The sequence below is a fragment of the Schistocerca piceifrons genome, chromosome 3 (genome assembly GCF_021461385.2).
Source record: "Schistocerca piceifrons isolate TAMUIC-IGC-003096 chromosome 3, iqSchPice1.1, whole genome shotgun sequence".
In the NCBI taxonomy this organism is placed as follows: Eukaryota; Metazoa; Arthropoda; class Insecta; order Orthoptera; family Acrididae; genus Schistocerca; species Schistocerca piceifrons.
Genome location: NC_060140.1, coordinates 133,644,054 through 133,716,142, shown reverse-complemented (window position 1 = coordinate 133,716,142; position 72,089 = coordinate 133,644,054). Strand labels below are relative to the sequence as shown.

General features: G+C 40.9%; 1 protein-coding gene and 1 long non-coding RNA gene across 2 annotated transcripts; both read left to right on the top strand.

Annotated features, from left to right (window-relative positions):
* Positions 1 to 13,182: 13,182 nt before the first annotated feature.
* Positions 13,183 to 20,426, top strand: LOC124787915 (mitoferrin-1). Its single transcript, XM_047254902.1, has 4 exons — positions 13,183 to 13,650; positions 13,813 to 14,035; positions 14,120 to 14,176; positions 16,931 to 20,426. The coding sequence occupies exons 1-4, from the start codon at positions 13,534 to 13,536 to the stop codon at positions 17,632 to 17,634; spliced, it is 1,101 nt and encodes a 366-aa protein (XP_047110858.1). The 5' UTR covers positions 13,183 to 13,533; the 3' UTR covers positions 17,635 to 20,426.
* Positions 20,427 to 32,661: 12,235 nt separating this feature from the next.
* On the top strand, positions 32,662 to 63,692 carry LOC124788260. Its single transcript, XR_007016077.1, has 3 exons — positions 32,662 to 35,601; positions 35,692 to 35,788; positions 63,482 to 63,692. It is a non-coding gene; the product is annotated as an uncharacterized LOC124788260 (long non-coding RNA).
* The last annotated feature ends 8,397 nt before the right edge of the window (positions 63,693 to 72,089 follow it).

Sequence of the window (72,089 nt, the reverse complement as noted above, 5' to 3'; positions counted from 1 at the left end):
TTTGGACAAGAAGAGAATAAAAGCTTTCGAAATGTGGGGCTACAGAAGAATGCTGAAGATTAGATGGGTAGATCACATAACTAATGACGAGGTATTGAATAGAATTAGGGAGATGAGAAATTTGTGGCACACCTTGACAAGAAGAATGGATCGGTTGGTAGGACATGTTCTGAGGCATCAAGGGATCACCAATTTAGTATTGGAGTGCAGTGCAGAGGGTAAAAATCGTAGAGGGAGACGTAACTGCCGTCTGCGTCCTGTCTGCTGTATTTTTCGTACTTGTCACTACTTCTTCCGTGTGTTTTTGCTTTTAGGATGCTTTAATTGTCGATTGCTAGTAATAGTGTTCCATGGATTTCGTATTTGTTTTGAATACAGTCAGAGAGAGTCCCTTCAGTCAGCCATAGTGCCAGTAGTGCCAGTGCTTGTTTTGGATACAGTCCAGAGACAGTTAGTGCTATTTTCATTGTTTTCTACAGGAAGTGTCTAGTAACCACAGTTTAGTCAACTATCAGCCGCCTTTAGTGAATTAGCAGTCTAGTTAAAAGATGATTAACTCTCTACAGTGAATTGTTTTCTTAGGAAGGATAGTATGTGTGACTGCTGTGTACAGACGCAGGAGGAGTTGGCCACTGTTCATGAACAGCTGAACGTGTTGATGGCCGCGGTCAGCCGTCTTCAGGCTGCTGCCTCGGAGTGTAGCGGCAGTGGGGAGTCTGGTGCGTCGCATGGTACACCCCAGGTGTTACATGCTTCATCCACTGTCCCTGCTGTCGAGACATTTTCGCGGGTACCGGGCGCGGTTGGGCCGTCCTCTCCTCAAGGGGAGTGGCGGGTTCAGCGGCGTTCGCGGCGCACAAGGCAGAGGGTCAATGTGGAGGCTGGCCGTGTGGCATCGCCCGCTCTGCCTGTGAGTGGACATGTGGCCACTTCTTCAGCAAGGTCCGAGCAGGCACACGGGGGGAGGGGTTTATTAGTGATTGGGAGCTCCAAGGTTAGGCGGGTGATGGAGCCCCTTAGGGAAATAGCGGAAAGGTCGAGGAAGAAGGCCAGTGTTCACTCTGTCTGCTTGCCGGGGGGTCTCATCCGAGATGTGGAGGAGGCCCTGCCGGCGGCGATAGAGAGCACTGGGTGCACCTGACTGCAAATTGTTGCTCATGTCAGCACGAATGGCTCCTGCCGTGTGGGTTCAGAGGTCTTCCTCAGTTCATACAGGTGGTTGGCGGAGTTGGTGAAGGCGGAAAGCCTCGCTCGCGGGATGAAATCTGAGCTAACTATTTGTAGTATCGTTCCCAGAACCGATCGCGGTCCTCTGGTTCGGAGCCGAGTGGAAGGCTTAAACCAGAGGCTCAGACGTTTCTGCGGAGATCTGGGGTGCAAATTTCTCGACCTCCGCTATCGGGTGGAGAAATGTAGGGTCCCCCTGAATAGGTCAGGCGTGCACTGCACGCAGGAAGCGGCTACAAGGGTAGCGGAGTACGTTTGGAGTGCACATGTGGGTTTTTTAGGTTAGAGAATTCCCTCCCTACGCCCAACAAGACACCTCCTGAGATGCTGCAAGGTAGGAGTAGGCAAAATGCAACAGGGAATAACAATATTAATGTGCTAATAGTAAACTGCAGGAGCGTCTATAGAAAGGTCCCAGAACTGCTCTCATTAATAAACGGTTACAATGCCCACATAGTACTAGGGACAGAACGTCGGCTGAAACCAGACGTAAACAGTAATGAAATCCTAAACTCAGATTGGAATGTATACCGCAGAGACAGGCTGGACAGTGAAGGGGGAGGCATATTTATAGCGATAAGAAGTGCAATAGTATCGAAGGAAATTGACGGAGATCCGAAGTGTGAAATAATTTGGGTGAAGATCACGGTTAAAGCAGGCTCAGATATGGTAATTGGATGTCTCTATAGGCCCCCTGGCTCAGCAGCTGTTGTGGCTGAGCACCTGAAGGATAATTTGTAAAATATTTCGAGTAGATTTCCGCACCATGTTATAGTTCTGGGTGGAGATTTTAAGTTGCCGGATATAGACTGGGAAACTCAAACGTTCATAACGGGTGGCAGGGACAAAGAATCCAGTGAAATTTTTGTAAGTGCTTTATTTGAAACTACCTTGAGCAGTTAAACAGAGAACCGACTCGTGGCGATAACATATTAGACCTTCTGGTGACAAACAGACCCAAACTATTTGAAACAGTTAACGCAGAACAGGGAATCAGCGATCACAAAGCGGTTACTGCATCGATGATTTCAGCCGTAAATAGAAATATTAAAAAAGGTAGGAAGATTTTTCTGTTTAGAAAACGTGACAAAAAGCAGATTTCAGAGTACCTGACGGCTCAACACAAAAGTTTTGTCTCAAGGACAGATATTGTTGAGGATCAGTGGGCAAAGTTCAAAACCATCGTACAATATTCGGTAGATGAGTATGTGCCAAGCAAGATCGTAAGAGATGGAAAAGAGCCACCGTGGTACAACAACCGTGTTAGAAAACTGCTGCGGAAGCAAAGGGGACTTCACAGCAAACATAAACATAGCCAAAGCCTTGCAGACAAACAAAAATTACGCGAAGCGAAATGTAGTGTGAGGAGGGCTATGAGAGAGGCGTTCAATGAATTCGAAAGTAATGTTCTATGTACTGACTTGGCAGAAAATCCTAAGAAATTTTGGTCTTATGTCAAAGCGGTAGGTGGATGAAAACAAAATGGCCAGGCACTCTGTGACCAAAATGGTACTGAAACAGAGGATAACAGACTAAAGGCCGAAATACTAAATGTCTTTTTCCAAAGCTGTTTCACAGAGGAAGACTGCTCTGTAGTTCCTTCTCTAGATTGTCGTACAGATGACAAAATGGTAGATATCGAAATAGACGACAGAGGGATAGAGAAACAATTAAAATCGCTCAAAAGAGAAAAGGCCGCTGGACCTGATGGGATACCAGTTCGATTTTACACAGAGTACGCGAAGGAACTTGCCCCCCCTTCTTGCAGCGGTGTACCGTAGGTCTCTAGAAGAGCGTAGCGTTCCAAAGGATTGGAAAAGGGCACAGGTCATCCCCGTTTTCAAGAAGGGACGTCGAACAGATGTGCAGAACTATAGACCTATATCTCTAACGTCGATCAGTTGTAGAATTTTCGAACACGTATTGTGTTCGAGTATAATGACTTTTCTGGAGACTAGAAATCTACTCTGTAGGAATCAGCATGGGTTTCGAAAAAGACGATCGTGTGAAACCCAGCTCGCGCTATTCGTCCACGAGACTCAGAGGGCCATAGACACGAGTTCCCAGGTAGATGCAGTGTTTCTTGATTTCCGCAAGGCGTTCGATACAATTCCCCACAGTCGTTTAATGAACAAAGTAAGAACATATGGACTATCAGACCAATTGTGTGATTGGATTGAAGAGTTCCTAGATAACAGAACGCAGCATGTCATTCTCAATCGAGAGAAGTCTTCCGAAGTACGAGTGATTTCAGGTGTGCCGCAGGGGAGTGTCGTATGACCGTTGCTATTCACAATATACATAAATGACCTTGTGGATGACATAGGAAGTTCACTGAGGCTTTTTGTGGACGATGCTGTGGTATATCGAGAGGTTTTAACAATGGAAAATTGTACAGAAATGCAGGAGGATCTGCAGCGAATTGACGCATGATGCAGGGAATGGCAATTGAATCTCAACGTAGACAAGTGTAATGTGCTGCGAATACATAGAGTGGAAGATCCCATATCATAGCTACAATACAGCAGGTCAGCAACTGGAAGCAGTTAATTCCATAAATTATCTGGGAGTACGCATTAGGAGTGATTTAAAATGGAATGATCATTTAAAGTTGATCGTCGGTAAAGCAGATGCCAGACTGAGATTCATTGGAAGAATCCTAAGGAAATGCAATCCGAAAACAAAGGATGAAGGTTACAGTACGCTTGTTCGCCCAGTGCTTGAATACTGCTCAGCAGTGTGGGATCCATACCAGCTAGGGTTGATAGAAGAGATAGAGAAGATCCAACGGAGAGCAGCGCGCTTCGTTACAGGATCATTTAGTAATCACGAAAGCGTTACGGAGATGATAGATAAAGTGGAAGACTCCGCAAGAGAGACACTCAGTAGCTCACTACGTGCTTTTGTTGAAGTTTTGAGAACATACCTTCACCGAGGAGTCAAGCAGTATATTGCTCCCTCCTACGTATATCTCGCGAAGAGACCATGAGGATAAAATCAGAGAGATTAGAGCCCACACAGAGGCATACCGACAATCCTTCTTTCCACGAACAATACGAGACCGGAATAGAAGGGAGAACCGATAGAGGTACTCAAGGTACCCCCCCACCACACACCGCCAGGTGGCTTGCGGAGTATGGATGTAGATGTAGATGTAGAGATGAATACAATAAGCAGATTCAGAAGGATGTAGGGTGCAGTAGGTACAGGGAGATGAAGAAGCTTGCACAGGATAAAGTAGCATGGAGAGCTGCATCAAACCAGTCTCTGGACTGAAGACCACAACAACAACAATTCAACGTATGTGTAGCATATATATATATATATATATACGTTGAATTGTTGTTGTTCTAAAGTAATGTTCTATGTACTGACTTGGCAGAAAATCCAAGAAATTTTGGTCTTATGTCAAAGCGGTAGGTGGATGAAAACAAAATGGCCAGGCACTCTGTGACCAAAATGGTACTGAAACAGAGGATAACAGACTAAAGGCCATCTGCATGTTATAAATAGAATAGCTTTTAAGTTTTTCACCTGCCGCTAGCCATCCAAGTTGGAATAGTTTTTTAACTGTATATAGCTCACAACCCATCAGAATTGTTATTGTAAAAACCTTTGCTATTGTGGACTGTTCAAATTAGTTCTAAGCGTGCGTAGTCAGTCAGAATTATTGTAAAAGCTATGCTACTGGGGCTGTGGAACCTAGCTTTAGTAGTAAAGAAAGTATCTCTGCATTAGATTTTAGCGTAATTTATAAAAAGAAATTCCTACCAGTGTTACTGTTATAGCATGTCAGTTAAAACTATTTCTGCATTGGAATAGCAGAGTCAATTTATACCTCAAAAATTATATTGTATTTGTGTGAACTGAGTAAACCAAGAAAAAAATTATTCGTCATATGTCTTTGTTGTTATTTACGAAAAAACCCCTATCCCCTATTCCATTATGTATGCATATGTATATAAAAGCTGTGTATGTCTGAAATGACACTAGTTTTGCTGAAGACGAGTGCTATTAAAGAGGTGAAGTTCAAGCAATCATAATATTTAAGTGTAGTTGTACTGATAAATAAGTTCCTGGCTCCCAATATTCTTGTGGTCTTGTATGTATTTCATGACCTGTAGGAAACTTTTGCTGGGTTTAACTGTCAGTGCAATTTAGCGATCTGTGCAAAATAATTTTGCTGCTGAAAGTCTAGTCTGCAGAAAATAGAGGTGGACGGTGCTCCTACGCTGGCAGCAGCAGCAATTTGACAGGTGAATTCAGTGATGAATGGGCTGTCCCATTAGGATCACTAGGAACAATGCACCCTGAGCTATTCTGGAAAGCATTGGAACAACTCTCTTGGTGCTGGACCCGCACTGCAGCTACGTGTCATCGCACCAGCAATGGTGCCTTGGTAAGCAGAACAGTAGGTTGAGTGCAGAACACTAGGTTAATTTGCATAATTTTTATGTGAAATGCAGTATAATAGGTTAAGGGGTGGGTCACAAAGAAGGATACGCCAGAAATGGCGTTCAAAAGCATCTGAAATTCGAAAAGTGTACCAGAAAATGGTGGGAGGACATAACTACGAGGGCGGTTCAGAAAGTAACCTCCGATTGGTCACAATGCGGGTTGTGGGGGGAGTAGCGACGCCATCTGTGCGTTCACGCACTCAACAGGTCAGTCGGCATCAAGCCGTGGTCGAGTGAATGTCGTACCTGCGCTAGTTTAGTTTTTGTGGCAGTTTGAAATGTGTGCTGCAATAGAAAACCCCGCCAAATGTGAAGTGCGTGCTGTCATAAGGTTTTTTACAGCCAAAGGATATTCTGCAGCAGCTATTCATCGTGAGCTTTGTGCCGTGTACGGACCAAGAGTTATGAGTGAAGCAGTTGTCCGTGAATGGGTACGTTTATTTAAAAGTGGACGAGAAAACGTTCATGATGAAGAGAGGAGTGGTAGACCATCATTGGTGACTGACGAACTCGTTCAGACAGTTGATGCAAAAGTTCGTGAAAATCGACGTTTCTCAATGTCGGAGTTGTCTACTGGTTTTCCACAGATTTCTAAGACTCTCTTGTACGAGATAGTGACAGCAAGATTGGGTTACCGTAAGTTCTGTGCACGATGGGTGCCCAAAATTCTTACCGACCACCACAAAACTCAAAGAATGGCCTCTGCATTAGACTTTCTGTCACGTTATGAGGACGCAGGAGAACCATTGTTAAACAGAATCGTGACCGGTGACGAAACCTGGATTAAGTACGTGAACCCTGAGACAAAAGAACAATCAAAGATGTGGGCACATTCAAATTCGCCTACCAAACCAAGAAAAGCCTCGCAAGATTTTTCTGCCAGAAAACTGATGGCAACGGTGTTTTGGGATGCCAAAGGGGTGTTGTTGGTTGAATTCATGGAACGTGGTACGACCATTAATCAAGACGTGTACTGTGAAACAATAAAAAAGTTACGACGGGCTATACAGAACAAACGCCGTGGTATGCTGACTTCCGGTATCGTTTTTTTGCACGATAACGCCCGTCCTCACTCTGCTCGCAGAACAACGGCCCTTCTTGAGTCCTTCAAGTGGGACGTTATCAACCATCCACCTTACAGCCCAGACCTGGCGCCAAGTAATTATCACCTCTTCATGAATTTGAAGAAATGGCTCGGGTCACAGCGGTTTGATGACGACGAAGAGCTCAAAGATGCGGTCACAGGCTGGCTCCAGGCACAAGCGGGTGATTTTTATGCAGAAGGAATTTCAAAGCTTGTGAAGAGATATGATAAGTGCCTCAATCGCTATGGAAACTATGTAGAAAAATAGTGCAAAGATGTAGTTGTAAGATGTATATATTAAAATATTTTTATTTAACTTGGTGTATTTTTTTAAATCAACCGGAGGTTACTTTCTGAACGGCCCTCGTAATTACTTAATTTGGTATCACAGGCGGTACAATAAGAGAAGGGGGGTGACATGGAAAACCACTTAATAGAACAATAGGTTAAGGGCCAAACATTAGGTTCAGATGCCTAGAGTACAGTGCCAAACATTAGGTTATGCAACATGTTTGTCCCATGTAATTATTTCTTACAAGGCCTACATGTTTCCAAACAGCAGAGAATGATGGGCAAGAGAAATCCAACCCCCACAAATTGAATTTTTTATAAATAAACAATATACCCTTGAATTTCCTGTTATGAGATCCTTCCTCTCCTCCACCAGACCGCCATCTTGGATTACGTCACAGAAGGGATAACAGCACCATCTTGTGGCAGTACAGTGTACTATAGTCTATTCACCAAGAACTGGGACGAAACATAAACAGTGTCACGTGAACGACTACGCTCGTTTTCAGAGAAAGCATTCGATGTTCACGTGATACGTAGGGGTACGGAAAATCCTTGGCGCACGCTTTGCAGATGGCGGCGTTTGGCTGGCTGCCGAGCTGTCACAACGGACCGTGAGAAACCTGGGCAACAATGTATGACATAAATTTAACAATAATGTTAAACTGAGTTCATTCTGTCGAAGCAGATTTATTTTCATTCAGGTTGCTAACAAAACGCTCCATTCAATCACAGTGAATTGTTAATTTTAATAACAATACCAGGACAAAACAAGGTTCACTCTGTCGAACTTGAACTGATATCATTGAGGTTTATAACAAACCGCTGCTCTCTCTCCTCTACAATGCAGTCTAATTTCCACATTTGAGTTTCCACTTTTTCCACGTCATGGAGGACGGACTTGTTCCAATTCTCTGCAGTCACTGTTCTTACTGCTTCTTCTAGCAGTACTTTAACTTCAGTCATTTTGTGTGTTTTGTTTTTCACTGCAACATATCCTTCGATTCTGGCCCACACTAACTCGATGACGTTTAATTCACAGTGGTACGGAGGAATTCTGAGAACAGTTTTCCCTGCAGTCTTCGCCATTTCATCTATTGCGTATTCGTTGTGCGCTATTTTGTGATTTTTAACTACATCTAAAAGTTCTTTCTTCAACATACCGTCTTCGAAATCGATGTTTTTAGATATTAGCCACTCTTATATTTCATGCTTAATTGGAATTCGCATTGGGAACTTTTTCTTTTCTCCAAGAATGGTACGGCGCATTATAAAGAACAATAACTGCATTTTCCTGAAGCCGGGGAAGAACATCTTGATACCACTTCTCGAAGGTTTCGGCGCACATCTCCTCATGATAATCTCCACTTCTCTTGGATTCGAAAGTCCACAAACATCCTTCAACGAAACCTGCTTTGCTGCCAATGTGTGCGATAATCTGATGTTTCCCTTTACCTGATGGGCCCTTGCTTCCGGTGGATAATCCAGACAGAAACGCTTGTTTTGAGGAATTTATAGAGTCATCTACCCAGATGTAACTTCGGGTATGTCCTGCGTTCACCCACGTCTCGTCCAAATAGTAAATGGGTCTGCCTTCATCTCTCAACTGTTTAATGGTTCGAATATAACGCTGCCTCCATAACACCCACTAACGAGCACACTCTGTCTATTAGCACGCTATTGCGCCCACGCCGGACATATTTGAAATTCATTTCTCTCAATAACTTATAAAATGTAGTTCCAAAATTGCCCAGATCTGGTTCTTTGTTCATGACTGTAAGCACTTTGTCAATTGTTGGCAATCCGTTACGAAAAAAAATTCGTGTACTTTCCTTCGTATCGCATTTCTATCGAAGTCATCAACACTTTCAGAAAGTTTCTGTCGTAATTTTCCTTTCTTGGGACACTTCAAAGAGTGTGTGGCCTTGTACTCACTTGTCACACAATACACGGAAGAACGTCCAACACCTGTAGCTGCAGCTGTTTTCGAAACAATGTCACTCATCGACTGCTCTGGATGTTACAGTTCCGTTTTATACACATTAAGCACCATGTGCTTCTCAGAAGAACTTAGTCATTTCTTCTTTGCTCGCTTCTTTGAGGGATTCAGAACTGACATTGACCTTGCACGCTGAATCTGTGGATGACATAATGAGGACAGCCATATGTGATGCTAACGAAATAAGTGGATATATAAATTAAGAAACCATGCGATGCTATTGGATGCGCACATAAACAGTGAATGCTCAGCGTGGCTACAAACACATATACTTACTCTAATAATCAACAACTAGTCTTTCAAGTGTCTTTACAGATGAACTTAAGGTATCCTGAAATCGCCGCTGTACAACACCCACTAACGAGCTCACTCCTGCAACTGAGACGGCCACACTGACCAAGCGCCGCACGTGAGAACCACACAATGCATCGCTCATAAAGGACAACCGGTTGCACCCATCGCATTCGAACAAACTACAAAATTAAATTCAAACCTTTCTGAAACTTTTCTCACTTACACGGCCACAAAAAAATTTTAAGAGGAAAATTTTGTCGCTTACTATATTTCGGATGATGATTTGGTAAAAGTTCTGCATCAAACGTGAGTTTTTAATTTATTACTTCGCTATTACTGACTATATTGGGCAGAAAATTTGAAGACGTCATCAACATATAGCACTGAAGGCAATTATAGAAGTATTTTGCTGTGCAACTCACAGTTTAGGAAATATGGCATGATAAATATAGAGTAACGCGAAAAAACTACTTTTCCTGAAAGCTTAAATATTTCTCTTTTTCAGTGACAATAAATTTTAATGTAATGTAAAAAAAGGTGTCGGAAGGTAGTTCTCGGATCACTTTATCATGTTCAGGTGCCAAATTGTAAAAAACACGACTTTCATTTTTTAATTTCTGACGCCCCTGCCTTATACACCCCTCGACGTCACGCGCCTTGCCGTGTTTACAGTATGTCTCTTGTTTCGCTGAATGGAGTACAGGTCAGTTGAACTCTGGACCTTGTGGTGAACACACTTGATGGCAGTACTGCCACTAATTGTTTAAATAAAGACTGAAAATAAAGACTTATGTCCAGTGCAGGCCAAGTCCTTTTCCATCCATTTCCTAGGATGAGGTGGTGGTCAGATGACTTAGGTTAGTAGAGGCAGCCAAGTGCCCTTTTTTCCCGCCATTTTCTTAAGTTAGTGGAGGTAGCTCTGGTAATGTTGCATTGTCCTGATGCAATTTTAACTTCTGCCATTTTCTGGGGAAGGGGAGGGGATGGGGAGGGGATTTTCTAGAGGAGGAGAGGTTAATTAAGTGTTCAATTTAATTAAATAGTCAATCAAATTGATAAGAGTGAAAGGGGCTATTCCAATAACTCCTACCTGAAAGTGTGCCTGTAACAGGGAGGGGGGAGGGGAGAGGGAGGGGGTGGGGAAACAATACGTTAAGTGCATGTCAATCAAAACGAAGGATAAGGATCCTTTTAGCAGAATAATTGCTAAAGGAGCTGTCAGTCAAAGGAGAACAATAGGTTAAGTACCTGGCTATCAAAGGAGAACAATAGGTTTGTCCCTGTGTGCATACCTGCCTCTGAATTGGGCAACCTGCACTAACAAAAGGCGCTCATGTCCTTGTTGCTCCACTACTCTTTGCTACCTCAGAGATGCCGTGTCCCATCACTCGTGCGTCGACTATAACACCATGTTCAGACTCACTTAAACGTTGATAACCTGCCTTTGTAGCAGCAGTAACCGATCTAACAACTTCGCCAGACACTTGTTGTCTTATGTAGGCATTGCCAACTGCAGCACCGGGTTCTACCTGTTTACATATCTCTGTATTTTAATATGCATGCCTATACCAGTTTCTTTGGCGCTCAGTGTATAAAGCGAATAATCAAAAACCTATGACAGTTATACTATCCAGATTTTCATGGAGATTGAATGTAAAGAAGTGGCACTCTCCTATCAGCTAAATTACTTCTTTCCTTCTATAGAACTTACTGTCTCTCGAAGCACAACGATAACTGACAACTGTTTCAACCAGTAATTCTCAGCCAGAACGGTGACTGGAAGTTGGTCACTATAACACCAAAGACCACATGTTCATTACCAGTGCAGAAGGAGTTGAGACAGGCGATTGTGCTGGATTCCACAAATGTGAAATCAAATTGAACTGCGCTGCCAGTGCTAAGACTTATTCCCATTATAAGTATGACTTTTGGGCCGAGCTTTCTGCTGCAAAGACGGACTCATAAGCACCTTTGTGGGACTCCAAAATGGTGTCAGCCTCTACCGCACTGCTACGTCAAGTCGATCATGACGCCATGGCGTCCTAACCGGAATTCGGTGTGGCACTCTTGACGTCCCAGCCCGATCTGCTTCCCTCACGTATTCCCTGCCTATTCCTTGGCGCTAAAAGGTGCTGGTCGCCAATCACAAAACTACAAACCACTGCGGTTGAATCACGTGGTTTCCCGCCAACAGAGAATCCCGCCAAAAGCAGCGCTTCTTTTCCAGCCTCCAATGACAACATGAAACTCTCCCCTACTACCAAAAACGTTCATTTTAGCGCTGCAATCTTACGTCACAGATTTTTACACGAACTGCACGTTCTCCAGCCAATGTTCATAGCCTCGAATTGGATTAAGGAAATTCAGAGTGGCCCGTTTGAGGCAGGAGTCTGTTTCCTGTGGCCCTCGCTTTCAACAGGCAGCAAAAGATTCTTCAAAAGAAATGGGGAAACATGGAAAGGCGGCCCCGACTCTTCCACATAGCACCATGCTGTCCTCGACCTGGTCATTAGCCACAAGCAGTTGTTTGGGAGGACAATGCCTGGTGCCCCTGTGGGTTCCCAGTCAGTCTCACTTCTAAGAATCTTACATCACCAGCTCGCAATATTTTATCATAAAACACTAGATTAGTGTCATAAAAGCGACTGGAATTAAATTTTTTTTAACAAGTGGAAAGGTTGCGTTTTTCGTTCCGCTCGGTGTTATATGATATGGCCAAACGTATGTTGCGAATGAATGTTAGCATTTGTATCCCGTATTCCTATAGTGACAATGATGTCTGAGTCGTTTCATTGTTCCCTTTAGATGAAAATCGACACGTCTACTATCTTGCGAAGTGCAAGGACATCTTTAAACTTTTCGAATTGAAAATTTACATTCAGAAACATTTAGTCACAAATCAAGCAAATACAGCCATACTGGAGATATCACTTTAAAGAGTGCATATATGCATTTCTTATGCACTTGACACGTTCCACCTCAAATTGGTTTCCGTGAGATTGATCAATGGAACACATAACTAGCTGTATGCAAAAATAAGCATATGTCTTGGGGAGAAATCTGGAACAAGGTAAATACCAAGATGGTTGTATTTATATGTTTATGTATGTTAATAAGTTGTGCATTTTTCTCCCATGTTCTAAGCCGACAGAGAGTGCTGAGCCAGAGAAAACCAACAACAAATTAGTAATTTTTAGAAAACATTTACTTCCTTTGTCGTGCTCATCCAAAGAATTTACATGATTTTGCTCGTAGTGCTGCTGCGCGTCCCTTTTCGTCAGCATATATATTATTCGTTGCAAAACAGTAAAGTTTGATACACATTTGGTTCGAATGAGAAGCTTCGTATGAAGCTTCCATTAAATTCTTTGTGATATTTATTTCCACAATGTGTGTCCGGATGCATCTGTGGCATGTTGTTACTCTTCCGTTTCAATAGAAAATATGAATACTACAAAGCAGCTTTCTGTCAGCAAGAAAATCAACATTCAGGTCTTGGAAGTTACTCGTGTGTGAACTTTGTGTCAGTGGTGTAAGAAGGAAAGGCAATGACTTGTTTTGAAAATATTTAAAGTGCCTATCAGTGAAGAAATAGAACTGCGAAAATTTAATTCAATTAACAGTGAGGAAAATTTAGTAAGTTTCCTGGAAAATGCCGTGATTCACAACTACATTTATTATACGTTTTCAACGTAGTCTAACGCTCCAAGATGCCGCAATTTGCCGGCACGTAGTTAGTTCCCGAACCGTTTCAAAGATCATGGTGTGCAGATATTTCAGTGCGACATGTCGAAGCTCAGCAGTCAGTGTCTGCGTATTTGATTATAATTTGAGTGCTTAATATATTTAAGAGCGAGTGATAAGTATTGTAGCAGAAACATTTTCAATAATTTCCTAATACAACAGTGAATTGCAGAATGGACGATATATTTGAAAAGGCCGCTCGGAGCCTGATGTCGGTATGAGGATATGCGCAACTATATCTAGCAGGCACTGACTTCACCACGATTGCACGGAACCACTCAGAGCATACTTCTTGGTGAGGAGGAGTGGTTGTGTCGACCTGAATAGTGGTGTTGTGTCTGTGTGAGAGCGTGACAGTTATTTTGACGAAGTACAAACAGCCAAGGACAGTTCAACAGGTTCTGCAGGAGTGTTATTTATCTATAAAAAAGACTATTATGGACTTTGATGACTATGAAACACTTCCAACAAATGATGTTGCTACCCATATGACGGCGGGAGCCGTCGCTGGTGTAATGGAACATTGTGTCATGTACCCGCTCGATTCGGTAAAGGTATGAATCTAACAAGTGTGATTTGTGCGTTGTTATCGCCCAGTCGTTTAAAGAATAATTATCTTTTTTGGCTGTTACCCAAAGTTTGTAACAGTGAAATGTATTACCTATAGCACACTAAATGTAAACGTGTAATTAGAGAATGTATTTTTGTATTTGTAGACGCGGATGCAAAACCTGTCACCAACTCCAAATGCTACGTATAGAGGAATGAGTGAAACACTATTTCGCATGGTGAAACATGAAGGAGTTCTGAGACCTGTTCGAGGAATGAGTGCAGTTGTTATGGGGGCAGGACCAGCCCATGCACTATATTTTTCATCGTATGAGTATGTAAAGAAGTCTCTCACACAGGCATTACCCTTCAATAGTCACGTGGCTGTTGGTGAGTGTTACAACGCCTGTCACCATATAAAAGTGATTACTTTTGCATTTCACTGAATAACATCAATCATTCCTAAATATTTAGGTACTGCTGGAGTGGCTGCGACGCTCCTGCACGATGGTGTGATGAACCCAGCTGAAGGTGCGTAGACTTTTTAGATTGACAAGCCTTTAGTGTGTGTTTTTGTTTTGAGGGGGTGGGTGGGGTGGTAGCATTATAACAAGAGGTGTGGGTTTGTTTACAAGCGCACCCACACTACTGGAGGAGGCCGTTACAGTAATAAGATGGTTGTGTGTAAACATGACAGAAGCTGTATTTGAATCTGTATCTTAAAGGCTGCCAGAACCCTCTGCCTAGCACCTGTGTTTTACACTGTTTGAATGCAGACAATATACTGACACTAAGTTATTCTGAACCTATAAATCTGAGAGCCGAATTTCTTAGCAGTTTTTAATGGGTAGTTGTATATTGCATCATACAAATAAGTCCTTTACTAAAAAAAATACTGTAATTTTTCACAAAGTATGTGCAGAAGCAGTGCTTCATGTTATCGAATTGCAGAAACATTAGTATTCTAATGTACACGTTTGTAAATTAATTTGTCATCGATCTTAAAAATGCTGGTGTATTATCATTGACAAATACTTAGCGTAATGCATGACAGAGATTGTCGCAGTTTAATTTTATACATGCCAGGTGTATGTTATTTTGGTAGTTAAAAAAACTAGCCTGCTGCACAGATTGAATTATAAATTTAATATCAGTGAGTTTATGGCAGAACAGATATGATACTATTCTGCAAGGATGAAAATGGCTTCATTCCCTGTATTCTAAGTGACCAGAAGTGATGCCAGTTGTCATCTGTATTTTTCAGTTTTGTAACTTCAGATTATTCATACAAGTAATATCACAATGTCGGTCAATGTCACAGGTTGACTAAAAGTACATAATGCACTGTAAAAAGATAAAATGGGCTTGACAGCAATGTAACACACCAATAGTAGGAGTAAAGATAGCAAGACATTTACGACCTTCCCATGTGCAATCAGTGAATTTCTAATTCATAAAAAGTCTTTTTAATCAAGTTTTCTATTTCATTCTTTAAAGTGTCATTAATGACAGTTTGTGCTGATAAATGTGTGTTATGATAAATTCCAGATCTGTCTAGCTACACTATTTAGTTTAACAATCCATTTGTCAGTCAGGTGCTAATAACACGTATTGGTGGACCACCTCTCTTAATTTATTATTGTTGTCGGTTTTCTTTTTTGTTCAGCAAGCATCTCAGTGCAAATCATGAAGAACTTACCCAGTATATTTCATCCTATGAAACGTGCCTAATAGACTTACCATGTCACCTTAAAGCATTGTTTCATGTCTGAAGAGCAACCTCATAACGGTATGCAGTGTGCTGCCAGTGGAAATTTTTTATAGCCAGGCAATAGGATTTGTTACACATGCATGAAGTTTTCTTAAAAATAATGACTTGTGATCAATTTAGTAGGTCTTGCACAGATCTGTGGTTGGTGCCACAGTAATTTTGAATCAACTACAAATCCAGAAGTTTGACAGTCAGTGGTTTATTATGTTTGCAGAAAGTTTAGGGCATGGATACATAGTTTGTCATTGCAGATAAATATCTCTTGACATTAATAGATTAACCACATGAAGTAAAGAAATGTCATTGAAATTTAGTAAAGTGGATTCATTTAGTGTTATCAAGTGCTTGATCATACTGCTTTTGTAAAACTATTTGTGCTTCCTCTGTAAAACTCTTTTAAACAAGTTACTGAAAAAAATGGAGTGTGTTCAGGCGTGTGTATGCCATGGAAGTGTTGAATGTGCTTGTAGCAATGTAGTGTATTTACATAGAAGTGCATCATACTGTGGAGAGCAGAGCCTACTTTATACCTTTGTTTATTTCTGTGTTCCATTCATGAGTGTAGCAAGGAAGATCTGGTTGTCTAGGGAACTTACGAAAGTAGAAGCCGGCCGGAGTGGCCAAGGGGTTTTAGGCACTACAGTCTGGAACCGCACGACTGCTACGGTCGCTGGTTCGAATCCTGCCTCGGGTATGGATGTCTGTGGTGTCCTTAGGTTAGTTAGGTTTAAGTAGTTCTAAGTTCTAGGGGACTGATGATCTCAGAAGTTAAGTCCCATAGTGCTCAGAGCCATTTGAACCTTTTTTTTATGAAAGTAGAGAATCTTGGAAAAACTCATCATAGAGAAATACAATAAGTTTTTGTGTGTCAGTATGAATTTTTGTGAATTATTTTCTTCTGATCAATTCCATTGCATTTCGCAAGTGTCTTTGTTATCTACTGTCTAGAGCACGTGGTTACAGTCTTACCAAGTAATCTTGAAGTGAACCCCGGTCACTTGAGCAGCACAATAAATTAGAAGTTTAAGTGGAAATGAAGTGGTCTATTGATTAAATGTCTAAAATGGCATTACAAAAGCTTGAGAGTTAGTAAATGGCGGTTTTAGACAACACTGTAAAATTGTTGCGTGTGACAGAAGTACTTAAGGTAAAGTGGATGAGGAAAACCATCAGGTGAACTTTCTATAAGCACTTCTCTGTATTCTTGTCTGCTGAAACATGTGGAAAGGAATGAGGTGTGAATTAATTCACTCTACTTTTATTTGGTCCATTTGTTAATAATTGTATTTGTTGTTACACCATTACGCAGTATGGTGGTAGAATTGTTATATTTTAATGAAGTGCCTGTACTTAGTATGTCTCATGAATATGAAGACCTGTTTCTAATGTAATTTTTTTTTCTTTTTCATGCTCTGCTGTCAAACATCGGAACTCCGACCGCTTCGCAACGCGTCAAATACTGCACATGTAATGTACCACCTGTGCCACTATTTTGAACTGTGTTGTGTTTTCAGTTGTCAAACAAAGACTGCAAATGTACAACTCACCATATAAATCATGCCTAGATTGTATGGTAAAAGTATATCGTGCAGAAGGGCTCAGAGCATTCTACCGTTCATACACCACGCAACTGACAATGAATATCCCATTTCAGAGTATTCATTTCATTATATATGAATTTGCCCAAAGTTTAACTAACCCAGAAAGACACTACAATCCAAAAGCTCATATGCTGTCAGGAGCCTGTGCCGGTGGTGTTGCAGCAGCTGTAACGACACCACTTGATGTGTGCAAGACATTACTCAACACACAACCTGTAGCAGTGAGAGAATCGGGTTTATTTCATGCCATAAGGACAGTCTACAAGTTGGGTGGTCTGAAAGGATATTTCAGAGGAATCCAGGCAAGGGTCCTCTATCAGATGCCATCAACTGCTATCTGTTGGTCAATGTACGAGTTCTTCAAATATCTTCTCTCAAATCCTTCCACTGACCAGCTTATGACAGTGATGTCACAGCCATCAGACAGTCCAGAGATGGCATTAGTTGAAAAGCAAGTTCCAAGTGGATCCATTGCAGGAGTAGAAAGGTGGGCATGTGGTGCAACATCGTCTGTCTCCGGTGCTGGAGTGTATGGAGCGTATTCATTCAATACGGTCCATGGCTCCGATACATCTCTTCCCAAGGGAAGCTCGTATCTTGAAATTGTTCATAGTTGAACAATTTCTGTTGTGTTAATACCTAGAAGTATCAGTGTGTCAGTGATTGCAGCTGACAGTGGCCATGAAGTTGCAGTATGTACAAAACACTTTCTCTAAGGATAAGAGCAGGCTTCTGTTTTGGAATTACATACAAAAATTTCAATTCCTGTGCTACACAAGTTACTGTGTTTAAAAAGTGTTTCTCATGATAATTACTTCTAAAGTCTGAGGTAATAGAGAGAACTATTTTGTAAGAGTGGGAAAGATGGGTTGAGTGTACTGAGATGTTTATATAGTTACTGATCTGCTGTGCGGATCTCATGTGAATAATTCTTGTACATTTTCGTGTAATTTCTGCATGTTAATTGTTAACTCGATATATGAATATCAGTGACAATGTTCTTGCCAAGCCAGGTTTGAATTAGATCTGAGAAGCAAAAGAAAATGGTTGAGCTGACATGACCAAAAAAGAAAAAAAAATTAAGCTTAATTTATTTGAGAAAGCTTTGAGTACATGCACAATGTTATGGGTGAAAACGGTGTTCTTTGTTGTTTTGAAATTAGAATGTTCCTTGATTATCATAAAGTAGGAAGTACAAAGTATTTATCACACGCCATCTCCCGGGAATGTGAAAGAGATCTTTAAATTATATCCCCTTTTTTTCCATAGTAATGGGAATTGTACTCAACGAATGACTTGCCATCTTGTTTTAAATGTGATTGACTGTTCCTGAATTGTGTTATCATTTGGCATTTAATTTGTGGGAGACCAGTACACGATCCATCATGTTTTCTCAAAATACTTCTGATAGTGGCAGTGGGATTTTTAAAAAGACTGAGCCCTTCTGCAGGTTAAGTTCTGTATATTTCAGCAAACACCCAGCAGAAAATTATATATGTCGTTATTTGTGTACCTTAATGTTCTTAGAAGGTATATAATGAGCACAGTTTGCCGCATAAAGATATAAGGCAAAACTGTTATTGGTGGAAAGTGTATTGTCATAAATAAGTCATACTTATTTAGATTTGGAAGGTTAAATTAATATTGTTAAGACACAGTGAAGCAATTACACTTCCTGTTAGAAGTCGAAAACCATTGCTTGTAAGTAGGCCCTTAACAGGTTCGTCATATAGACTTTGTTTGTCTCAGAAAAATATGGCTTTGAAATACACGTCATATTATGAACTTTTTCTTCATTGGAATATTTGCGCACCATTTAGTTTTTTGTTTTGCCTGGCGTTCTGTCACTCTTTTTGATTTAATAAGTGTGCACTTTCATTTATCTTTGAAATTCTTGCAGCATGTGCTCCTCATTTGCTGACATGAGAACAACACAAAACCTAAATTTCTCCTTATGTACTTTGAGCTCAAAGATGCTGTTTCCCCAGTTTTTGTGCATGTATGAAGATTTTTCTGTTCTCTTGAACCTAGCCACATAGAGCTTGTCCTGTCAGCCCATTTTCTTTGTATTTATAGAGGTTCATCAAAACTTTCATCATTTGTTAAAATTATCCATTCACCAGATCAGTTTATATCCAGAGATTTCTTTGCAGTTTGAACTTAGCTTACTTTGACTGAATCAAATGAAATTTTAATCTGTGCAAAATTCGCTCTTCAGCAAGAATGAAATTTTCTGACATTATTTAATGGTCACTGTGTGATAGCAATGGAGAAGACTGTGCTGTCTATGCTTGTTGAAAATGAGTCATAATGTTGGTAAAATGAGTCATAAAGTTGGTAAAATATATTTATAGAATGCATAGTATTTTACGGTAATGATATAACTTCCTTATACAATGAATGCGTTTTTTCCTCTTTTTACTATTTTTGTTAGTTGTGGTGGTTGGATAATACTGAAATGCTCATCTCTATCAAGAAATACTGCATTTCCAATGTAACTGATATTCATAACACATTAATTCACTAAAAGATAAAGATGTATCAGGTTGTTAGAATTCATCTCATGTTCTGCTCAGTTGACTTTGTTAAACTGATTTGCCAGGTAAATATATGCAGAGCATTTGTACAACATAATGTTCTTATTATTTGCAGAATACCAGTTTGATGAATCTTTCAAAGTGCATATACAATTTATTTACATTATTCAGATATTCATATGACTATGCTGGTTTCAAAATTGTTTCCTGCATTGTGGGAATTTATTTTCTTGATTTGGTCTATATTTTCATATTGCTTTTGACATTCTCAAGTTCATGTTGCATGAATGAAAAAAGATAACTGATTTTCCCCACACCTTTTCCTTCCACTCCCTCAAGAACTACTAGTAACTGATGAAGAACGCAAGTGTGACTGTGATAATGTCCTTATCATTGAATGATGATATTGACTTTTAAAGGAAGTAATATCATTAAGGCAAGCACTGTCACGTAGTGTACATAAGAAACACCATCAAGCAAGTTTATAAGTGTTTTAACTCCTTGATATATTATTTACTTTTTTATTGATTTTCAGAAGGTACTGAATATTTCTGTAAAACAGGAGGTAGCATTCCTGTATTGACAAATTGATACAACAAATTCTCATTTATTCTGTTGCTTTCATTGGAGCACTGTTTGTGAGACAGGCACTGCCTATTAGTGTGTTTTTGAGATACTTAATATTAAAACAAAAATCTTATAGACTTGATTGGTATAGGCAGGCAAAAGCATGGAGTACCTGCTGATGAATTTGTGTAGTATTAAGAATAAAGAAATGAAATTAATTCTGTACTGTGATTGCTGTTAAACTGTGTAAATCTATTGTATATAAACAACTGATTTTAATTTAAATGAAAAACTTAATTTCTAAATTTGTCATTGTTTGTCATTCCTCTGTTAAATCCAGTGTTTTCACACATCAACGTAAAACATTTTTGTTTTTTGAGATTCCATTTATTTTTGTGCCAACATATCGTGAAGTTACATTCTATGTCTTCTGTAAGCGAAGCACACACAGCACTCTGGTACTGTTGATGCAAGGTTACTGAATTGTTTTCCTCTTAACCTCAATGGCAAATTTACAAGTGGGATGCTATCATCAAATGGTCCCAGCTTTACTTCACCTTCATTGTGATACTGAGTAATGTAATGTGTTGCGTTGATGCATGGTGATTCACCTTCAAATACAGATGTGGTCATGCTACATTGATTTATTATTTCCTCTTCTCAGTTGCTTATACAGGCCTACAATTGATTTGTGTTCCTCTTCAGACCAGGTCAAACACCCTATCTCTATTGGAGTAGTTGTCGATGCACACTGAAAATTATATTTTACCTAGCATTTCACTGTAACTCTGATGCTTCATAGCAGTTGTAATTATGAGTAACACTTAACTATTTTAAGGATACTATATTCAGTATTATTGAAACACCCTTATTATTTATAAATGACCAAAGGTTTCACAGGATCTTTTTCATCAAATAATTGTGTGCAAAAGAGTGAGTATTTTGCTGTGTTTGGTTAATGTCTCTAGTGACATGTACATTAATTTTGTATTTGTTTGATCAATTGTTGAAACATCGATAACAAGGGCTCCATTTTAATGGAATGATATTCACAAAGACATTTGAATGCACAATCAAAAAACTATAATGTGCGCTAGCAGCAAGGAATGGTGGTGTACTTTTTGTATCGTATTTATGCTTGGAGGGTTTCGATGCAGTGAATTTTGTAGATAACACACATTTACATCAGAATGAAAATTTAGATTGTAGGTGGAAGAATGGTTAGATTGTCTATATTAAACGCTTTTCAGGGACACTTTATGTAGATACTTGAATCCTGAGTGACGCTGAGACTTACATTCGAAACAGTGTATGCCATGCCATTAATGTCTCCTGGCAAGATGTGCCATACATTGATTGTTGGCAGTCTCAGTGGCAGCACCCTCATATAGTTAGTGTCGTAGTAGTTTGAGTGAATCTGGCAAAATGCAGTTGCAGCCAATTGGACTTCATGCCATCAGATTAATGGCTATCACTCCCTTTATAAAGCACTTAATTTTATGGCCATTGAGTGCACTGCAAAGCTTTGTCTTGAGAGAATTGACTTTGGAAAATGACATTCCACAATACCTTAGTTATTCTAAGAGTGTCACAGTTCTCTTTACCATATTGCATGCAATTATAGTCTCTTCAGTGACTGCAGCTATATGACTTATAAAAATAATTGTTCTCACTTTCTTTGACAGTCATTCTTTGGAAATAGACACTGTTGGCGCATTGTCATGCAGTAGGCATGCTCATTAAAATGTGACACATCATCTTATAATAATTAATATGTTCAGTTTGTTTTGGTTACAGCTATGGAATTTGGAGGGAATATATGAACTTGTTGCACAATTATTATTGAAGACAGAAAGATGGAATTGAACAGTGCTTCATTTTATTAGTCAGGTGTACTTGAAATATTGTCAACTTGGTCATGGGAGTAACAAGTTGTCTTACTGTGCCATTTGTTGTTTCGTAGTGATAATACTCCCCTCCCCTTATACTGTTCGTTCTCCACAACTTCCCAACTCCCCTCATTTTATCAACTATGAAGTTACTGTTTGTGTGTGTGTGTGTGTGTGTGTGTGTGTGTGTGTGTGTGTTTGAAAAACCACTTTCTTCCTATTTCAAAATTAATTCACTGAGTGTCAAATCTTTGAAATTAGCTGTACTATGTATAGATCTTCTACCAAATACTGACATATGAAAATTTGTGTCAGACCAGGACTCAAGCAGAATTTTCCACTTATTGTAAATTACGAGCGTTCGCCTAAACCACTTTGGCTACCCATGCATGCACCCTTGACCAACCCAAACTTCCATGTCACACTGTCTACATCCTTATATCAGAGTCATCTAAATACATGGGAAATCTGAGTTTGTCTCACTAGATCTATACATAGTACAGCAGATGTCAAAGAATGTGCGTTTACCTAATTTTGAATTATTTCATACAGAAATGGATCGTCAACAGCATCAGTTCTTTCAGACATCCATGTAAGTTCTTCCTACTTGTTTGGAACAAAAATGAGGCAATTGTTGCAACAGTTTATTTTTCATTAAGTAATTCTCTTTAATCTACGTCACATTGACCAGTGTGTTGGAAAATTCTGCATACATGGATGTTCCTCAAATATACTGAACAAGTTTCATTGTGCAGACTTCACTGAACAATAAAAACACTTTAATGCAGGTATGAAATGCACCGACAATCGGGTCTTCCACAAACCATAACTCTTCATTTCTTGTTTATTCCAAAATCCCATTCAACTGCGGGGTAGATTATGACATGCATAAATGTGATTTGGTATGCACACTGCTTACACCTGTACTCTGAAAGCCACATTAAGATGTGCGGCAGCAGCCACTTTGTGTACTACAGTCACTCCCACTCCCCGTTCGCTACTCCAATTGTGAATGGTCTTCAGGCATAACAATAGTTGGTAGGCCTCTCTAATTATACCTTCACGTTCTTTCCATGAAACATATGCGGGAGGAAGTAGTATATTAGCTGACTCTTTTAAGCGTGTACATTCTCGGAATTTGGACGGTAACTGTGGTGTGCATGTTTGCTCTTGGAGCCTCTGTAACTGGAGTTGAACACTGTCACACTTCTAAATTAACCTGTGCTGAAATGTGTTGCTCTTCTTGGAATCTTCTGTATTTCCTCTGTCAATACTATGTGTAACAAGGTCCCAGATTGATAAGGAATATCCACATATTGGTCAAACAATGGTTTTTGTAAGCTGCCTCCTTCATGGGTGGGCAACACTTCCTGAGTATTCTTCCAGTTATTCTGTCTGGCGTCTGCTGTACCGTCAGTTTTATGTGGTAGTTCCAGTTTAAATTGCTCCTTGCTCATGCTCCTAGATACTTAATGAATGTGGTTGTTTCCAGTCAGCATTCTGCAATTGTGTAATGTTACAATAAAGTATGTTTCTGCCTATTTATATGCAATAGATTACATTTGTTTATGTTGAGGGTCAACTATCAATCTCTGCACCAAGTGTCGATCTTCTACAGATGTTCCTGCTTTTTTGTACGGTTTGTAGTGTTGCAAACTCTTTGTATACTGGGTGAGTCACATAAGACATAACACCCTTATTATTTTTTTAAAAGACAAGCACAGTGAGATACAATGGTTGTTAATGTTGAGGTTGAAACTCTTCACAAAATAGTCTGAAAAATGAACTAAAATTCGAAAGCAATTAGCCTTTTTTTTTTTTTTTTTTTTTTTTTTTTAACAAGAGGTGGAGCCCCTCCACGCCCACACCGGCATGATGGCCAACACAAAAGGTCTACTGCCATCTCTGCATAAGGGTTAGTATTCACTAAAGTGAGGTGTCGCAGGATGTGGGTACTGCGATGTTTGCGTACGTCTGGTTAGGATTAACCATTAATACGCGCTCATCTGGAGATAGATTGGTCGAAATCTGACGAAGGGTAGCGGTTTGAAGGGCAGAGGAAAAAAAGTGCCAAGGCAAGAGCCAAGGGAAAAAAACCTCTGCGAAAGTTAGGTCGGGCGGCAAGAGCAGTAGCGGTTGTCTTGCTGCCTGCGATAGGTTGTGCAAGGATAGGCTTTGTTAGTAGTGGGTATCATGCATGTCGATACCTTGACGTTGTGCGTTTATGCTGCTCGGCGGCTGGCGCTGGGTGCTGGTACAGAGTCCTCGTTCAGCGTCCTGCGACCTGCAACAGTTATGTTTGTTATCGGTCTTGTGTCCGATAGGTCATATACCGGAGGCACAGTGTGAGGGAGTGTTGGGAGATTGTTCGTGCGTCTGTGGGCGAGCTCGTCGGTGTCCCTGCTGTGGCCTGTTGGTCGGCTCTAATAGCAGCTGGTAGTTGCCAGTCAGTATTGCTGTTATGCAGGGGCTTACCGACGTTTGTCGCTGTTTGCGTATGTTAGTTTACCATAGGTGGTTATGCCCTAGCTAGCAGTGTCTTTGGTCGCTTGTGTTTCCACCTGTGGTTGTGATCGTAGTTTCCCAGAGTGAGGATGAAAGGATTGTTCGAGTGTCTCGAGTTCCTGTATAGTCGTGTAGCGTGTTTCTTGAATACTTCCTTGAGGGTATCAAGGCGGTATTCATGGTGAAGATCCACGGTGCGTGTGTAGCGTGGAGCATTGCTAATGATTCGTAGCACTTTGTTCTGTATGATCTGCAGGCGGCGCAGTCGTGTGGGAGCTGCATATCCCCAGACGGGAGCTGCGTACGTCATCAGAGGTCTAATCAGTGTAGTGTATAAGGACCTCGACACCCTCCTATTCAGTGTGCTTTCCTTGTTGAGCATTGGGTAGAGCTGTTTGAGCCTCGCGTGCGCTCGGTTGGCAACGTATTCGATGTGGTCCCCCCATGTAAGTTTCCGGTCCAGCCAGACACCAAGGTATCTGACTTTCTCTCGGAAACGTATTGGGCGTGTATGTAGTGTTATCGGTCTACAGTGTTGGTGTTTGCGCAGTAGTTTCGGTCTGCGTGTGAACAGAACTGCTTCGCACTTGTCGACGTTTACTTTAATACGCCATCGCTCCAGCCAAGGCTCAGCTGTTCTGAGTGCTGTCTGTATTCGTGAGTTGATGTTCGACGGTTTCCAGTCTTGCGCGAGGATGGCTGTGTCATCCGCGTAGACGGCTAACGTCGTGTTTCGTGTCACTGGGTAGTCATTAATGTACAGGTTAAACAAGATGGGCCCCAGAATGCTTCCTTGGGGTACTCCAGCTTGGATACCGTGTTGTGTTGATTGTTTATCCTGCACGTTAGTGTTGAAACATCTGTTCGTGAGATATGAGTGTATGAGACGTACGAGTCCGTCTGGGAAACCAGCTTCGCTTAGTTTGCGTATGAGTCCGTTGTGCCAGAGACGATCGAAAGCCTTTTCGATGTCTAGGAACACGGCCCCTGTGGCTTTGTTCATGTTGTAGCCGTGTGTTATATGTTCGACTACGCGGAGGAGTTGTTGTGTTGTCGAGTGGTGATTCCTAAAGCCGAATTGCTCCGGTCTTAGGGTGTCGTTGGCGATGCAATGCCTAGTGATACGTTTTAGTATTACCTTCTCAACAATCTTGCTGAGCGAGCACAGCAGACTGATGGGACGGTAATTTTGTGGGAGGGAGTGGTCTTTCCCTGGCTTCCTGAACATCAGGACCTTGGCCGCCTTCCAAAAGTCAGGGAAGTGTTGGTGTGTCAGGATGGCATTCGTTAGGTGTGTGAGGTATTCTACGGCTTTATCCGTGAACTCCTGGAGGACACGGTTTTGAATGCCATCAGGCCCAGGGGCTTTTCTAGCGTTGGTGTGCTTGATAGCCCATGTGACTTCATTTGTGCTAGCACGTCTGATTACGTCGCGCGAGGGCTGGGCTACAAGTCGTGTAACCTCCTGGTCCGTTTCAAGTGTGAATGCTGGGTCTGAAGGAACCAGATTCGGCATGAAGGACGCTGCAAGTGTTGTGGCCATAAGCTCTGCCTTCTCCGTCGCGGAGTAGGCTGGGCCGTCTGGTCCTTGTAACGTGGGAATGTAATGTTTCTCCCTGGTGAAGTGTCTGGCCAGCTGCCACACGCCAGGACGTGTGGTATCCAGCCGAGCGAGTCTCTGTCCCCATTGTTCGTTTCTGAATGTTTGGATTTTATTCCGTATTATGCCCTGGAGTCTGTTGACGTGCAGTTTATAGAACGGACGCCTGGTACGCTGCCAGTATCTCCTGAGGCGGTTCCTCATTGAGATAAGGCCCAGGATTTCCTGGGGCAGGGCCGTCGAGTGTTGTCTTGGTGTTGTAAATGGAATGGCGTCAGTCATTGCGTCTTGGACGGCAGTTGTGAGAGCCTCCACAGCCTCATCGATTTGCTGTGTGTTGTTAATTTCGTGGGTGTCAGGAATGCGACTATCAAGCGTTTCCTTGAACAGTGTCCAGTTGGCTATTGCAATTTAAACACCGTGTGAGGCTCCGTCATTACATGCAATAAGAAAGACAGCCCTATGCTACTAAAATAAAACCTAATTTCCTGTATACCTTAAATACAGGGTCAGCTATGAGTTTTGCATATGGAACTGTGACGTATGCTAGTTTTTGGTGCAACAAATGAGGCCTAGGAAAACTATTTCAAATACTTATACATTTCCAAGTATTTGTAGAAACAAATATATCCCATTAAATGCTCCCCAATCCTACATGTCAAAGCTGAAACAGAAATGTCGGTCATACATACTTCTAATAACAGACAATCCTATTCAAGGGATACAGAAAACTACGAGGGCAGTTCAATAAGTAATGCAACACATTTTTTTTCTGAAACAGGGGTTGTTTTATTCAGCATTGAAATACACCAGGTTATTCCCCAATCTTTTAGCTACACAGTACTATTTTTCAACGTAATCTCCATTCAATGCTACGGCATTACGCCACCTTGAAATGAGGGCCTGTATGCCTGCACGGTACCATTCCACTGGTCGATGTCGGAGCCAACGTCGTACTGCATCAATAACTTCTTCATCATCCACGTAGTGCCTCCCAGGGATTGCGTCCTTCATTGGGCCAAACATATGGAAATCCGACGGTGCGAGATCGGGGCTGTAGGGTGCATGAGGAAGAACAGTCCACTGAAGTTTTGTGAGCTCCTCTCGGGTGCAAAGACTTGTGTGAGGTCTTGCGTTGTCATGAAGAAGGAGAAGTTCGTTCAGATTTTTGTGCCTATGAACACGCTGAAGTCGTTTCTTCAATTTCTGAAGAGTAGCACAATACACTTCAGAGTTGATCGTTTGACCATGGGGAAGGACATCGAACAGAATAACCCTTTCAGCGTCCCAGAAGACTGTAACCATGACTTTACCGGCTGAGGGTATGGCTTTAAACTTTTTCTTGGTAGGGGAGTGGGTGTGGCGCCACTCCATTGATTGCCGTTTTGTTTCAGGTTCGAAGTGATGAACCCATGTTTCATCGCCTGTAACAATCTTTGACAAGAAATTGTCACCCTCAGCCACATGACGAGCAAGCAATTCCGCACAGATGGTTCTCCTTTGCTCCTTATGGTGTTCGGTTAGACAACGAGGGACCCAGCGGGAACAAACCTTTGAATATCACAATTGTGACAGCACTACCAACAGAGATGTCAAGTTGAGCACTGAGTTGTTTGATGGTGATCCGTAGATCATCTCGAACGAGTGTGTTCGCACGCTCCGCCATTGCAGGAGTCACAGCTGTGCACGGCCGGCCCGCACGCGGGAGATCAGACAGTCTTGCGTGACCTTGCGGCAATGACGACACACGCTTTGCCCAATGACTCACCGTGCTTTTGTCCACTGCCAGATCACCGTAGACATTCTGCAAGCGCCTATGAATATCTGAGATGCCCTGGTTTTCTGCCAAAAGAAACTCGATCACTGCCCGTTGTTTGCAACGCACATCCGTTACAGACGCCATTTTAACAGCTCCGTACAGCGCTGCCACCTGTCGGAAGTCAATGAAACTATAAGAGACGAAGCAGGAATGTTTGAAAATATTCCACAAGAAATTTACAGTTTTTTCAACCAAAATTGGCCGAGAAAAAAAATGTGTTGCATTACTTATTGAACTGCCCTCGTACTATATTAACTTCCACAGATTTTAGGAAAAAAGTTAATTATGTGCTCAAGCTGTTTGCCATTGGCTGCGTGGTGTATTTGCATTCGCTTTTAAGAGACAGATGAGCAGATAAAAGTACAGTGGGTAATATGCACACATCACCTGGCCTAATTAATTAAGGCTTCATGATAGACAGCATCTTTCACTGCTCCCATAGAAAGAAATCAAGGAGCCAATGAGGAGGCTTCATTGGCCACTGTACTGCACCATTCCATCCTATCCAACAGTAAGGAAACATTTTATTCAGTATTTGCATTGCAACATGGGAAGACTGATCTCGAGAGCTGTAGTATTGGAGTCACTTACACTGTCTCTTTATCAAGTGGTGCGTCTTTCAGTAGAGCAGATGAAAATGTTCATAAGAATGTGTGCATATGTATTTCCATTTAACATCCGTTGTATGAAGTAGGGTCCAACAATGGAATTTCCTATGAAGCCACAACCATAGGTTTACGCTTCATGGTCGTTGTCATACCTGACAAAGCCAGCGCGCATTTTTCAGCTGCCCAATAGTGCATGTTACGTCAATTTACATTACTGTGGTTCATAAACGTTGCTTTGTCAGTAAAGAGCACATACTGGAAAAATATAGTGTTGTCTCCCAATGATCAAACCAGCAAAATTCTGTATGACTTTAGAAATCACTTTCTCCTAGTACCTGGCTAGTGACAGATAATACCGCTAGAATTTATGTTGTTGCAAATGACACTCCGGGCTGATCCCATGTTCCTTGCCAATATGTCTTGTGACGCCATTTGTCGTATAATAGTAGCAAGTCTAAGTACTCATCAGTATACATACCTGCATGCAAGTAATGTTGAAGCAGAAGTGACCTGCCAGTAGATGACACTGTTCCCTCTAGTTCTGCAGTGCAGACAAATAAACTGTGATAAGGCTTGAGACAACAACATAGCCTTGTATGTTTATGTTTAAAATACAATACCCAATTTTACCAGAATTTTCTTTCAGTTTTAGAATATTTTTTGGAATGAGTTTCAACCTCAACATTAACAAGCGTTATATCGCTATAATTTTCTTTTCAACTGCTTTTGGATACCATTAAAGTAAGTATACCATTCTCTTTAAAAACAGTCATACTTGCTTTAATATCTTGATCGCTACAAGTGTTAAGTCACTTTATCACATACCAAACTAAATGCCACTTAGCGTACTATCATTTGTTGATAACCTCATTTCGATATCTGAAACCATTCATGAAATAAAATTGCCTAAAACCCCATTTAGATGTCTGAAATCATTCACAAAAAAGGGGTGTTATGTCATATGTGACTTGCCTTACTAACAGAATCACCCCTGAAAAAGTCATTGAACTTACAGCGTTTTCTATTAGCTCATTTATATGTACTGCGAAAAGTAATGATCCTCTAAGACACTGTTGATGTATCCACAGTGTTATTTTTGTGCCAAAAGATTTCGCTTTGCTAAGATTGATATGCTATGTTGTCTTCAATCCAATAAGAAATCAGCGTTGATATTGTGTGTGCTCGTATTTTGTTTGTCAGACAGTATTGTGGAATTGTGCTGAACATCTTCTGGGTGTCTAGGAATTTTGCATCAACCTTGGCCCTCTGCATTTCATGTACAAAAGGAGTGAGCTGAATTCACACAATCATTGATTGCAGAATCAAAGTTGATTCCTACAGAGGAGAGTTTTAGTCTGCAGAAATGTCTTAATCCGAGAGCTTAAAATGTGTTCCAGAATTCTGTAGTGTACTGATGACTGTGGTATAAGCCTGTAGTTTTGTGCATTTTTCCAATCATTGGGAATGCTTCTCTCCAGCACCCTATGGTGTGCTGCTGCAGCAGCTGCTGCTGCTGCTAGAAAAGGAGCAAGTTCGTGTCCATAATATTGTTTTTGCACTGCAGTTTTTCTTGTGTTGAATGATGGTATACTATGAATGGAAGCAACATTTTTATTTCGTGAATGTAACAATGTATTGTGCTGACAGTGTTTCAAAATTTAGACTAGTCATTGTATTTATGAAAAGGTCACCATTTTTGCTACCTGAGGCTAAATTAGGTGGCAGATACATTGCTATCAGCTTTAATATTGATTATTTTTATTTGGCAAAGCACTCTGCCATGACTGTTCTCTGTTGAACCTTGTCATATGGATTGTTTAAGCTTTATGCAATCTGTCCTTTTTGAATCCAGGTACCAAATTTAAATTTCACATTTTTGCACAATCATGACATCTTTTTTTATTTCAGTGCTCTTATAATTTTTTTGTCTTCTACTGTATACTTATTGAGAAAGGCAGTTGCAAAATTTGAATTTGTGTATGTGTAAGTTGTTGGTGGTGTTTAATAAATTACCTTATTTTAACATTTACCCTGAGTGTGATGAGAGTATAGTTAGGAGACTGTACTCCTTATTTTTGAGGAATGATATTAATCTGAATTTAGATTTTCTTCAGTTTCTGTAATCCACTTCAGACAAATGTTATCCTGATTCTATAAACAATCTAGTCAGTATGTTGTCGCATGGCAGCTCAGCTGAGTTAATCCTCTCTGTATAACAATCTTGGTATTGATTTTTTGTTTTTAATTCCATCAACACAATGCTTGTTAACGAGCTGCATGTTCTTTAATTAAAATATATAGTTTCATGATTGTTTACAGACATTAATTTTACATTCTCATTGAGAAACTACATGTATAAAGTAACAGGACCGGTTTTTCATGGTATGAAGAGGGAGAATAAGAAATAATACATTTTTAGGCAGGAAGTTTTGTAAGGGAGTGGTTATATTTATTTCAGAACTTTAAACTGTACAAAATACATCATATTGAATAACAAGCACCTTCTTCCCATTACATACTTAATTCATGCAGCTCAAGACTTTGTGCAAATCTTTTTAGTTGACTTAGTTTAGGTGGCTTACATGTTAGATAATTCAACTGTAACTGTTTTTTGTTGATGACTGATGATCACATCTATATTGTAATGCGTTGTTGTTGTTGTTTTTGGTGGTGGTGGTATAATGGAGAATGTGAAACCTGGTTTCAGCTCATAGCCACTTCATCTTGAATGACTCCAAGATGGCCATTGAATCCAACAATCCCATACAACAAACATCACATGCCATAACTTCATGAGGTGCTATGTAGAGACATGCAATTTAATGCGGGGCAGTATCAAAAATTCTTGATGAGGAATTTTATCACTATCCCTTTCACCAACTTGGTAGATATGGCAATGAGAAGTTTAGACCTCCAGGATTTGAACCAATTGCCTGCTACTAAAGTGCAACTGTACAAATGTGCCTTAGTGACAGTGTCACTGTACTTTAGATTAGTTGAAAATGTTGATCTTAAGGTTTCTGGGGACATTCAGAAATTGGAGATTACCCATAAATCCTGTTCTTGTGTTTCACCTGACATTGTTTGTCTTGCATTCAGAATTTTCTCTCCCTGTGGTGACAGTTGGAACTTGGGTTGGTTGCCACTGATCTTGTTCACGTGCATATTAAAATTTACCAGATAGAGTGTGTGATCGTCTTTTTCTAAATCCACAGTGCCAATTTCATTGTGTTATCATTTTCACTTATGAAAAGACTGCTATCACAGAAGCTCTTACAGTAGAGCAAATTTTGGATTATCTGATAATGCTGGCAAATGCAGAGAAGGTGCTTAAAGTGTACATTATAAAAACTAATTAAGGTGTATTGTGATAGCTGGTATATGACCTAATATCCATGTTTACTGCAGGTAACCAGGCCCAAGTTAAGTGTGGTATTCACGGGGCTAATGTTATTTGGAAGTTGTAAAAATTTTCACCAGAAGTGCTCCACAAAGAGAAAATTATCTCATAAATATATTTGTACTGTATGTAGTATGTTAATGAAAGGAGAAGTCTCAGTGTATGGACTTTAATTGAATTATCATTGTGTTGAACAGCTTGTAATGTGAAAGGGGTTACTTTGAAAGTTGTTTCCAGTATCCTTTCCTCAGCCTCATTGAGAGCCCACTTTGCAGTCTCACCTTTGGCTCTGTACACATTCCTCCCCAAAACATAGTTTCTTAACTATAGGAGAGCTACTATTCTCATATTTGCACTTCTTTTTATGGGTTTCAGTTTTGTTTGAGCTTCCACAGGCCTTAGTCTTCGTGAATCAATCATGTAATGCTGTGATCCTTACAGCTTTCACCTTGACTGTATCACATTGCATTGTTCTTCAGGAATTTCAGTTATCACTCTTGTGATTGTTATTAACAGCTAGTAACTCATGGTGTTTTGATAAACACACAGGAGTGCAGTGAAGCAAGATGAGTAAATATTCTAAGGTTGTCTGCTAACTGTCAGATAAAAATGATTAAGATGATACATGTTCTTTGATCTTTAAGTAGTTCCAGCCTTCCAAAACTTCACCTGCTAATGTCAGATGCACAATAATAAATGGGTAAGTGAAAATTTCCATGTTAAAAGGATCTTTGTTTATATTATGTAAGAACACAGTTAACCTATTGATGTCAATGTTGTATATAAATGTAGAGAAAGTACAATCAGCAAAAAAATGTGTCTGTTCCTACAAGAGGGTGCTATGTCCTTGATGTGCTGTATGTCATGTTTTATGATTACATTCTAGACATAATTTATAGAAACAAATTAGACTGCAGTTACAAGAACACATGCAACATATTTGATAGTGGGAGGCAGCATATGCAAAACAAAAGGACTGACCAAATGATCCTCTCCTATGTAAATTGCTGTAAACCATAAGAGCAAAGATTTTGTTTTTGTTAGATTGAATGTTGGGTCTTTTCCAAATATTGCTAGGAAACTACAGGCACATTGAAAACTTTCACACAAGATGGAAATATAAATGAGCAGTAAGGTAGGAAAAAACTTTCATCAAATTTGTGAACTTACTTTAAAACAGACATTAATGAAAGGTTGTTTTTAATATACTTTTCTTGTAATTGTAATCTGCTTGCTTCCTGTTTATATTCCGTCAAATGTTTTTGAAGTTGCATTTTGTCGTGCAGTGAGGTAACAAATTTTAAATTTAATTGTGATGTATGTATTTCTTTCCCAATTGTGATGCAGACTGTTTCTAAACAGGGCACCTCATTCACAGAAAAAAAGAGAGCAAATTATACAGATGTGTTAATTATAATATGGGGCATACTGTGGATTGGAGGTAAAGCACTTACCACACAAAAAAAATGGTAATTGAGTCCTGGAGATAAAATGGCAGTGAAATATATGTTGCAATAATAAATCTATCAACTATTTGTAAAAACTCATGCATGTTTCAAAGTCAGAGCTATGTCTTGAGGCCTTCCCGTATCTTATACAACAACTCTCTTGCTTTTTAGTGAGTCAGCTGTTACCAATGATGGCTGGATTATTTAGTTAGTGGGAATACAAGTGTGTAACAATTTATCCAAACAAAATGTAAAAAATGTTCTGTGAATATTGTTATATGCCATCAAACTAAATATAGTGACATTTCTTGCCAAGGTAACATTGAAGCCTAGGCTCAGAACTCAATGTTTGAATGGATTTGTCTCTTGTGACTGTATGTTAGTTCCATCTTGGACACAAGAAGTGATCTTTATTTTTGCTGCCGAACATGCCTATTCCATTTTGAAGTGGATGTATGTCATATTATGTAAAGATATTTCCCAGAATTATGAAAGAATATTACTTTTATCCTCATTGCTTATTCGCAGTCCCAATTATAGTCAGCTACTGCAACAGAATGCATTCTCCTTCTAGTTAAACTTGCACAGAAATTTTAGTAGTCTGTTTTGCATGTCTGCTCCTCACTATCCAATTAAATCAGACTATAAATCTTTAAGCAAGTTCCATGCATCAGTTGGTTTTAAACAATCCATTTCATGTGCTGAATGTTGATCTTTCTGTATTTGGTACCAACACGTTATTCGTCACTTCCTCTTTCCCTCATGAAATGTTTCACTTTGATTTATTTTCAATATAATAATCATGCTGTGTGGTTGTCATTTTTGCTAAGCATCGAGTGGCCGAGTGGTTCTAGGTGCTACAGTCTGGAACCGCGCGACCGCGATGGTTGCAGGTTCGAATCCTGCCTCAGGCATGGATGTGTGTGATGTCCTTAGGTTGGTTAGGTGTAAGTAATTCTAAGTTCTAGGGGACTGATGACCTCAGAAATTAAGTCCCATAGTGCTCAGAGCTGTTTGAACCATTTTTGCTAAGCATTAACAAAGTTTTTTGTACAACATCCTCAGGTGCTTTAAAAAGCAGCTCATTGTGCGACAATTTTTTTTTTAAATATTTATTAGTTGTGCACCATCTGCACAAAATAAGTTGTTCCCAAGAATGCTGAAGCATCACTTTCTGAATCATTATTTCGTATTTCTTTACTATGTATATTCTCACTCCAGACTTTTATCTTATGGGGGTTAATTATGAGACTGAATGTGTCCTGGAGGAAAGCTTTGGCTAATTGATTATGATTCATATTTGTTATTACAGAAGTTTTTCTTTTGTACCAAATGTTCGGTACTCAGTCGTATCACACATTCAAACTGTTTTTCGGTTTTCGTGTGTTCCATATAAATATATGTGTTTAGTTCCTAAATTTGAGTTTGAGATGATAAATGTGCTAAAATAAAATGTAGTCAACCACTTTCACGAACTGCAAACATGAAGAGATAAAGGGTTTCACTGGTAACAAATACAGCGCTCATTAATCAAATTCTGATGTGTGCCATGCAAAGAGTGATATGAGTAAAGCGAAGTGCTGTACAGAGGAAAGTGAACAGTGGAATATGTCACCCAAACGTTTATGTGCTTATCCACTGCTAAACTCTTCCTCTGCGTGGGGAAAGTTCTGTTGTACATGCCAAAATAAAAAGTGGCTTTCTAATTTTTTTTATTTATTTATTTATTTATTTTTGTTCTGTTTCATTCACCAGGTTATTTTGTTCCATTTGTTACTATTCTAATACAAGACTTTTATGGATAATTAAAACAAAAAGTGTTGCTTCAGTTACATAATGCAAATAAGCTTTAAATGTGCATGAAGACTTTTGGAATACATACTACATATATGTAAACTGCAAGTGAAATATTCAGTATTTGTATAACATTTTGATACTTCTTGGAGCTCATTAGCAAAAGAAAAAAAATGGACTTTTAGTAATATGCAGTGCATGTGTTAGTCATATTCATAATTTTTTTATGAGCCTAGATTAGACTACTGTTCAAATGATTCCTGAAGGGGCATTTGTTACTGGCAAATAACCTTTTCACATTTTATAGGAGACAAAAATGACTGTTACATACATAGTTGATTGCTTCCTTGATCTTTTCCTGAGCCATTGGAGAATCAGAGATGATGGATGCTTCATTACAGGAGACAAAATGTGCTTGTAAGTATTCTATAGGTATATTTCACTGCCACAAAGAATTTACAAATGTGGAATGAAATTGAATATTCAAAAGTGCCATATCTGTTGCAGCAACTAAGAATCAAGAGGGCAACACTTTCTCACAAGTTGTGTGCAACATCAGACGACATGCACCTGCATTGTATGTTTTAATGATGCCATTTTCTGGGTAAGTTTTTGAAACCTATACTAAATTTTTCACCATATAAAGGTTAATTATAACTAAAGTTCCAGTTTCAAAACACTCTAAGAAAAGAACTGTGCAAATTGAAACAAATTATGAAATTTTTCCTACTAGATAGCAGTGTAAAAATTATAACATAAATGGGTTTGGTTACAAATGACAGTTGAATCGCAGTACTATTGCTACGGTGCGAGTTGCACAGTAAACCAACTGTACTGTGCCATCTGTGTGACCAGACAAGTTTGACATTAAACAGTTGTGGCACTGTAGGTAAGCCCATACTTCATGGGAAGCTCATACCATGTTGGATGGGAAACATCAGATTTTGATTGTCTTGAGCCCAAAAACCACATAGAAAACAATAGTAAAATTGAAACTTCCTGACAGATTAAAACTGTGTGCCGGACCGAGACTCGAACTCGGGACCTTTGCCTCAAAAAAATATGGCCCTATGGTAAACAATCCCACCAACCCACACCACACCACACAGATACCTTTACAGAAGGATGCATTACCAGTTGATATGAAGTTGATTTTCCATTGACCATATTCTGCAGTTCTGGGTATTAACATGTCCTTGGAGGCACAATGGGCTTCATTCATCCATAGAATGTTCTGTTGATCATTTATTGTCCACTACCATATGAGCAAGAGGTTCTAGAATAAAAATTTGTCTTAGTGGCAGGTCAGCATGAACCAACTCCTGAACATGGATAATTTTATATGGATGGCAATCGAGGATGTTCTATAGAATTTCATGCACTGTGCTCACAGGCAAGCCCATGGTTTGGGCAATTCCCCATACACTGCACATTTGCATGCCACTGCTCTAATCCTCCTGCAATATCTTCAGCCGACATCGGATCAATTGTTTTCCTACCTCTGCAAAAGAACCTGTCTTTTTGAATTTCATCATCATTCTTTCCAGACCGATGGCAGACATCAGGCCAACACCTTTTTAATACCCTTGAGTCTACAGAACTTCCACAGAGCTACTGGCACACAGTCACCATTCGTGTAAAAGAGCTTTACCAACAGCAAGCTATCCTGCATTGAGACAGCTGTGCTAAGTGTCTCAGATGCAAACTGAAGAACAGCAGCATACCCGCATCTTTTATGTTGCAAATTCTGCCACTTACAGTGCCATCTAGTGGTAAAATTTTCATTAAATTTCTTGTTTGCATGACATTTCCCCTTCTTTAATGATAATCCATTCAAATTTGATTTAATTCTGAGCAGTGGTTCATTTTTAAGTGTTCTGAAGCTGGAGCTATAATTGTAATCAACCTGTATTTTGAAAACATTTGTTCTCACTGAAAATAAGTATGATGTTCACAAGATCAGGTATATTGAAATACTAGAACTATGGAAGAAAAGTATGTTTTGTGGTTTAGTGATTATTTTAAAAAGTTTACATTTGGTCCTTTTTTTGTGCCATGGCAAATATAAGTATAGCATCTGGACCTGTTTGGTACAAACTGAGTGAGGTGGTGGCACATTAGTAAGATGCTGGACATGTATTTAAGACAGAAATTTGGTTGAGGAGGACAGATACTCAAGAGCCAGTGATGATGAAAGGGACCCACTTGTAGTCTATGTATAAGTGTGTCCTTCAGTTCTGTGTAAATTAAGTTCCTAAAAGTAGATTTTGTTTTGTTTTGTCATATCATATTTTAAAGGCTCTCCCAATTTTGTTTACAGGTGAATTGTGTGGGGAACAACCATTTGTATGCTTGAGTGATAGATGTGGTTATTCTTATCTAGTTTTTGTCTTAAAAATCTCCAACACAGAAATATGTTAGTGGTTCCTAGATTCCTTAATAGAAAACGTGTCTTGAATCATTTTATAGAATATCTAATAACTCAAATTTTTCAGCTTTGCTGTGAAAGTTTCATAAGAGTCAAATGATATGTTTCCTTCATTATAAATGCCTTCTGCTTGTTCAGCTAGATAAGAATCCTGTAAATTTGTTCATTATTCTAATTGTTGTTGTTGTCGTCGTCGTCGTCTTCAGTCCAAATACTGGTATGATGCAGCTCTCCAAGCTATTCTGTCCTTTGCAAGCCTCTTTATGTCTGAATAACCAATGAACCTACCTCCTTCTGAAGCTGTTTACTAAATTCATCTCTTGGTCTCTCTCTAAGATTGTTATCCCCTACACTACTCTCCAGTACTGAATTGGAGAGCCCACAATTTCTCTTGAGTGTATCCTATCAACCAATCCCTTCTTTTAATCGAGTCGTGCCACAAAATTTTTTGTCTCCATAATTCTATTCAGTTCTTCCTCATTAGTTACACAATCTATTCATATGATCTCCACCATTCTTGTGTAGCACCACTTCCCAAAAGCCTATATTCTCTTATTGTCTAAACTGTTTATTGTCCGTGTTTGACTTCCATGCAAGTCTATAATAAATACAAATAACTTGTGAAAAGACTTCTGAACATTTAAATCTATGTTTGATGTTAACAAATTGCGCTTCTTCAGAAATGTTTTTCTTGCCATTGCCCATCAACTTTTTGTATCCTCTCTACTTTGACCATTGTCAGATACTTTGCTGCCCATCAGCAAAACTCATCTACTACTTTAAACGTCTCATTTCCGAACCAAATTCCCTCAGCATCACCTGATTCAATTTGATTACATTCCATTACTCTTGTTTTGCTTTTGCTATTGTCCATCTTAGATATTCCTTTCAAGATGCTGTTCATTCCGTTCAACTGCTCTTCAGAGTCCTTTACCATCTCTTGACAGAATTACAATGTCATCTGCAAACCTCAGTTTTTATTTCTTCCCCATGAACGTTAATTCCTACTCGAAATTTTTATTTGGTTTCCTTTACTGCTTGCTCAGTGTACAAATTGAATAACATTGAGGATAGGCTACAACTCTGTCTCACTCCCTACTCAACCACTGCATCACTTTCTTGCCCCTTGACTCTTATAACTGGCATCTGTCTCCTATACAAGTTGTAAATAGTCCTTTACCCCATGTATTTTACCTGTGCTACCTTCAGAAGAAGAGTGCTTTCCAGTCAACATTGTCAAAAGCTTTCTGTAAGTCTACAAATGCTGTAAATGTAGGATTTCGTTTCTTCAACCCATTGCCTAAGAGAAGTTGTAGGGTCAGTATTGCCTCACATGTTCCTATATTTTCCCATAATCTGAACTGATCTTCCCCAAGTTCATCTTCTACCAGTTTCTCCATTCTTCTGTAAAGAATTTGTGTAAGTGCTTTGCAGCCAAGACTTAAGATATTATAGTTTGGTAATATTCACACCTATTAACATCTGCCTTCTTTGGAATTCGAATCATTACATTCCTCTTGAAGTTTGTGACGGTATTTTGTCTGTCTCATACGTCCTGCACATCAAATGGAATAGTTTTGTCATAGTTGGCTCTCTCGAGGCTATCAGTAGTTCTGACAGAATGTTGTCTACTCCAAGGGCTTTGTTTCCATGTAGATACTTAGTGTTTGTCAGATTCTTCTCACAGTATCATACTTCCCATCTCATCTTCCCTTTATATTATATTGCTTTCAAATTAATCTCCCTTGTATATACTCCTTCCATCTTTCATCTTCCCCTTCTTTACTTTGTAGTGGTTTACTATCTGAACTTGTGATATTCACACAGCTGCTTCTCATTTCTCCCAGGGTCTTTTTAATTTTCCTGTAGGTGGAATCTATCTTGCTGTGAAATATGCTTCTAAATCCCTACATTTCTCCTCTAGCCATTCCTGCTTAGCCATTTTGTACTTCCTGTCTGTGGCGTCACTGCCAGACACCACACTTGCTAGGTGGTAGCCTTTAAATTGGCCACGGTCCGTTAGTATGCGTCGGACCCGCATGTCGCCACTATCGGTGATTGCAGACCGAGCGCCACCACACAGCAGGTCTATAGAGACTCCCTAGCACTCGCCCCAGTTGTACAGCCGACTTTGCTAGCGATGGTTCACTGTCTACATACGCTCTCATTTGCAGAGACGACAGTTTAGCATAGCCTTCAGCTACGTCATTTGCTATGACCTAGCAAGGCACCATATTCAGTTACTGTGTCTTCTGAACAGATAATGTTGTGACTCATGTACCGTCAAGAGCGACATTCGTCATTAATGGATTAAAGTTAAGTATCAAACTAATTATGTCCGCTTTCTGAATTCTCATTCCTTGTCATGTTCCAGACCTCACGTCAGTATAGTTCTTCCCTCCTCACGCCAGCCTGCGTGAGCTAAAATGCATGCATTTCGGACTCCATTCGTAACACGGTGTTGGCTCTTCTGCCAACACAACACTGTCGATCTCATTTTTTAGAAATCTGTATTCCCTTTCACCTACTGCATTTCCTGCGTTTTTCTATTTTCTCCTTTCATCAATTCCTGTTATATCCAAGGATTTCTACAAGGCCTCATCTTTTTGTCTATTTGATCCTCTACTGCCTTCACTATTCATTTTTCAAAGGTATCCATTCATCTTCTACTGTATTCCTTTTTGCTGTTCTAGTCAACCAAGCCTAATACTCCCTCTGAGCAATAAGTCTGGAAACTGTTAATTTTGTCTTATATTGTACACACTACTGAATAAATGCATACAAATTGTTGTGGTCTTGGTTGTTTGCTGGTTTCAGTCCACCTAACATGGGCTCAACTGTATAAAACATTATTGAAGCTGCCCGACCTGCGAACTCCATAAAGTTTACCGGGTCTAGGCAAAGCTGTCCATCCTGAAACACTACAATTTGTACGTGTGACAACTGGTGTTAGAAGTGTGATCAAGCCATGTCCACTAACCTCTCCTTCTGGCTTCAGTTGGATGAATGTTTCCAGCATGTGTGATCTGTCTGTCTGAGAAATTTCACTGTGTCCTTATTATCTGGTTGTTGCAATATGATGGGTGTGAAAGTCATCCATTGAAGAGGTGGTGCAACATCTTTTAAACATGATTGTGCAACTGTGTGCGGATAACAGTGATTTGACTGAGGAACTCAATAAGTTAAGAATAGCCAGAATGGTGGAAACCCTTTACTTAAGCAGTGCTTCTTCCAGAATGATGGGATTCCCAATGTCAGCTTTGGTAATGCCATCCAGAGGAAATTACGGCAGTAATCAATGTTTTTCTGGTCATGTGGAGAACTACTGTGACTTTTGACAGGTGACAACTGTTATCGCTCACATAAGCCATCGTGTGATAAATTGGCAACCCTAGCCCAGATTCAGTGAGGTTTATGGGGTTTGCAGGTTAGTGAGCCTGAGCTGCGGTTTGGACTTTGACACTGCCTGCGGTGGTCTCAGTTTCAGTGCTATTGTCCATACTTAAGCTCAACTGGTCAAGTTCCAACATTTGATGGACTGAGTCAAACAATTAGCGAAGACCATTTATTCACTACAGTAGACAATATAAGACAAAACTAATAAGGCCTAGCCATGTCACCTCAAAAAGTCTGATCCTTTGGACTAATGCCACTCCAGCAGGTGGGTGCCAGTGCTTCCCTCCTTTTAATAGGACCAAGAATGAGGACTAAGGCAAAGGGGAAAGTCCCTGCAACAGAGAAATTTTGATTAATTTTGTAGAATTGTGTGACATAGCATTGGGTGCATCATGCTTATCCGACCATGTTCCACAGTAATTAACTGGTCAAGTGAGGTTTGAGTATGCAGTAGAATTTAGGTAGGTTATCATGGCAGTTTGTAGGACAGGTAGTTAAGTTAGCAGTAGTAATACATTTATCTGAGTACTTCAGATGACAGTGGGTGGTACATGGAAGGTTTCTTGGAACATTATTTGACTGGTTCTATTCCTGTGCAAACCTGGTAGTCGGAAGACTGGTTTGATGCATCACTCCACAGTAGTCTATTCTGTGAAAGCTGCTTCATCTCAGAATAACTACTGCAATCTACTTCCTTTTGAGCCTGCTTACTAAATTCATACCTTGATTTTTGCAGTTTTTATCTCCCACATTTCCCTCCTTTACCAAACTGACAGTTCCTTGATACCTCAGAATGTGACATATCAACTAGTCCCTTCTTTCAGTCATGTTGTGTCACAAATCTCTTTTTTCCTGATTCGATTCAGTACCAGTTCATCTGATTTTCAGCTTTCTTTTGTAGCACCACATTTCAAAACCTTCTACTGTCTTCTTGTCTGAACTGCTTAGATCCATGTTTCACTTCTGTAGAAGGCTGCACTTCATACAAACAAGTTCAGAATAGACTTCCTAACAGTTTATATTCAACACTAACAAATTTCTCTTTTTTCAGAAATGCTTTCCTTGCTATAGTCAGTCTGCATTTTATATGCTCTCTCCTTTGATCATAGTCACTAATTTTGCTTCTCAAATAGCAAAAACCATCGACTACTTTTAGTGTGTCATTTCCTAATCTAATTCTAATAGCAACATCTGATTTAATTTGACAACAACCCTTCTTTTATATGTCAACGAGAAGTCAAACCTTAATTTTCCTTCATTTCTACCTTGTTTTACCTTTGTTACTGTTCATCTTATAACCTCTTCAAGGCATTATCCATCCCAGTTGACTGATCTTCTAAGTTCTCTGCCATCTGACAAAATTACAATATTACCAGAAACTCTCAAAGTTTGCATTTCTTCTTTCTGGACTTTAATTCCCAGTCCAAATGCTGCTTTGGTTTCCTTTACTGTTTGCTCAATGCAGAGATTAACACTAGGGAAAGGCGACAACTATGTTCGTTCACTTCTCAACTACTGCTTCCCTTTCAAGCTCCTCGACTGTTATAACCACCATCTGGTTTCTGTACAAGTTATAAATAACCTTGTTCTGACTGTATTTTATCCCTGCTGCCTTCAGAATTTCTAAGAATGTATCCCACACAGTTTTAATCTGCCAGGAAGTTTCATATCAGCGCACACTCCACTGCGGAGTGAAAATCTCATTCTGGAAACATCCCTCAGGCTGTGGCTAAGCCATGTCTCCGCAGTATCCTTTCTTTCAGGAGTGCTAGTTCTGCAAGGTTCGCAGGAGAGCTTCTGTAAAGTTTGTAAGGTAGGAGACGCAGTACTGGCAGAAGTAAAGCTGTGAGGATGTGGTGTGAGCCGTGCTTGGGTAGCTCAATTGGTAGAGCACTTTTCCGCAAGAGGCAAAGGTCTCGAGTTCAAGTCTCAGACCAGCACACAGTTTTAATCTGCCAGGAAGTTTCATATCAGCGCACACTCCGCTGCAGAGTGAAAATCTCATTCTGGAGTGTATTCTAGTCAGAAGCTTTGTCCAAATCTGCAAATGCTATGAATATGGGTCTGCATTTATTCAGTCTATCATCTAAATCAAATTGTAGGGTCTTAAGTCTTGGATATTCCTGCATTTCTCTCGAACTGGCTCCCACCAGCTTTTCCATTCTCTATATATTACATGTCAGTATTTTTCAACCATGACCTTTTAAATTGATGATTGGTAATACTCAAAACTATCAGCACCTGCCTTCTTTGGGAATAGAATTATCCCATTCCTCATGAAGTTTGAGGGCCTTTCACCTGTCCCATACATTTTACCCACTAGGTGGAATAATTTTGTCATGACAGGGCCTTTTAAGGATCTCACTTATTCTAAAGAAATGTCACCTACTCCAGCACCTGGTTTCCACTTACGTCTTTCAGTGTTCTGTTAGATTCTCGCAGTATTGTATCTCCCATCTAATCTTCACAGACTTCCTCTTCTTTGTCTGTAAGATTGTTCTCAACTTTGCTTACCTTATATATCCTCTATACATTCCTCCTGCCTTTTAGGTTCTCCTTCTTTGGTTAGTACTGGCTTGCTATCAGATTCCTTGATATTCATACAGTTGCTTCTATTTTCTCCAAAGGTCACTTTAATTTTCCTATAGGCAGGATCTCTATTTCCCCTTGTTATGCATCCTTCTATAGCTGTGTGTTCCTACTTAGCAGGTTTGAACTTCTGTCAATCTCATTTATTAGACATCCTCAAACGGGATGAGAAAATGTTTGCGGGTAAAGAGTTGGTTGAGTTTTGTGACCTAACAGTGTGAAAATAAAGTCCCACAACAGTCCATAACATCATAGTTTGAATAAGAGAAGAGAGTTTTTCTTTGTGGGGAGGAACGTGGCAAGCAAGTTGCAGCATTGTGTTCTACATTGCAAGCAGAACTTGGGAGATGCCTTACTGGGTTTCATCCTTTTCTGTTGAAGTCCATATTTGCTTGATTTTATAATATTACTTATGTCGTATGAATATATGCTGTTTCAAAAGCACCTACACATTGAGGATCTCTCAAAAATGCATCATTATTGACACAATTTGTTATCAGAAAATGATGGAAAACGTCAAAAGACATCACATTGATAGTTACAGAATTTTTATATTTGGTAATTTTTGTATTATAACTTGCGTGTTATGAAATTATGCTATTGTAAAGTAATAAAACATTGAAGATTTATCCAAAAAACATTCTTGGTACAATTTGTTGTAATGAAATGTTGGTTAATAACATATTGGTGATTATGGCCTTCAGTAGATCATAACATAAGTCGTGGTGGTGTCTTGTAGAAGTTAAGTGTGGTTTAGTGGGTAGAAATGTGAAGGTACATTGTAGAGTGTAGTTGGTTAGTGTCCTGCTGTATTCAGATACTTTTTTATTCACCTTCACATTTTCAAAATGGTGTTGAGATTTTCTTATTGATTCAGTATTTAATTTTGTTCTTCTGTATTCGGTGTTAGGTAAATATGAGAGTGCTATTTCTCTGGAGTGAGTTTGATTGATTTTGTGAGTATGCCAAATGATGAATTGCAAGATGCATGGAAGCAGTGATCTAATAAGATTACCCTTCAGTTTTTACTGAAAAGTTAGAATGATGAAATAATTATTATCTTTATGTGGAAGAGTACTGTAAATTTTTATCGTACTGTATGTAACTAAACGAAACAAGTTGAAGTCCTTACTGACTGTGCAGGGAACTTTCCTTTTTGCCTTATAACATGTTTATGGATACATATTTGTCTTCATGTGTACTACAGACAGAACAGCACACCTAGTATATGGACTAGCTAGGAAATGTGTATTTTAATAGAGCTAATGTGGGAATTTTATGCCCATCCATTTTCGTAAACAAAACCTGTGATTTGCAAGCCAGATGTAGACAACTGTTGCTGGAGTGCTGCAGTTGCAAATCATGATGAAGGCCAAGTCCTGTGAGATTCACCAGCTCATTTCTAATCATGCACCAACCTCAGTGAAAACCACATCTGATGTGCTTAATGATGAGAGACACATCCTGTGTGAGAATGACTCTACTAATAGTCTGAGCTCCCCTTCTTCTTCATCTGATTAAGTGTTTCACCATGTCTCCCTTACTCCTCGTAGAGGTATTTTTAATTCTAAAAGTGATGTTCCTTCATGTTAGGTACATTCTTTCTAATTAGTATATAATACAAAAAACAGAAATTCTTACCCTAAGACTCTGCTGCTATGAGAATGATTCATACGGTGCATTGTTGGATACGGTTAGCATAATCGGGAATCATCTCTGCATGTTTATGAGAACACCTAACAGTCTAAAGCTGATGGTATCAAGATCCAGACTCACTTGCCCATCGATGAATGCAACTACAGCTTGCTGGAGCTTCAGCTTCACATTTTGTATAGCTTTCCTCAAATATAAATAAAAACCGAAAAATACCTAATCTACCCTAGGAAATGAGGTAAACTAATCAAAAATTTGATGGATACCTTGCAACTCCACAGTGTGGAGTTGCAAGATGTCATGTCATAGTTAACATAACATGTCACATTATAGTTAACATAAGGAGGATGTACTGGTACTGATGGAACCCCCCCCCCCCCCCCCCCCACACACACACACACACAAAACCCCCTTATCCATTGTTGGGAATTCCTCATGCAAGGTTCATCATGGTGTTCATTATGGGTGTCACTCAACCTGTTGGTTCTTACTCTGCAGGTGCCTGGTAGTCTGCCTCTAGGGCTCCTTAGAAGTGTCAAGCTCAGTACACGTGGACAGTGATAGTCCTGGTAACTGTTGTTCTACATTGACAGGTGACAGTGTCTCAGTATCTTGAAATGGGCTTGTGAATTTTATGATTAAGTTCTTTCCTGTACTTTGATATACAGCTTGTTTACATAACCTATTATTCATCACAGTATTTTCCTATGGCCCCTTTTTGGCTTTTTAAGAGTGTTGGTGCCCTTTAACTGAGTCTGAGTAATCGACAATTTCCAGGCAAAATCCTGTACAGAAGAAAGGTCTTCCTATGGCATTGCTTTTGGTAAATTTAAGGGTGATGGTATTTTGCTACTGAAATTCATTTAGCACAGTGGGAGTTCTTTGGGCTCGTACCTCACTGTACTCTCTCTCTCTCTCTCTCTCTCTCTCTCTCTCTCTCTCTCTCTCTCTCTCTCTCTCTCTCTGGGACTTCATTTAGCCAACTCTCACATTTTTCAGACAATGAGAGACAGTGTGGCATTGGGTTGCAGGCACACAAGTCTCTCAATTCAGTTAACTTGCATGTGGTGTGTAGCCGATCGTCTTCTCTGGGTAATCAGCTACATTGATCTCCCAACTTCTTCTCCGAAGACTATAGCTGGTTAAAGGAATTTTTTAAAATACTTCTCTATCCTTGAAATAATTTTGGTACCCGTAAAATACTTTTCGGTTCAATCACTATATATTTTCAACTTACACAGACAATAACTTCTCAAGCTAACTTATTGCTTAAACATTAGACTCATATACACATATCCAAATAGAATACACGTGTCTTTCTTTGTTCATAGCAAAGACTTGCAGTAATTCAAAAGTCTCTAGTCTCAAATTAGTCCAATACATGAATGAACATAGAAATATATATTCAGTTGTTCATTAGTCTTTTTACAATCAACAGAGACACTAAAGAACACAGGATACTACATAAAGTTTCCTTGTTCTTCTCGCCCAGTACACGGAGACTCTGTGGACAGTACAGCAGATACTTGTCTGCCACCATTCGGCCGCCGAGTCCATCTTTTTCTCGTCACATACAAATAGGTGATGCACAGCAGGGCATATTCGTTTCTCCCACTCACCTCTAAAATATTGGGTGTTCGAAATGGTGGAAGACCGAGTGGTTCTAGAATTTACTCCGAAATTCTCAAAGCACTACACAACCTCATTGTATTTCCTGATAAGGAGTTCTGTCGTGTATGTTGAATTAGGGCGATGTCACAAATTATTGACATTTGTTGCTTCCAGAGAGTGACCTAGATGCTTCTTAATGGTAAATGGGGAGGCTTATACAATTACATGCAATATGGCAATGACTGACTGGGTAATTTTACAGTTAGGAACTCAATCTGTGAAATTCGAAGAGAAGTATAAACAACAGTAAACATCAGCTGACCTACTGTAGTGTTTATCTGACAGACCCATTGAAGATACAGTGTGAAGACAATGTCCCATTGAAGGATGTGTGTATAGTTAAGTATTGAGCAGCTGAGCAACAACAAAAACAAAGTTGGGGCCCAAGGCTTGACTGGCACTGAGTACCTGTAAATTGTCCCACCCAACTACTACTCCACGAGTGGCACACATCCATCTTACACACAAACATGCAATGGGCAAATACCCAGTTGGTGACCATTTCTCTTTCAGATTCCATACACAAAAAGTGACCCTCTGTGAGAAAATGCCCTCTGTGCTAATAGCTTGCAATTTTTGCATAATAGGCCACAAATTTTCAATATAATTCTCCACCCCAAGAAAGGATTTCAATTCTTTTAACACTTTAGCTACAGGTAAATTGTACACTGCTCCCGTGAGTCACTGTTTGGGTTTCATTCCTTTCTGTCTAATATGACCTAAATGGCGTACATCTTGCAGTCACAGTTCTGTTGACTTTGAATGAGGCGAGTGGCCCTCAACTGATATAGTACATTTTACAGTCCTACAAAATGCCCGTCTGTCCATATGGAAGATCATAACTTCAACTAGATGAACCATAAATTTTCCAGCTCAAAGTCCTCTCGACACACCATCTAACAGACATAGGATTGTTGCTGGGATATATTTTTTTTATCCAAAGGGCATGCAGAAATATTAAGAGGCCTGAAGAAACTATAAATACTGCTGTAGGCTCATCCTGTGGTGCTACTACTGTTTGGCGGTATCTGCTGTGTCACCCACAGGCTTTATTTCTCCTGTATAATTCTGTTTTGCAGCTGCTGGCCCACCAACTCCTCCATTCTTGGCTTAAGATTGAGAGAATACCATAGGGCTTCTTGTACATCATTTGTAATCTAGCGATCAGATATACACTCCTGGAAATGGAAAAAAGAACACATTGACACCGGTGTGTCAGACCCACCATACTTGCTCCGGACACTGCGAGAGGGCTGTACAAGCAATGATCACACGCACGGCACAGCGGACACACCAGGAACCGCGGTGTTGGCCGTCGAATGGTGCTAGCTGCGCAGCATTTGTGCACCGCCGCCGTCAGTGTCAGCCAGTTTGCCGTGGCATACGGAGCTCCATCGCAGTCTTTAACACTGGTAGCATGCCGCGACAGCGTGGACGTGAACCGTATGTGCAGTTGACGGACTTTGAGCGAGGGCGTATAGTGGGCATGCGGGAGGCCGGGTGGACGTACCGCCGAATTGCTCAACACGTGGGGCGTGAGGTCTCCACAGTACATCGATGTTGTCGCCAGTGGTCGGCGGAAGGTGCACGTGCCCGTCGACCTGGGACTGGAACGCAGCGACGCACGGATGCACGCCAAGACCGTAGGATCCTACACAGTGCCGTAGGGGACCGCACCGCCACTTCCCAGCAAATTAGGGACACTGTTGCTCCTGGGGTATCGGCGAGGACCATTCGCAACCGTCTCCATGAAGCTGGGCTACGGTCCCGCACACCGTTAGGCCGTCTTCCGCTCACGCCCCAACATCGTGCAGCCCGCCTCCAGTGGTGTCGCGACAGGCGTGAATGGAGGGACGAATGGAGACGTGTCGTCTTCAGCGATGAGAGTCGCTTCTGCCTTGGTGCCAATGATGGTCGTATGCGTGTTTGGCGCCGTGCACGTGAGCGCCACAATCAGGACTGCATACGACCGAGGCACACAGGGCCAACACCCGGCATCATGGTGTGGGGAACGATCTCCTACACTGGCCGTACACCACTGGTGATCGTCGAGGGGACACTGAATAGTGCACGGTACATCCAAACCGTCATCGAACCCATCGTTCTACCATTCCTAGACCGGCAAGGGAACTTGCTGTTCCAACAGGACAATGCACGTCCGCATGTATCCCGTGCCACCCAACGTGCTCTAGAAGGTGTAAGTCAACTACCCTGGCCAGCAAGATCTCCGGATCTGTCCCCCATTGAGCATGTTTGGGACTGGATGAAGCGTCGTCTCACGCGGTCTGCACGTCCAGCACGAACGCTGGTCCAACTGAGGTGCCAGGTGGAAATGGCATGGCAAGCCGTTCCACAGGACTACATCCAGCATCTCTACGATCGTCTCCATGGGAGAATAGCAGCCTGCATTGCTGTGAAAGGTGGATATACACTGTACTAGTGCCGACATTGTGCATGCTCTGTTGCCTGTGTCCATGTGCCTGTGGTTCTGTCAGTGTGATCATGTGATGTATCTGACCCCAGGAATGTGTCAATAAAGTTTCCCCTTCCTGGGACAATGAATTCACGGTGTTCTTATTTCAATTTCCAGGAGTGTATGTATCACCACAAGTGGTTCATCAGGACTGAATAATTCCATGTACTCTACAGGCAATGTAGCCATTGTTTCCCCATCCATCTTTTGGCAAAGGTGCCATTGGTGTCCATACCGTGATGTCACCAGCAAATTTCCGCAGCAGAGGCCAACACACACATCCCTCCCTCCCACTCACTAACTACTGTACATTATACAGTTCATTGTTATCCACCAATGGCTCCACAATGAACAATGCATGGGCTAGCAACGTGGCCCCTGACTTTTACCCAGATTGTTTTCCCATACTTTCCAAAATCCTATTCTTGAGAAATGGTGTTACGGCCTTTAATGTTGGCTCGTGTACGAGGGTGAGTTAAATGAAAACCTTAAATTTTTTGTTTTTTCAATATTATTTATTGTGCCAAAGTGGTACAACGCTGTATCACTTTTCAACATAATCTCCCCCACGCTCAATGCAAGTCCTCCAGTGCTTGCAAAGTGCATAAATTCCGTTAGAAAAAAATTCTTTTGGTAGTCCGCGCAACCACCCCTTCACCACGTGGCATAACTCTTCATCAGAACGGAACTTTTTTGGTTAAGTTCATTTTTACTCGTTCACCGTTCATTTGCACTAGGTATATTGTTCGTATGAAAAATTGAAAATTAGCAGCATAGGTACTGAATACGGAAGGCGCCAAGAGGGGGCACTTACCTCCCCCCTGGAGTACAGAGTTTTTATTCATAACAGAATTCTCACACACTTGTAATTTTTGTGATTCTGCAAAACATCTCATTTAGCTAACTGTAGTGTTATGTGGCTGATTGCTGTGAAATAACATAAGGTGGTGCATGAAAAACCAGCCCCAAGTACAGACTGCTCACCAATTACGCACGATTTGTTGACTGCTACAAGCAGAATAGATAAACATGTAATAATCAGGCAGTGAAGAAATAACAAATAAGGTAATGCAAACAACTACTTCCAAACAATAGATGATGATTGGTGGGTGACAATGAGCAGTCTAGTACTTGGGGCTGATTTTTTTGTGTGCCACCCTGTACCACTGAAATAATGTTGTAGAAGTTATCATACTCTCTTTACAAAACGTGACACCACACTCTCGATTATGGAGTGCGGCCTTCATTTGGTTGTTAGTCGGTCTGCCTTCCATAACAATGAACATGCTCTTTTACCTTGGATCAAAAAAAGACGGAAAATGGCCACTCGTGTGTGCTGTGCTGAATTCCTTTGCATGTCTAATAACAAAATAGTCTTGCCTTTTTACAAGTATTTCTTCTGCTGTTTATCGAAATAGTGAAGTAAGCTGATATGCTGTTTTGTTGCCTGAAAAGATGTATGTATTGCATACCACATAATTTGTATGTAATTTGCATATTTATTAAATACATTTTAATTACTGGTCATGGACAATGAATATAATACAAAAGAACCAGAAGTTCAGAGTTCAAAAAAGGTTTGAAACAGATCTAGAATGGGAGTGCACAGCAAATGAAATGAACAACAACTCAAAACTGAACTATGAGCAGTCAGCAGTGGAACTGCGACGAGTGGCCCCGCGAAGGACGACCAGTCTGCCCGACCGAGACTGAGACAGACGGAAATGCGACCGAGGCTGGAACGAGACTGGCTAATGTGCCGTTGTGGGAATGAGACCAACCGTTTCCCGTTCCCGGGAACTATAAGTAGAAAGCCGCGACCGAAGTGAACTATGAAAGACCGTTCCTTAGAATTCATTCCTCACTCATACCGTTCATCTTGATTAAGCGTTCCTTAGGACCCATTAGTTCGTGAACAACCCATCTCTATTCCACATCCATTTAATGCATGGTCTATCACATGCAGACATTTAGTGTTACTGACATTCTTTTTCTCAGTGTCCTAGTTGACCACAGTTAGCAGACTGTGGTGCCCACCAATCACAGTCTACATGACCCAGGTAAAATGTTGCTTCTGTGTGAAAACATTATTTTGTTTCCCTGGCCACAAACATGTTTATATTTATGTCAGAGTTACTTTGTATTTCACTGCCCCATACGAAGTATCTGGAAAACCTATCCACACTTTCTGTAACATCTCTGATGGTAATCTGCACAGAATCACTTCCAGTGTGTGCTGCTTTGTTTCTTGAATCACTAATCAGTCCTTTTGTGCACTCCCTGATGGGATGTGTGTTTCCTTGTTCATTTTGCTAATGTAGTCTGCAATTTCTTCATGCCTCTCCCCATGCTTCATCGAGATTTCCTTATGCAACTCTTCATTGTTGTTTGTGGTAACTTTTGACTGGTAGTGCTCACACGAATCTTTGAAAGTTGCCACTTATTGAACACCTGCATATCAACTGTCAATGTTACTCATTCAGTACTTTGCAGTTGGTACTCCGGCCACTTATCCAAGATCAGCGCAGTTCTCAAATCGTCCACAAAAACTTTGACTTCTGCCTCCATGTTTCCCCCAGATTGTATTACTAAAGAAGAAGTTGTAAAGTCCGTTATTTGGGAATAATCACTGGGTGTTGAAAGGGCTTCCATCTTATTGGCTATCTTTAACTTACTTAGTTTCTCATTGAAATTCTACTTATCTGCAAGTAGCTGTGCAACCATATTTAAGAGATGTTGCACTGCCTCTTGTGTGGTAACAGTCATATCCATCGTCATCTTATAACTCGTGGATACTAAGAACAAAGAGGGAAAAGTCTTGAACAGACAGCCTGTACATGCTAGCAACATTTGCCCAACTGAAGTCTTTAAGTGAGAGGTTGTAGATATGGCTCTCAGATGCCACTTGTGACACCAGCTATTAAGGGTCTTATGGACCGTCTTATGTTAGGACATCCAGCCAAGCCTAGGCGTAGTGAACTGCATGGGGTTTTCAAGTCAGTAGATCCTGGCTGCAATTCCGAGTTTCATTCTGTCTTTGATTGTGGCAGAAACTTCAATGATACTGTATTGTCCACAGTTAAGTTCAACAGGTTAGGATCCCAGATTCGATGGACAGGGTCCAGTAAATAGCCAAGACCATGACAACTTGAATAAATTTATTCCAGCTATATTTCAACCCTCTGAAACAAGGATTCAGTTAATATGTCCCTACCTATCTCAGTAACTTAATACAAAACAGTTGTACAAAGCATACTTAATGTGTCTTGGAAAAATTTGTGTTATTCACTCTCTCATAATCACTCCTTTTAGGATCTTCAATGTGCCCTACACCTCACTCGATTGTTTTTCTCTGTAAATGACTGATAACAAATTTTACTGTAGCTTTATATTGTCAAGGGATGGGCAGTACGTTGGGTAATGTTCTGACAAATTTTATCTGCTGGACCTTTACCGTTTGACTTATTCCTCAAGATGATAAACAAAAAAGTTATAACTTTTAGTCAAAAACTACTACTAGCAATCTCTTGCATTTCAAGTAAGAAATCCATAAGCCTTTCCTACATGGGTGGATGAGTCCTTGTCGTCTGATATGCTTTCTAGCACATTGTAAATAATGTTGATTTACTTCACTTTTAGGACACTAATTATTTTACGCTGTGCCTCAACTGGCAGTTTGAGATTCAAGCTCATTCCTACTGATTTCTGTTTTGCCTTTTTGAATTGAAATGCATTTGTCTTGTATCTTAATCAAGTTGGGCTCCACTTCAACAGATTCAATAAATTCTTTCCATTGTTTTAAAGTATTATCAGAATCATTTTGAGAAGTTGGTTTCTTAGTTATTTAGATCATCAGTTAAGATGATGCCTTCATTTCCTGTTTGACAAGATGAGGTTTTATTTTCTTTTTTAACTCCTTCCTTAGCACTCTATCCTTTTTAAATTCATGTTTTATTCTTTGGACATTCATTATATTTAGCCTTAATTTTGAATATAGTTTTAAGTACTTTCATGTACTGCACCAAAATTATGATTAGTTCTAACATTATTAGGGTCTTTTTCCCTTATTCTGCCCCAAATTCTTGGAATCTCTAAATACATTGTCCTGGTTAAATTTTGCGTAGTCCTCCTCCTGATACCATCCCTTGACATTCACCAAAGGTCAGCTACACACTTCTGTTCACATTAAACCTACAAACAAACAACAATACTTACGTTTTGACAGTTGCCATCCTTTCCATGTCAGACGTTCCCTCCCATACAGTACTGGCATTCGAGACAGACGTATTTGTTCAGATGCAGATGCTTTACTGCAGTACACCACCATCCTCACCTCAGCCTTCACTGTATGTAGTTACCCCACCAGCCTAGTTCAAAAACAGCTTTCCTGGGCCATCATATCCAATCATTGTACTTTTGATCCCTCCAGAAAACAACTTAGGTGGACATCTTTCTGCCACACTTGATTGTCCTGGTCGTGGATTTATTTATCAGCTACTTTGAAAAGGCTGTGACTTCCTAAAATCATGTGCTGAAATGAGGTCCATTCTGTCTGATATTTTGTTCACCACACACAGAATTGCTGTTCGTCACCCTCCCAATCTCCACAATGTCCTTGTGAGACCCTATGCTCATTCTGTACCCATTTCCCTAGTCTATGGCTCCTACTCCTGTGACTGTCCCCACTGTTACATTTGCCTTATGCGTCCTCCTATCACTACCTATACAAGCCGTGTAACTGGCAAGACATGTACTATCAAAGGGAGAGCCACATGTGAAACAACACATGTCCTACACCAACTGTTCCATAAATGTGGCTACGAAGGCTTTCCCGGCGTAATAATTGATAAGATTCTTCTCAGGTATGCAGCCGGATCATAACGTCTTCATGACACAATATTTCCGCGGTCCATCTGGCCGCCATCTTCAGGTGAGAGTGCTGGTGCACGAACTCGCCGGAACTGACTTCCTAGCGCAAGCTGCGGCCCCTATATAGGCCAGCAGAAGACCCACAACGCGTGCGAGAGAAGGTGCCGTAACTGCCCTCTAGCGCAGTAAACATACCGCGCCGCCAGTGGTGGAAATAGGCGAAATCGAGATATCACTGTCAAAAATTAAAATTTTTTTTTTTTAAATTTTTGACAGCGATATCTCGATTTCGCCTATTTCCACCACTGGCGGCGCGGTATGTTTACTGCGCTAGAGGGCAGTTACGGCACCTTCTCTCGCACGCGTTGTGGGTCTTCTGCTGGCCTATATAGGGGCCGCAGCTTGCGCTAGGAAGTCAGTTCCGGCGAGTTCGTGCACCAGCACTCTCACCTGAAGATAGCGGCCAGATGGACCGCGGAAATATTGTGTCATGAAGACGTTATGATCCAGCTGCATACCCGAGAAGAATATTATCAATTATTACGCCGGGAAAGCCTTCGTAGCCACATCAGAAGCCTCTACGGGGAGGAGATGGTGGAATGTGTGAAGAAGTTGATAAACTTCGTAAGAAGAAAGGCAAGTTGCTGAGTGCCCTCGCCTTTTTGCTGAGACGCCGCGATGGAAGAGTAATACCTAAGTTTGCTAGATTTGTTCATTTTATTGATACGAAAACGGCCAACAACATCAAGAAGCGTGCCAGTTTCGCCTTAGTCAAGGAGCGCATTCGCTTCACTCGAAGACAACTGGATCTCATATCCAAGGATTTACTTTTCTTGCACTTGGAGTTATCGTCGCTGCTGTCGGATGCATCCTGGGAATGGGTGGATAGTTCTTCTTGGGAACTATCAGATTGGACGCATAGGAGTGCCGTCATGAAACAGTCTTCGAAGTTTCAACGGCTTTCTTCTCAACCCACGACATCTGATGACGACACCCGTCGACGGACAGTGATTAACCTCACGAGTAAAGAACTGGACGACGCCACGCTGTCAGTGTTGGAGAAAGGCCTGAATTTTGCCCCTACACCGAGGAATGTGTCTATCACCGAAATCATCTGCGCAGTCGAACAAGCAGTGTCCAGCTTTTCGGAGGACCAAGCTGAAGAGATTAGGCAAGAGGTCTCACATACATTGCGGCGGGCGCCGCCTCCACGGAGTAACATCTCCTCTCTCGAAAGGGCAGCCGTCCGGTCCATTAGAGAAGACGAAGATCTGATAGTTCTACCAGCAACGGTTCTTCTGTCACGTGATGACTATCTGGGAAAGATGGCTCTCTTACTTGAAGACTCAGCATACAGAACATTGCAGGACGACCCAACTGAACGGATAAAACGGAAGACGCTTTCACTGCTGAAGAAGAGTTCTTTACCTGACGACGTTCTTAAAAAACTTCGTCCTGGTGCTGCCGTGCCACCGAGATTATACGGTCTACCCAAGATTCATAAGAAAGGGGTCCCGCTTCGTCCGATCGTGAGTAATTTGGGTGCTCCTACCTACAATCTAGTCAAGTATTTAGCATCTGTTCTTGGCCCTCACGTCGGTAAATGCGAACATCACATTTCCAATTCTATGGTGTTTATTCAGAGATTGAAGTCCTTGTCTCTTAGCCCCTCGGATTTACTTGTGAGCTTTGATGTCGTGTCGCTTTTTACCCGGGTTCCTCTGGAAGAATCCTTGCAATTAATTGGTGAGAAACTGGATGAGGAAACAACCAGGCTTTGTCGCCACGTGCTGACGTCGACGTACTTTTTATTTAATGACAACTATTTTGAACAGACTGACGGACTGGCTATGGGGAGCCCATTGTCCCCAATAGTCGCCAATCTTTTTATGGAAGATTTTGAGGACATGGCGCTGAAGACGGCGTCCTTAAAACCAACTTGTTTTTGGAGGTACGTTGACGATACGTTTATGGTGTGGCCTCATGGGAGAGAAGCTCTTGACTGCCTCCTAGATCATTTTAATTCCCTGCATCCTAGCATCAAGTTTACCATGGAGGTGGAAAGTGATGGGAAGCTTCCGTTTCTGGATGTTCTGGTGTACAGAAAGGATGATGGGACACTGGGACACAGTGTTTATCGAAAGCCTACGCACACGGACCGTTACCTGCATGCTTCTAGCTGTCATCCATCGTTCCAGCGTACGGGGGTCCTGCGGACGTTGGCGAGAAGAGCTTATGCCATTTCAGATGGAGAAAGCTTGACACAAGAATTGGACCATCTTAAGGTTGTGTTCAAGTAGAATGGCTATACACATAAACAGATCCGTCGTGCTTTCCAGTATGGACCTTCGCCTGAACCACCAGAAGATACCTGCAAATCGGTGGCCTTTCTGCCTTTTGCTGGGAGCATTTCCTCGAAGATAGGAAGAATTCTGAAAAGATACCATATCAAAAGTATTTTTCGTCCGCCAGCCGAGATTAGAGCGCTCCTTGGCTCTGTAAAGGATGACTTGGGTTTGAGGAAGCCCGGTGTGTACAAGATCCCTTGCCACTGTGGGAAGGCTTATATTGGGCAGACAATCCGGACCATTCAGGACCGATGTGTTGAGCATCAGCGGCACACACGGCTGCTTCAACCTGAGAAGTCTGCAGTGGCGGAGCACTGTCTCACCGAAGGACACAGAATGCTCTATGACAAGACACAAATGGTTGCCCCTGCATCTCGCTATTGGGACTGTGTTTTAAAAGAATCCATAGAGATTCGTTTATCTGACAATCTTCTTAATAGAGACAAGGGCTATCTTTTAAGTAAGACTTGGGACCCGCTGTTATCTGACATCAAAAAACAACGGTCTGTGTTTCGATCGTCGGAATAAAATTTTTTTTTTTAATTTTTGACAGCGATATCTCGATTTTGCCTATTTCCACCACTGGCGGCGCGGTATGTTCACTGCGCTAGAGGGCAGTTACGGCACATTCTCTCACACGCGTTGTGGGTCTTCTGCTGGCCTATATAGGGGCCGCAGCTTGCGCTAGGAAGTCAGTTCCGGCGAGTTCGTGCACCAGCACTCTCACCTGAAGATGGCGGCCAGATGGACCGCGGAAATATTGTGTCATGAAGACGTTATAATCCGGCTGCATACCCGAGAAGAATATTATGTTCCATAAATGCCGTTCGGCCTTTTAAATCAGCATGACTATGACCAAGTTATCAGTTAGGATGAGTAGGCATAGGCACAGGGTGTATACTAGCAACACACAATATCCTACTGCAGAGCTTGCTCTACAATGTGACAGTCATGACCTCAGTGCCTGTTTCACCACATGTGGCAGAAACTGGTGTTACAATGTGCCCTTGTTCCCTCCATCCACCTGGTCTCAATTTATATTAATTTCTAGTCTCACTATTTCTTCACAGTAACTATCCTGTCTTCCCTCCCTTTTACTTTTCTATTTCTTTCATTTTCTGACCTGTCTGTTCCCTCCTCCGCACCATCTCTATCATGTTCAGTGCACTTAGCTTTCTGCTTTTATTAACTCATGCATGATGTTTTGTCAGTAATCTCTGTCTTGTGTATTACCCTGTCTTCCACCTTTAAGCCCTCAGCTTGTCAAATCTCATCCAGTGCAGTCCCCAGTTCCTTCTCATCCCATCCAGTAAGTCTCCCCTGACCTGTAGTTCTCGGTGACCCTCCCCATTTCTTAAACCTCTTCAGTCCTTTTCCTTGACTCCTCTTCCTTCCCCTTCAACCCTTCTGCCAGGAGGAGGAGCCACTGACTCTGAAAGCTTGCAAATTTTAAATACTTTTATATGTATGTACTCCTGCCACTGCTTGATGAATCGCACACATGGGCTCACAACTATCTGATGATTTCGAGCTTGGCTACAACAGGGCCCCAGCCTTCACAGGACTTTCTCCCTCTCTGTGTTGCATGTCTGTCTGCCTGCAATTCTTTTTCCTCACCCTTGCAGAACATGTTTGGAATATTTATGGGAGTGTATTCTGAAGTTTTAGTAGCTTGACATGAGAACAGTCCCTCCACTGCCTTTCCCCCCCCCCCCCCCCCCCTCCATCTCCTATTCTTCTTCTGCTTTGGCGTTTGAGATACCTCCTGGTTTCTTCTTCCTCTCTGTGTGCACTTGAATGCCGGCCCTTGTATCTGACATGTAACAGGTGACTGGGTAACTCATAATTCCCAGCCCAGGTTGTGATACAGCACAGGCCCAGGGAGGGGTGATTGCCTGAGCTGTTACATTCCCAAATTGCCAATTGATCCCTCTGTCAGGAGTTTGGGAGATGTGACCTGAGGTGTAAACAATCAATGAGGTAAGGGATGCCCCCTCTCAGAGGGGGCTTCCAGTTAGAAGCAGCATGCCATTGGAGATTCTGGCAATCATGGGGGATTTTTTTCACCATCAGCCAATCACCATCTCAGTCTAGGTCTGCTAAGCATAAACGGAATGAGGATAAAGGTTCAAAGAGTCTCCCAGCTGCACATTGGTTCCTCATGGTATCACATACCGAAGGAGGTCAGTCCTTTGCTACGGTTAGTCCATTTATTATTCAGAAAGGTGTATGATGTTCACGAGGGTGATTGCCTTCCTCCTCCTCCTCCTCCTCCTCCTCCTCCCCCTCACCCCCTCCCACCCCTGCTGTATCAATTGCAGTGGCAACCATGCAGCCTCATCCCTGAGTATGTCCCCTGTATCTCAATGAGCGGGCTGTCCATGAGGTCTGGGTGAAGGAAAAAGAGCCTTACCCTGTCGCTTGCATGTTGTTGGCTAGTCAAAAGCCCTGTGTTGTACCATCTGGCACTTGCAGTACCATTCTTGCTATACCTCACTCCACAAAGGACACGGTCACACAGACTTGCGACCTTGAATTCAGCACCATGGTTCTAAAATCAGCCAGTGTCATGGTAGCATCCATGTCTCCTTCTCCAGCTGTGCAACTAGCCACCAAATCTTTGCCTCTGTCAGCAAAATCACTTGCTACAAACCGGCAGGCTGGAAAAGACAAAAGGAATACTCCCGCAAAGACTTCGTATGTCCCTCCAGCCAACAAACATCTGAGTCTTCATCTGCCAACCGCAGACCCTCCAAGAAATCAAACAAAGGCAAACATCTAACTCAGGGATCCTCTCAAACGATGTCACCGCGTGATATCCAACTGACCTCCATTTCGGTGGTGCACTGCCAACTGTTTTTCTGCCCTGGAATCTGCAGGCCAACCCAGTGAAAATGCCAAAACCTCTGTAGATCTCATGGAACAAGATTTTCCAGCCTGTGTGTGCTGTAGCAGTGAGTCTTCAGAGGTTGGCACTCAGCAGCCACTAAGGTGGCAACCCTTTATTTTTTTCAATCCTCCCCATTCCCTGTCATGACTCTGCTCCTCTAGAACGTGTGCGGTATTAGATACAACAAGGAGGAATTATGGCTGCTCATGGAATTGCAGCATCCACTTGTTTTATGCCTCCAGGTAACAAAATTGCATTCTTGCGACTGCTTTGACCTCTTGCATTTCTTGCCGGTCTGCTTTGACTTTTCCCCTGAGGATGGCATTCCATCTTATGGGGGAATCATGCTGCTCGTCTGGGATAACGTTCCTAGTCAAACCATCTTACTGAACATCCAGGTGCAAGCTGTTGCAGTCCGTATTTTCCTTCCTCGCTTCACCTTTTCTCTCTGTACCATCTACATCCTGCCATCATTCAGTGTCACCAGGTCCAACTTCCTCCTGCTTATTGGTCAACTCTCTCGCCCCTTTCTGCTGCTTAGTGACTTTAATGCACACCAACCGCTTTGGGGCTCTTCTGGAACCTTTGCTGACCTTCTCAATAAGCTCAACCTTATCTGCCTTAACACTGGAGCACCTACGTTCCTTTCAAACACCTAATCCCATTTGTTCTTTTCAGACTCCACATACACCTATTCCGTTTGGACCTCTAGTTCTGCACTGCCCAACTTCCTTGTTATCTCGCGTGGTCCATTCTATCTGACATGTACTTGAGCAACTATTTCCCATGTGCCATTCGTTTGCTGACTGCTACCCCAAGGATGTGCAAACTCTATTGGCACCTTTCTAAAGCCGATGGGAGGCTTTTCTCCTCCTGATGACCTTCAATGAACATTGTTTCCCAAGTTGTGATGACCAGATAAGAATACCTTAAAAACGTTATCCTTACCACCAAAGAAAGTTCCCTTCCTTGCACTTCATCTTTACTGGTTCCTTGTGAACAGTATTTGTTTTAAACAACAGTTGCATGTGCAGTGTTGTCGCATTCTTTGGCATGGCAAGAAAGCTAGCAGGGTTTCATTTTCTAGTTCATCAAGTTACACTTCCTCTTCCGTCTTGTGGGCCAACCTCCAACAGCTCTCTGGGATGGAGGTCCATTCCCCAATTTTCAGCATGACAGTAGCAGATGATGTCATTGTGGACCTCATTGTGCAGAGATTTCAAGTTCCGCCCACTATCACTCTTCCTTCCTCCATTGGAAATGACTGGAGGAGGCTCAGGTGATACCTTTCTCCTCTCATAATCATGAACACTAAACTACAATGCCACCTTTACTATGAGCGAGCTAGATCATGCTTTCACTTGTTTCTGATATGCCTTCCCAGGGCTAGTTGATATTGACATTCAGATGTTGCAGCACCTATCTCTTGCGGGAAAGCACTTTCTCTTTCATGCTTATAATCGCATTTGGGCAGATTGCACGTTTCCCAGATACTGGTGTGAAGCCACTGTCATACTCATACCTAAGCCCGGCAAGGACAGACACCTTCCTTCTACTACAGCCCAATTTCTGTCACCAGCTGTGACAGCGACTTCAGGCATGTCTCTTATCATCTTTACTCATGGAGCATCAACAGTGACTTTTGTTTTTCCACCGACAAAACCATTTGTATGAATTTTTGGAGGCACAAGTGGTTTCTTCCACTGCTGTCTTTACATCTTAGGCCTGTTGCTCTTCTGTTCATTGAAAATCCGAAATTTCTGGGGCTTGTGCTTAATAGGAAACTTATGAATACTTAAGGAACGCTTGCCCGGGTTTGATTCCCGGCTGGGTTGGAGATTTTCTCTGCTCAGGGACTGGGTGTTTGTGTTGTCTTCATCATCATCATTTCATCCTCATAGATGCGCAAGTTGCCAAAGTGGTGTTGCCTCAAAAGACTTGCACCAGCCGATCTGGTCTACCGGCCGGGAGATCCTCACCAAATGACATATTATTTTCACTGCCTTGATAGTTTACAATTTATTGTTTTTACCTTGACCAGACATATCTCAGCATTACTACACACACAAATAAGTGAGGCTTTTATTACTTAGTTCCACTTAGTACTTGGTTAGTACAGATATATTTTAATGGACTTGGTTGTCATCAATTTTTGTTCAGCCAAGCAATTATTAAAATTTATCTCGTTACTGTCATCTTTGGTACTCAGTTTTCACAAGTGAAAATATTTTCTGAAAGTGATCTTGTTGCTGTATACATTGTTTCTAATGGTTCAGTTATGGTGACAGATGATTTCACTGACTACAAAAGCAGTAGTACATTATTTTGTAGCTGCATGGTATTTCTAATGGAATGCAAAACTCTTACCAGTAATGACACACTTAAAGACAAAAGTAAGTTTCACATGATGTATCATTGCAAAATAACACAGCTCAATGAAACTTGGACCATACATAGAAAGAACTGATACAGTACAGTACAGTACATAAGGTAACTGAAGGAAATATACAATGAGACAAATATAAATGACAATTTTATTCAATGACAGTAATAACACTGAAGTCACTGTGATTTACGGTAGTCCCCTGCATATTACAAAAGGTGGATCATGGTACTTAATAGGGTGTGTGATCACCATTGACAGCAATGCATGCTCTGGAATGAGCTCCCATGCTTGCCACAAGGTTAATAAGCAGTTGTTGTGGTCTGACATTCCATCCCCCCAACAGAGTGACTGACAGCTGCTGTATGGTCATTGGTGCATGTGGACATGCTGCAATACATTTCTCCAATGCATCCCACATGTGCTCAGTGGGACTTATATTGGGGGAATAGGCAGGCCAGTCTATTTGTTGATCTCATTCCAGGAGCTCCGCCACTTGCAGTGTTTGATGCGGTCACACATTGTTATCCAAAGAAATGGAGTTGGGGTTGAACGCACCATGAAAGAATGTGCAAGGGAAAGGAGTAAAGTGTCACAATAATGTTAATGGATGAATGTAATGTGTTCCAAGATTTGGAAGTCAGTACCACGTAACATTATGTCTCCCCTTACCATAACACCTGTACCACCAAAACAGTCATGTTCAACAGTAATGTATGTATCCTCTTATGGTGAGTGATGGGAACAAATAATGCACCCAAGAACATTGTCAAACATGGGAGAAGGGCAATGTTTGAATGGGAGAGAATGTCCAAAGACAAACTGTCTGCACCAGCAACATCCAAAATCCAATTGTTGACATAGGTATAGAACTTAAGAACAGGGACTTGCATTAATTAACCATTCACATCCTTTGGGTCCTAACTTCCAACATCATATAGAAATTGTCTTCTTTTAATATCTAACTGTTAGTACTCTGCAATTTGAATGTCTCAGCTCAGTGTTATCTCCACTACATTTCTGAATCTTTGCAAGACTTTCCACTTCTCTAATATCTCCATGTTGTATTCCTTATCGCTTCCCATCATTTATATTTTCACGAGGAAGAAACTATTTACTAGGTCGAAAATCATTAGATTTTAAAATGATAATCATCAGAGTATCAGTCTGCAATTGAGTCTGACTAAAAATTTTGCATCCAAGTGATGAGAATATTATCAGTGTATTGCAGTCAAATAACACACAGAGTGTATTTAGACTCCAAGAAAATAGTCTAAAAGTGAAACTTGAAAATGGTGGTACAAGAGAGACTTATTCTGGTCCATATTGCTAATATTTTTATATTTTTTATCCCAAACTTTTGATGTACTTGATTAGTTGTGGCAGTGATGACAATTATATTGAGCAGTACGAAACATAAACCTTAATGTTAACAACTGATAGTTTATTGAACATTACATTTGCAAAGATACAATGTTGACAACAGTTTCATTTTGTTACTTAACAAATGATTTATGTAATCATTGTCCTTTTCAAATATAAATTGAATATTTTATTTGTTTTAACCCGTGTAAAAAAATTGCCATTTTTGTTGCAGATGAGCGAATTGCAGCGGAAGTAGTAAAGAGCAGGGAGGTGCAGATTCTCCGACCTTCAGTGAGGATGCCTACATAATTCCACAAATAATAGTTACTTGCCATGGTGGTATTATTGTTAATGTTAGAAAATTTTCCAGTGAAAATTACTGTGTTGCTGTCATTTTAAACTGCTGTATAAGACAATAAAATAAATGGCAGTAAGAAATTAAACTATCAGTTTCTGTTCATTTTATATGTAATATATCATTAAAGTTGTTTCAATTTGTTCAGTGGTCATGGGTGTTAGTTGTAATTGCATGAATGAATATGTGTGTGTGTGTGTGTGTGTGTGTGTGTGTGTGTACTTTAGAAGAAGGCCTTTGCATTTAGCAATCTTTCCAGTATGCCTGTCTGCAACTCAATATCTCCTCTGTTTGGTGAGTAGTGATCTGTCTTTTCATAATATTGTTATTGTACGCACCATATATAAATATGAGAATAGGGTTCTGCCTTGAGTAAGCACAATTTTTTTAAACACAAACAAATGTTTCAGTGAAGATTCACCATCACTGGGTGTATTTTATTTTCTGCCTAAAAAATAGTAAAAGCTTTGCATGATAATTTATACAGTTTTGAGATAATAGTATTTACATTCATAACATTACTAACAAAATATGTGACTTAATATTACATACTTATGTTTGTGTAGCTTCACATGTCTGCAGTACAGCTCGTATTTTTCTAGAGTTTGTCATCTGCAAAAAAATCAATGTTCTTCAGTAGCATATTTGACATAGTTACCAAAATGTTAGATCTGAGAGGAAACTATCGTTTCATATGTGTGAGAGTTGATCAGATGTGAGAATGGTTGTGGTTGTCTAAAGGTGATGGAGGACTTAGCCCACTAGCTTAGTATACATTTAAATGTCTTTTTATGCTGTTCAGTGCCTCTTCTACGTGGTGAGTTGCTACCTGTCCTAATGCATGTTGTTAGTGTGTGATATTAAGGTGTATACACTGCCCGACAAAAAACGAAGCACCCAGAAGGGATGTCAATGTCACTTCACATGCGTAACACACCAGTGCCAGGTTAAGTCAGCTCATGGCCTGTAGCAAAGGCTTGGTTTGCGTTAGGTCTCAAAAGTTTAAGATATAAGATAACACAGCACTTCACAAAAAACTTTTTCTTGATTTAATTTGGGCAAATTTAGAGATAGCACTAGCCAAATCAATGTCCCTAGGCAAATAACAGTCTATGTTCATTACAGTGAAGTTGTTTAGACAATCTTGTCCCGTGTTGTTCCTTAACATGTTTTTAATGCACTTTAATTTTGAAAAAGAATGTGTTCACTGTAGTTGGTAATCAAAGACAAGTAAATACTTAAGACTATTTCTACATTTGGGAAACACAATTCTAATGAATTTCCCATTAAAAGTTTATAAAACTGCAATTCCAGGAGCTTTTTGCTGTCAATAATTTTATTGTTAGTTTGTAAAAACAAGGAGGCTTATATTAATTCTCAATTTATGAGTCAAACTGAAACCAAAAAAAGGCATTGGTGGACTCTTAGAACAAATTGTGAGCAACATATATGAGGTAAACATTTGCTACCACAGTGTTGTAATACTAAAATGTAGATTTCAAAAATACGTACATCATTTTGATGTAATTGTTAGGGTTTAACCAGCATATTGTAAAGTTGTGAAAGGCATCAAAATTTTCTCTGAATTTAATCATTGACTCGACATAGCTAGTTTGTTGTGCTCCCTAGAGTACTAAACAATGTAGTTATTTGTAGTCCTCAAAAAGATCTAAATAATAGTCTGCAACAGCAAATATTTGTCTTGTATGGTGCACACCATTTTCCATTTGGTAGTTTGGTGATCCACCTCACATTTAAATCGTGCATCGCAAAACGTCGTGACCTTGATGTTTTAGACATGTCCAAAGCCGTTTCATTCAAAAAGTGACCAGTGCTGTAGTATCATAAACTGCAGGTTGTGAGTTCACTTCCAGTGACATGCTAATTTTTTTAATAATGTTAATCACAAAGACTGTGGTCTTAATTTTTATCTGTATAATCTGGATTTAAATAAAATTATTTTTTATTTCGTTTTGAATCCTTGTCCATGTCATTTTAGTCGTCATATGGAGTTTTTTATTTTACTTTAACTTTTTCTTGTTTTTATTCTTTTTTAGTGTGAAATCTTTGCTTCTATCATTATAATTACAGTATTTTTATTAATCTGCCGTAAAAGTACCAGTCTATCAATTAAACATAGCAGATGAAATATTCTGTTTACAGAATGTGAGAATCATCTGCTATGATCGAAGTGTCACCAGGGGATCTCCTAAGCTTTGTGAAAGCATCATTGCAATAAAGATGCTCACATTCATATGTGGTACTTATTTGTAGTAATGAATATAAAATTAATTTGAGCATGTCTATGCTTCAATTATGCAAATACCAACAGCAGTGAGAAGGGACACGACATCTTTCGAACAGAACTAGGGTGGATAGGCTAACTGAAAGCTGTACAGATTAGATTTGCCATGCATTGGTCTCAAAACAAAAGCCAGCCGGGGTGGTCAAGCGGTTCTAGGCGCTATAGTCTCGACCGCTACAGTCGCAGGTTCGAATCCTGCCTCGAGCATGGATGTGTGTGATGTCCTTAGGTTAGCTAGGTTTAAGTAGTTCTAGGGGACTGATGACCTCAGATGTTAAGTCCCATAGTGCTCAGAGCCATTTGAACCATCAAAACAAAACGTACGTTTTCTTGGATGGCTATCATCATTCAAACATTTAAAATATACTGTTTTTTCCCACCATGAGAAAATATAAACACTATCTTACTGCAATCACAATGTTTTTGGCAAATTCACATAATTAATTTTTTGCAAAATACAATGATTGAAATGAGGCATTCAGGCACCAGAAATTAAATTTAAGAAAAGAATTATATTTAAAAGCAAATTAAATGGATAAAAATAGAGACAATAATTATTTCGATTCAGATTATTAAAAAAATTACTGTTCTGAACATGCACCCTTCAACTAACAAGCCTAGAACTTAGCTATTATGTTACCGAGCTATTGGGTGAACTCATGTTATGGTTAATGTTTTAATGCCTTGTTGTTGTTGTTGTTGTTGTTGTTGTTGTAGTCTTCAGTCTTGAGACTGGTTCGATGCAGCTCTCCATGCTACTCTATCCTGTGCAAGCTTCATCATCTCCTAGTACCTACTGCAACCTACATCCTTCTGAATCTGCTTACTGTGTTCATCTCTTGGTCTCCCTCTACGATTTTTACCCACCACGCTGCCCTCCAGTACTAAATTGCTTACTGCCTTATCATAAATTATTTTTATCACAATTTTCACAAATCAGGGTCCACCAGGGTGGATGGCTACATGGTGTGAAACCTGGTGCACAATACGACATCACTGTATTGTGGTTTCAAAAAGTTAATCCCACACCTGATGTCTCAGTTGCAAATAAATCTTCACTGTATTCAGAAGTAAATGAATTTTATCATCAGATCAAAACACCAGTAATTGATAACTTCCACTATTATATACATTGCACATAGAACAAACAAAACAAATAAGCTTACCTTTTTCTCCAGTACTTCTCATTTTCCTGTCGGCAAATTTCACAATCACTAGATAAAATTTTATTTCACTTTATTAATATCTTCTACAGTTGTACATTGTACAGTAGGTTGGATCCTATTCAAATCTAACTTGACAGTCCCCCCCCCCCCCCCCCCAACTGCGCCTGCCCCTCCCCCCTCCCTTTCCCCCTAATGTGCACTGCCCATAGCATTTGCTTGCCAGCACGTGCTGCGAGCCTAATCTGGCACTGATATACACCACAGGTATGCAGTTCTCCATGACAAGCAGAACGGCCACCACGGTGCATTAGTGGTGTTCATGTTTAGTTTAGTTGCCAAGACTGGATGGTGGTAAGGAGCATGAACATTGTCAGATATTGTTGATCAATGTGAACAACATGGGGATGCTCTGTACTCGTGTGAGACAGAATTTGAAAGGGCCTCATTGTGGGTCTCCATTGTGCAGTACCCAATTTTGTGGGGCGTTCAGATGTGACAGTGGCTGAATGTTGGACTGCATGGGAATGTGAGGGCAGCCATACCAAGTTGTCAAGGTTTTAGTCAACCATATATTGTGAACCAGGCGCATCATAACCACTTCACATCTGCACCTGCCATCTGAGAACAGCTAGTGGACTTTCTGCAAAATGCTGTGTCATCGTGTACCGTTGCTCAGAGACTAGCTGCAGTCAAACTAGGGAATTATCATCACATGCGTAAGTTACCCTCACTACCACCACAGAACAAATGCTGCAACCTGACCGGGAAGCATGGACTGCTGATGAATGGCATTACATGGCGTTCAGTGATTAATGGTATTTCTGCACTACCCTGGATGAGAATTTTTGGCGAGTATGATGGTGACCTGGGCGCCATGGTTTGGGAAGCCATCATGTATGACTTTGGGTCATGGCTGGTTGTGACTGAGGGAACTTTTATGGCACAATGGTACATAATGGACATCATGTATTCCTGTTACCTCTCAAGTGATAGTATCATGGTTCCATTGATCAACAGGACAGTGCTTGTCCACATGTCTCTATGAACTGTCTGCGTGGTATTGAGGTACTCCGGTGGCCAGCATAATCCCCATATCTGCCAACAATAGAATGTGTGGCACCAGCTTAGACATCCACTCTGCCCCTGTGCTAGTATCCAGGATGTCAAGGACCAGTTATAACACATGTGAGCCAGGAAATGCTTTGACACTATTTCCAAATCGGTGCATGCATCAAGGCCAGAGGCAGTGCATTGTCACACTGATAGGTGGTCTCATATTGTCAAGTTGTCAGTAGATTTGACTGAGTTTTGTAATCACTGAAATAACATCACATATCCTCCCTGTTATGACGTCAACGAATGAATCGTTGCCAATGTGAATGACTGGTGGCCAATGCTAAATAGAAACATACAAATCTCTTCTTTGCATATGCAGCAGATTTGTCAGTGAAGTCAATAAGGAGCTGGCTGCATGGTCTGGGTCTATGACGACTAAAATAATTAGAAGTCATTGGGAAAAAAAAAGTATACTGTACTTAACTGGTGGTACAGGAGTCTTCGTAGTCGGGAGGAATATAATTACAAACAGAGAGCTATTGAGGCGTCACGTAGGCCATACATTAACTAAGCGCCTTGTTAGAGGTTGCTTCCTATCAGCTGAAGGCTATACTACTGATTTGTTGCAAGCCATGGAGCAGCGCTAGTCTTGACTTGCGGCTAACAAGTGTGGTATCGAATGTTGATACCACATTCCTCCCCACAAATCTGCGAACAGCGATTGAATATGACTTACGGCCGCCTGGTGGAGAACCCCATGCTGATGTAGTTGAGGAGGTGGGGAGCCTGACTGCGGGAGAGGCATGCCCACCTGCACCCTACCATTTGGACTGAGGGGAGACAGGAAATGCCTGGAAACCAACTCCAGGATGCACGTCAACATAAGGTGTGCGCACTTCTACAACTATGAGAGTAACTGAAGGGCTGATCTCCATCGGGTCGGGGCACCCGACCAGCAACAAGGACTGGAAACTTGGAAGTGCAGACTGTTCTACAGTGGCGGACAGCGTCGTAATCGGAAGTTCACTCTGCAATATCACAGTTGAATGCATCTGGTCCATTTGGTCGTACGTTCGCCGGATGGTCTGCAGGTGACTCTGGGGTGAGACATGGTGTCCACGCTGGCGCGTTGTCGTGCGGCAAAGGCGAAGCTATGGGCGCTGGCACCCAGGGGCCAGGAGAGCTAGAAAGAGGTCCCCACGATGGGAGCAGCCCCATCGGCGCCGACACTGGAAACATAGGGCAAGTGCCAGAGACCCCATGACGAAAGAGGCGCATCTGATTCTGATGCCTCACCAGACAGACCTCAGATGACAAACATAGCATGGCCAAGATGGTGAAGACTGCACCCTTTCAACCATAGGCGATTGCCATGGAAATGACGAAAATAGACAACATCATCTGGCCGGAATTTGTGGGTCTGCCATGGCAAAGAAACGTGGTGCAGAGGATGCTACAAATTCATCAGAGTTCTGTGAGGATGACCATGCAACAATTTAGCTGGTGAAGCACCATCGAGGAGCTGCAATTGGTACGAAGAGGAAAAACAACAAAAGAGTATCCTCACGAAAATGAGAGGCGCGCAATTTAGACATTTGCGACTTAAAAAGTCCGAACGAATATTTTAGCGGCTTCGTTCAATTGAGGAGAGAATGGTGCTGAAGTTAAATGCTGAATACCATTAGATTCACAAAAGGTTTCAAACTCTGCAGGTCCATTGTTGGTGACAATGACTTGCGGCAATCCTATGCAAAATATAGAAGACGAGGCTTGGATGGTAGCAGACGATGTCGTTGATTACATGCGAACAACAAATGGAAAACCACTAAAAGAATCAACAAGAATTAATCATTGTGCATCCCAAAAAGGACCAGTGAAATCTAAATGTAAGCGATTCCATGGCAAAGTCACGTTAGGCCAAGAGAGAATTTTCTGTGGTGGTGCGGATTGGTTTTCTGCACACACAGAACAAGAACAAATCTTGATTACATCAGCATCAATTCCAAACCAGGAACAGTGACAGCGAGCTAACTGTCCGTACAATACCCCAATGACCTTGGTGAAGAAGTTGTAGCACAGTTGACTGCAAAGAACATGGAACAACAACACGAGACTGATCATTTTTCCGTGTGGAGCAAAAAGACAACACATTGGACAAAAAGTCGTCGTCTGTGTGCAAAAAAATGACGATTTTTAGACAAAGGCCATTGCATAGTGACATAATACAAAGCAACACTTAATACTGGGTCGTTGGCTGCTGTTGTGGCTATACAAAGAAAGTCAACAGGAAAACTTTCCACATCATCATCATTTTGCACATATACGAACATATAAGCCTGTTCGGAATAGTCCATCTATCTCCAGCTATTGGCAATCGGGATAATGCGTTGGCTTTACCATGCTGGACAGTAGGCTGATACAAGATGTCATAATGGTACTGCGACAAAAATAGTGACCAACGAATAAATTTTTGAGCCTTACGTGGAGGCATGAGCTTTAACAGGTGAAACAAAGACATCAAAGGCTTATGGTCGGTGAGAACTGTAAACTTGTGACCATATAAGAAGTCGTGGAATTTTGTAACTCCAAAAATCAAAGCGAGAGCTTCCTTGTGGATCTGCGAGTAGTTATGATGTGCAGAGGAGAGTAGCTTCGATGCAAATGCGATCGGGTGATTGTGTAAACCAAATTTATGAGCAAGAACAGCTCGGATCCCAAAATCTGAAGCATCAATCATGAGGACAAGAGATTTTGTAGGATCGAAGGGCATAAGACATGTACTACATAACAATGCGGATTTAAGCCGCTGAAAGGCACGTTCGCATTCAGGTGACCAAATGAACGGAATGTTCTTTCGACGTTGTTGATGTAATGGTGGTGCAAGAGAAGAGGCGTTAGGCAAAAACTTGTGATAATAATTAAGCTTTCCAAGAACGGATTGTAATTCTTTAACTGTCTTGGATGCTGGTAGCTCTGATATTGCTCTTAAATGATCCGGACTTGGATGGATGCCTTGAGAGTTTATTACGTGTCCCAAGTGGGATAACTGTTCAGAAAAAAAATTACACTTGTGTCTAAGTCCATTCTCACGTAGCACTTCAAATAACTGTCTCAAAATATGCAAATGTTCATGCTGCATAGAATCGGAAACTACGATGTCATCTAGGTAATTACACACCAAAGAAATCAATGCACGAAGAGTCTGTAAGTACTGTTGAAATAGTGCTGGGGCAGAGGCACATCCGAATGGAAGTCTCTCAGATTTGTAGAGACCTAAATGGGTACTCACGACAAGAATCTTCTGGGATGCTTCATCCACAGGTATTTGAAGATATACATCCTGCAAATCTAACTTAGAAAAATATTTGCCCGGGCGCAATTTGTCAAACAAGTCTTCTAGACATGGCAAAGGAAATGTTGCAACAACAAGTTGAGGATTGACGGTGGCATAAAAATCCATGCACAGTCACAATTTGCCTGATGGTTTCATTAAGATAACCAACAGTGAAGCCCATGGTGATGCTGTCACTGGTTCAGTCGCTACTTGATCCTCAAGTTGACGTAATGGTTTAACAGCTTCGTCACAAAGTGCATGAGGCACTGTGCGAGTGCAGAAAAATTTAGGCTGTGCATTGTCCTGCAATTCAGTACGCGCCTGAAAATTTTTCGCACAACCTAAACCTGGCGAAAAAATGTCAGCAAACTCTTGACATAGCTCAGAAACACTGTTTTTGGGAACATTTTTAGTGATGGCTAGTACATCATCATGCACAGTTAAGAAGAATACATCAAATAAATCAAGACCAAAAATATTTAACAGATTAAGGTGAACACAGTACAAGAAAAGAAACCACTTGAATTTGTCCACAGTGTGTTGCTGGCAAACTACACAGTTCTAATACCGGGATACTTTGAGCACTGTAGATAGCTAATGTAACATTTTTTGTTACGCAATGGA

Bases quoted from the DNA above. Each gene is read 5' to 3' on its own strand.
- LOC124787915 (XM_047254902.1), top strand. From the start codon at position 13,534: ATGGACTTTGATGACTATGAAACACTTCCAACAAATGATGTTGCTACC. The intron at 13,651-13,812 runs GTATGAATCTAA...TTGTATTTGTAG, and splicing joins ACCCGCTCGATTCGGTAAAG to ACGCGGATGCAAAACCTGTC. The intron at 14,177-16,930 runs GTGCGTAGACTT...TTGTGTTTTCAG, and splicing joins TGTGATGAACCCAGCTGAAG to TTGTCAAACAAAGACTGCAA.